Raw genomic sequence first — 72,089 nt, forward strand, 5'->3', positions numbered from 1 at the left:
AAGACAACCTGGGGGTGGTGGCCAAGATGGCTGAGCAGGAAGGCCTGAGCTCAATTCCTCCCACAGGTAGACCAAAATTATAGCTATTAACAGAGCAACTATCTATGAAAACGACCAGCAAAAAGATTTTCTGCAACTAAAGATATAAAGAAGGAATCATAGTGAGACGAGTAAAAATGATGGAGATGCAGTATGGTCAAGACCCACACCCCGAGGTAGGCAACTCACAAATGGGAGAATAATCACAACTGCAGAGTTTCTCCCCCAAAAGTGAGGAATCTGAGCCCTATATTGGGCTCTCCAGCCCAGGGGTCCTGCACTGGGAAGATGAGCCCCCAGAATGTCTGGCTTTGAAGGCCAGAGGGACATGAAGACAAGAGAGTCAGAGGGCTATAGGAAACAAAGAGTCCACTCTTAGAATGGCAAGAAAATCTCACACTCTCTGAGTTGCAGTGTAGAGGCAGTAATTTGAAAGGAGCCTAGTCAGACCCACTTGCTGATCTTGTAGAGCCTCCTAGAGAGGCAGAAGGCAACTGGGAAACCCCTGTGGACACAGACACTTCTACTACTAGAGCAGCCATTTGGGGGGGTTTGTTCTACCAGGAGGACACTGGTGCTGGCAAGCACCATACTGGATTCCTCCCTCTAGCATATTAGCACCAGGGCTTACCTGCCCAACAGCGGCCAGCAACAGTACCAAGGTGCCTGGGCCCAAGTAGGCAGCTGCCTGGGGACCTGGCCCCACCTACCTGTGGGCCAGCACCAGGCTTGAGACCCCCACCAGCCCAGCAGCCAGTGAGGTGTTGTGACCCAGCCTTGCCCACCAGTGTGTCAGCATAATCCCCAAACCCCAAGCCCTGCAGCCAGCCACCCCCAGAACCCAGTCCCATAAAACAGGGTGCCAGAACCAGCTCTGAGCCTTGGCCCATGGGCCATGCAGCCAGCTACATGGGGAACCAGTTCCACCCTCCAGTGGTTGGGCGCCAACTCCAAGTCCCCCTGAGCTACACAAACAGCCATCCAACAAGTCTACCATGCCTTCTAGTGGGCCTGCAGCCACTGCATGAGGCAAAATCTTGCAGCCAACCAGGCCAGGGCCAGTCCTGCCTACCAGCATGCCCACATTAGTCAGCCCCACCACAACAGAAGGGCACACACAACCCACATAGGGAGAACCCCTAGAATACAAAATTCTGGTGACCAGAGGGGAACATGCTTCTAGGCCTCATAGGACGTCTCCTACTTAGGACCACTTCTCCAAGATTGGGAAATGGATCCTACCTATCACATAGAAATAAACACAGAGAATTGGGCAAAATGAGGAGACAGAAGAAAATGTTCCAAAGAAAGGAATAAGACATAATATCAGAAAAAGAACTAAGAGTGGAGATAAGAAACCTAACATGCACATGGACTGGAATAATTAATATTGTTAAAATGACCATACTACCCAAGGCAATCTACAGATTCAGTGCAATCCCTATCCAAATAACAATACCAAGGGCATTTTTCACAGTACTAGAACAACAAATAATTCTAAAATGTGTATGGAAACACAAATGACTCTGAATAGCCAAAATAACCTTGAGAAAGAAGAACAAAACTGAAGGTATCATGTTAACTGATTTCAAACTATACAACAAAGCTATAGTAATCAAAACAGTTATGGTACTGGCACAAAAACAGACACATAGACCAATGAAACAGAAGAGAGAGCCCAGAAACAATCCACACTTATGAGGCCTGTTAATCTAAGACAAACGAGGCAAGAATACAGAATAGGGAAATGACAGCCTCTTCAATAAATGGTGTTGGGAAAACTGAACAGCTACATGCAAAAGAATCAAACTGGTCTACTTGCTCAGACCATATACAAAAATGAAATGGATTAAAGACCTATATGTAAGACCCCAAACCATAAAACTCCTAGAAGAACATAGGCAGTAAGTTCTTTAACATCAGTCTTAGCAATATTTTTTCCAATATGTTTCCCCAGGCAAGGAAAAGGAAAATAAACAAATGGAACTTCATCAAAGTAAAAAGCTTCTACAGAGAAAAGGAAACCATCCACCAAACAAAAAGAGAACCTACTGAATGGAAGGAGATATTTGTAAACAATATATCTCTGATAAGGGGTTAATACCCAAAATATAAAAAGAACTCACAACTCAACATCAAAAAAACAAACAACCACAATCGGGTTGAAAAATGGGAAGAGTAAACGAATAGATAGTTTTCCAAAGAAGACATGCAGATGGCTAACAGGCACATGAAAAAATGCTCAACATCACTAAACATCAGACAAATGCAAATCAAAACCATGTAAACTACCTCACACTTGTTAGAATGACTATCATCAAAAAGACAACAAATGACAAATGATGGTGAGGATGTGGAGAAAAGAAAGCTTTGTGCACTGTTGGTGGCAATGTAAATTAGTGCAGCCACTATGGAAAACAGTAGGTTTCTCAAAAAAATCAAAAATAGAACTACCGTATGATCCAGCAATTCTGCTTCTGGGTATTTTTTCAAAAAAAAACCCAAAAACAATAATACAGAAAGTTACATGAACCTCATGTTCATTGCAGAATTATTTACAATAGCCAAGATATGGAAGCAACCTAAGTGTTCATTGATAGATGAATGGATAATGTAGACATGGTACAGACACACACACACACACACACACACACACACAATGGAAGCCATAAAAAGAATGAAATCTAGCCATTTGCAACAACATGGATGGACCTACAGGGTATCATGTTAAGTGAAATAAGTCAGAGAAAGACAAATACTGGATGATTTCACTTATATGTGGAATCTAAAAACCAAAACAAACAAACAAACAAACATAATAAAACAGAAACAGACTCATAGATACAGAGAACGAACTGGTGATTTTCAAAGGGGAAGTCGGTGAAGGCACAAGTGAAATAGGTGAGGGAGATTAAGAGGTACAAACTTGCAGTTATAAAATAAATAATTCATGCAGGAAAAAAGATAACTCATGTTCACAAATTGGAAGACTTAATATTATTAAGATGAAATTCTTCTCAAAGTGATCTACAGAGCAGACCATTGTAAAGTGAGCAGCATTCTAAAGTAGACAAATCCCCTACTTTTTCAAAGTGAAAAATCAAACCACCAGAGAAAAATGGATGACTATGTTTCAATCACATATCAGCTATATATTCTTTTGAATTGCAGTTGCAGAGATGGGTTCCTATCTGTAGATTAGGATGGTCCTTCTACAGGCTATTGCTGTATTCCTTGTGTCTGGCTAAGGGACTACTTAGAATCACCTTCTGCACAGAGATTAGGAGAGTTACATCATTCTGATTTGACTTTATATTAACTTCTGTTGGGAAGTAGGGACATGGACCTCCTAACTATACTGACAACATAAATGATCTTTTCTCTTTCATTCCCCATATCCATTCTTATATTTGTCAATGCTTAGACCAATCATCTACATAATTGACTCAGTACCCTCCTTCCTTTTAATCAGCTTGTTGTAGTCTTGAGTGTAAACACTGACTATTCCATTTTCTAGTTGCTCATCCTAATAAAGTCTGAGATATGAAAGTAATCTGTACAGCTAAAGATGGCAAAGGGGGCCTCCAGTGAAGATGGTGGAGTAGATTCATGTTATTATAGCTTTGATAGGAAAATACAGAAAATCAAAAAGATATGGCTAAGCTCGACAAAGGGATCAATCATGCACCAGAAACAGAACTGAAATGTAATCAAGTGAGCAAAGCTGAAGTCACAGCACTTCAAGGCTCCAAGCCTGAAAGCAAGCACTGGTTTCCAGGAGTCAGAATAGTGAAGAGTGAGACTAAAATTGCTCTACTCATTATAAAGCACTGACAATGAGAAATACAAAATCTTTGGAAATGACCAATAGAAATACTAATTGGCAAATCTTGTGGGATACCGCTAAAATGGTATTTGGGACAAATTTATAGGAGTAAATGCATTTGTTAAAATAAAAAAAGTTGTAAAAAGGAAGCTATAAAATTAACAGAATATACCTATAGAAAAATGTAACAGAAGGAAGTAATGGAATAGAAAACAAATAGTACTGAGAATTAACAAAACCAAAATCTGGTTCCCTTAAAAAAATAAAAAGACTGGTAAGAGTTTCACAAAACTAATAAAGAGGGACAGAAGTCATGCATTAAAAAAAATTAGAAACCAAAAAGGGAATATAACTGCAGAGAAAACAGAGCTAAATAATCATAAGAATATATTATAAACAATATTATACCAATAAATTTAAAACCTTCAACAAAATGAATAATTGCTTAGAAAGTATAAATGACCAAAACTGACTGATAAAAACAGAAAGCCTGAATAAATCAATAACCATTAAATAAATTATATCAATAATAAAAAAATCACCAGGCAAAAAAATGACACTAGCCCCTAGTGATTTTAACAGGTGACTTTTATCAAAAATTCAAGGGAACAAGAATCTCTATTTTATGTGAAATATTCAGAGAACAGAGAAGTAAAGAAAACCCTAAGCCACCACTCATTAGTAAAGTTGTATGGCAAAGGGAAGACATACACTACCATTGAGAATGTAAATAACTGCATGTACAAGTCTCCAACTTACGATGGTTCAACTTATGAGTTTTGACTTTAAGATAGTGCAAAAGTGATACGCATTCAGTAGGAACTGTACTTTGAATTTTGATCTTTTCCCAGGCTAGTGATATGCAGTGCAATACTCTCTTGTGATGCTGGGTGGCAGCAGCTCCCAGTCAGCCCGGAGATCACAAGGGGAAACAACCGATACATTTACAGCCATTCTGAACCCATACAACCATTCCGTTTTTCACTTTCAGTATATTATTCAACAAATTATATGAGATATTCAATACTTTATTATAAAATAGGCTTTGCATTAGATGATTTTGCCCAACTGTAGGCTAATGTAAGTGTTCTGAGCACTTTTAAGGTAGGCAAGGCTAAGCTATGATGTTTGGTAGGTTAGGTGTATTAAGTGTATATTCAACTTATGATATTTTCAACTAATGATGGATTTATCAGGATGTAACCCTACCATAATACGAGGAAGATCTGTACATTATTTGGATGGCAACTTGGCAACATCTAGCAAATCTGATGATAGATATACCCTTTGATCCAACAATATCAGTACTAGGTATAAAACTAGAGAAACACCTCACACGTTTGTAAAATATATCCCTACAATACTTTTTTCTTTTTCCTGTAGAGCTGTTAGAAATACCTAAAAAATCAAAAGAATCTAAAATCCAACAACAAGAGAACAAAGTGTGGAATATTCAAACAATGGAACATAGTAATTAAAATGCAAGAAGTAGAGCTACTTGTATCAGTATGGATTTAAGCTCAAAAACATAAGTTTGAGCAACAAAATTAGGTTGCAGAATGATAGAATGATACTATTTATATGCAATTTATACACAATTTTAAAACATGCAAATAAATCTTATAAATTGGTATAGATACATGCATATGTATGAAAGTATATAAAATGAAGGCTGTTGGTCACCTCGAGGGAATAAGTGAAAGTAATAGGAACAGGAAAAACATCTCTCATATTTTACTTCTTTTACAAAATATCTGGATAAAATACCAAAAAATGGTAAGGCTTAGTGGTAAGCACAAAAATATTGATTTAGTTGTCATCTATTCCTTTCTAACAGCTAGATACATCTCAGAACTTTTAAAAAAGAGGGGAAAACACACAAGAATCATTGATATGGACTGTATGTAAGTCAAAGCATGGCGCTTGACAATTAGATATACTGGGTATATTTGATGAATGAGTGAATGAATGAATGAACTAACCTATAAAACTCAGCCATATAAATTAAAATTATTCCTCTTATCTTACCTTTATCACCCACAGGTCTTAACTTTATGTCTTCCATCTTGCATAAACAATATCTTTAGGAGGCACTCTAATTGAAGAAATCTGGAAACAGAAGTAAGAAAGAAAAATGAATCCTTTGCCATTTCGCACTGAGTAACTGGCATCTCTACCACAGCACCCTTCCTTTGGAATAGTGATTTCTTTTTTTTTAATTTCCTACTGGGTTGTTCTATAGATTCCTCTGATTCTGATTCAAACACAAGTATTATTGTCTGAAACACGTTCTAAACCTCTCTCCTGAAGTGTGAGAACAAAATTGGATGTTCTTTATTAAAGGACATTAATGCATCACAGGAAAGAAAATTAACTCATACAACAATGACCTATTTCTCTTTTGTCAATAAATTCTGTCATCTTATTTATTACTGCACTGCTAAAGAGCTGCAAGTTTAAAAAAAGATATAATTATCATACTTCAATGCTGATTCGTTTCTCAAGATGACAAAAAAAAAGAGGGCTTCAAAATGGCTGCTATAACTGTAAATAAATCGAAAATATTCTTCTAAAGATGTTGAAAACCATACCTCATAACAAATGTTATTGTCTTGCAAAGGTAGTCTTAAAACAATAGATCACAGATATTCAGAGATAAAAAAGGAACATAAAAAGTCTAAATCTCTTTGTGTATGTGTGTGTAATATATCTGCTTTTCTTTCTCTTTCCAGTTTGACAATCTTTTTTTCTTTTTCATTGAAGTGTAGATGATTTACAATGTTGTGTTAATTTCAGGTGTACAGCAAAGTGATTCAGTTATACGTGCATATATATCTATTTCTTTTTGGATTCTTTTCTCTTATAGGTTATTACAAAACACTGACTATAGTTCCCTATGCTATACGTCAGTCCTTCTTGGTGATCTATTTATATATAGTAGTGTGTATATGTTAATCCCAAATGCCTAATTTATTCCTCCCTCCCCTTCCCCTTTGGCAACCATAAGTTTGTTTTCTATATCTGTGGATCTATTTCTGTTTTGTGTATAAGTTCATTAGTATCCTTTTTTTACATTCTACATATAAGTGATATATGATATTTGTCTTTGTCTGGCATACTTCACTTAGTATGATAATCTCTAAGTCCATCCATGTTGCTGCAAATGGCATTATTTCAATCTTTTCTTTTAAATTTTTATTGGGGTATAGTTGATTTACAATGTTGTGTTAGTTTCAGGTGTATAGCAAAGTGAATCAGTTATACATATACATATATCCACTCTTTTTTAGATTCTTTTCCCATATAGTCATTACAGAGTATTGAGTAGAGTTCCCTGTGCTATACAGCAGGTTCTTATTAGTTATCTATTTTATATGTAGTAGTGTGTATATGTCAATCCCAATATCCCAATTTATCCCACCCCTCCCCTTTCCCCCCAGTAACCATAAGTTTGTTTTCTACATCTGTGACTCTATTTCTGTCATTCTTTTTTATGTTAATCAAAGCTAAATACCTTCTTTTCCAAAGATAATATGGGGCCCAGTGAAGGAAAGTGACTTGCCTTAAATCATCCATCCATTTAGTGGCAAAGTCTGGATCAGAATATTAGCCTCCTGATCCCTGGTTTAGTGCACTTTTCACAAATGTCTTATTCATAGTTATAACCATTTATTATTAGTTTTGAAAATTCAATGAGTGAAGAGGGCAGTCAGCAAGTATGCACTGTTGGAAGTACAGCACTGCATTTCAGACATTTAACTTCAATATAATCTGGGACTCAATTCAATTCATGCAGCACACAGAATAGAGTTTGGGCATCAATTTAAACTAAAGTAACCAGCTAGCTCCCAGAATAGTAGAAACAAACCTGGGCAATTTTACAGGCCTTTCATCAAAGAAAAAGTTCATTGAGGCTTCAGGGAAGAATGGAAATTTTGACTCATTTCATAACTTCAGAAATCTAACCCATGGTTCATTTGGTTGTATCTTCTCTCTATTTCTTTACTGTAGCAAATTTACTTTAAGAATGTAAAGGACCTTTTACTGGTCTCAAGCCTAGAAACACAGACACACACACATGCACACACAAACACACATACACAGAGAGTTGTCATATCAATTGTCTGATCTTATGCTTGTAAGGATTAAGGAGATATATCTAAATAGTCATAGTACTAGAAAGCTATTTTTTATTGGCCTTTGCTTAGTGTGATAAGTGTATTATCATGCAAGGGCACAATTATTATATCCAAAAAGAGGTGATGGGGTGAATGTGAATCTTCACGGCAATAGCATTTGCCTAAGATAAAATGTGGAGAGGAAAAGTAATGGCTATCCCTTAACATCAGTGCATCAGAGCCTGGGTTGCTTTGTCTGACACTGAGATGAAATGAGCCAGCGAGTCATACAGTTATATCAATACAGGAGCTTTTGATTAGGGAAAACCAAGTAAGGCTCAGTGACCAAAACAGCAGCCACCTGCAGCCTATGGGGTCTAGGCACACGTCTAATGTAGAAATCCAAGAATCTTTCAAAAAAAAACTTCTCTAAAAATCTAGGAATCTCTACAGACTAAAAACAAACAAACAAACAAACAAAATAGGAATATGGAAATTTAAGATTATTTTATAAAATCCTCCATTTACATGCTCATTGATCGCACACTCCTGGCTACAGGAATGCACTACTCAGTCTACCCTCTGAGTGACATCAACCTAGGGTGCCAAGAGGTGCTTTAGTGAGTATAAATAATGACTTATTGGAAAGAGACTGAGTATGAGATTTTATACTAAGGTTTCCTCAATATGATGAGATTTTTTCTAGGTCCAAAATAAATGTGAAATTAATTGGGAACTTCAAAAATTTAGAGAGTGTTTCACCAATGAAAGAATTATGAGGGCCTAAGTAAAGGTAAAATAGAAGCTGTGAAACTGAAATCTAGCAAACTGAGGAACATTTTTCAAAAGAAAATCCTCTGGTGCACATAAGTGCACAGAAATAAGGCACTTTCATGTTCAACTTTTAAATAGATGACCATGTCACAAGCAATCTGAGCCAAGACCCAGCCAGACATATCACATGTGGTAAGAAGCCTATAAGATGCAGTTAACTGTTTTACAGTGAATACTTCATTCTGAGATTATCAGTGCTTCTTTGTATGTTTCAATATCATCATGCAATCACAAGGTCAAAGGAAACTCATTGATATATAACGGCATTGCTGAATAAATGTTTTGGCTGAATTTTTTTGGCAAGATATACAGGTGTGAAGGAAAAAAGAGCAAAAACAAAACTAACAGACTATTTAATTGATGCCTGTTCATCAAACCTGTACTTTCATCCATTCTCAGTTAACACAAAGGGATACATTACTACTTACATGCTTTTTAAAATCCCATCACTTTCAATAACTCACACTTGTTACTGCTTTGAGGAGTTTTTACCATTATTCACTCTCAACAAGAACTAGAACACTGTCCTAGATTTTCTTATCAATTATATGACTAACCAAAAACTGGGTATTAGAGTTCAGTGTAGAAGATATTCTGGTTAATCAAACTTCCCCATATATGTTGTGTAATTACTGGCTGTAGGCCCCATCTGTCAGTAATGGAACCGTCATAACTGATGAGGTTACAGGTATTGTTTTTCTTCTGAAATGGCAAACTATCTTTAAAGTACCTGTCCACTAGATTTAACAACATGGTGCACACAGCAAATACATTATTTCAGCATCGGGCTTGTATAAGAACCCCTTAGAGGTTTTAAGAACTCTATTAAGGACTGGCAAGTAAATCTTTGGTTAAACCAGACATAAGAAAGGTAGGTAAAGCCATTCTCTTTAAGAGGACTATTTGGTGTAGAACTGTGTGTGTAGTAATATAGTTATAACAAAGGTATTTTGTGTTCCCGACATTACTATTAACGAGCAACTCAAAGATGTGAATTGGTCCACATCTTTTCTAGGTAGGTGAAGATCTAGCACACAGGAATAATTTTTATTTCTCCTTTAGCTGGTCATCCCCCAACCAATTTCTTTAATAATGACTCCCAAACTTCCATTTTATTCTATATTTGCATAAAAATAAATCAGATACGAAGCTTAAAAAATAGGTCAGTGCAGTTCCCCTAAAAACTGTACTTTTATATGAATGGTGAAACCAGTGTTTCCAGATCTCCTGATCTTCCTCAAGTAAAACAGAGGTTCACAACATGGGGATCCAGGGTAGGCTTCAGGAGGGCCATGTTTTCCTAGAAATTGTATGCAAAGTTGTGAGTATGTGTGTGTTTGCATGTATGCATACATATTTGCAGTTTTCTCAATAGTAGATTCATATATTTCATCAAGTTCCCAAAAAGATACATGAGGCCAAAAAAAAAAAAAAAGTGAAGAAGTATAAATAGTTCAGAGACCCAGCTGAGAACATGGTATGGTTTCCATATGGTTGTCACTTAGAACACATGCAGTTAAAAAGTTAAGGGCATGTGCTATAGAGTCAGAAAAACCTAGTACAAGGCCCTGCTTCACCACAATGTGATATTGGGCAAGTTACTTAGTCTCTCTGAGGCATAGCTTCCTATACTTAGTATACAAATAATAATTGTACCTAACACATAAGTTGCTCTGAGGATTAAATGAGATAAAGTACACATAGTCCTATGGGCTGCACACGTTAAGTGTTGAATAAACAGTTGGTATGACTGGGGAGGCTTTAAAACAATATCACTGAGAAACATTCATATGTCTAAACTTTTCATAGTGGACATATTGTCATAAATTCAAATATCAAAATCAAAACTGCCAAACTTCTCCTTGGTTAATCAGGGTCTTCTTCCCAGATTCTTCCTACACCTTTCATAAAGTCAGACTTAAATGAAGAATCAGATCTGATATAAGCCATATCTGAAATATATACATTTTCATTATGGATGATTCATTTGACAGAAAAACAACAATATACTGTGGTTTGTACATAAGTTATGCATATACATGGTTTCAAAAGTTCAAAGAATTACATCATTACCTGTCTAATGAATCTTTTCTTTGCCCAGTTTTCTTTTAGATTATTAGACTTTTACTTTCTATTTTTTAATTAAGGTCTCCATCTATCAGGGATAGCAATCTCCTAAAAGTATTACAAATATTTTCTCAGTTGGTTTTCTTTTGACATTGTTCATGGTTTTTATTTTGCTTTATTTTTGGAGGATATGAGTTTTGTTTACCTAGAAAAGTCAGTAAAAATTTCATTTATGACATCTGTAGTTCCTCTCTCACCTAAAGATTTTTTTGAAAACCACTAAACTTCCTTCTAATAGTACTATAATTTATTTCTTGACATTTATATCATCATTCCATCTTGAATTAATTTTGTATATGTGTGTGAGATAAGGATATATATTTATTTTTCTCCACATGGATAACAAATTATGCCAACACCATTATTTTGGAGAACCATCATTTCCATACAAAATTAAAAGACAATATTTGTCAAATATTAAGTTCCAATATACTCACGTTTGTTTCTGGATTTGATGATGCCCTCCAGTTTCTATTGTTAAAGAAAACCAGAGCCTGACAGTGGTTAAAGCAGTAAAAATAGATTTTATTCAAGACTATTGCAATAAGGGAAAAGAAACCTCAGTATAGAACTGGGTTCAGTTCCAAATACACAAAGGGCAAGTGAGGATTTATAGAAAGGAGCAGGTTGTGGGGTGGGAGGGGGCTTGATGGATACAAAATTACTAAGATGAGACATCAAGGATCGGGGAATTCTCGCTATACTGACCTAATAGGATATTTGGTGAAGGCAGCCCAGGGTGAAGAGATATCACCTTGGTTATGGTGGGAAATGAGGAAGTTGGTCAGCTATCAAGGGTGGCGGACTCTCTCTAAACTGACTTAGCAGGATTCTTTCTAAAACTGGGCAATGCAGGCCCAATGAGGAGGGACACTAAAGCCCAAATTCAAGCCCTCATTGAGAAGAGGGCTTAGAGGAGCCTGACTAAAGTTTGGTCAAGGAGAGCATCAAGGTAGACAGATAATATCTATCTATCATCTATCCATCTATTCTGATGGTTTTATTAATATCCAACAAAGCTAATCCCCATGAAGCATTCTTATTTTCATAGGTTTCTTAAATATTCTCAGGCACTAATTCTTCCATTTGAACTTAAACAATTCCATCTGATTTCAATTTAAAAAAACATTCAGAATACTGTGTGTGTGTGTGTGTGTGTGTGTGTGTGTGTGTGCACGTGCACGCACATGTGTGCCTACACGTGTTTTGGTATATTACATTTGTATGGGATATAACTGAAATTTTTAAATATTCTTTTTATACAGAAACACAGTATAGCTTTCCATTTTGGGAGACTTATTTTAAATCCTTCAACAAGAAGTTATAGCTATCTTCACGTAGGTCCTATAGTTTCTTTATTAGATTTAATCTCAGGTATTTCATATTTTTGTAATTATTATGAATATGATATATTTCCATTTGGTTTTCTAACTGCTTATTCCTAGTATAAACGAAAACTATTTATTTTCTGTGGTTACAGTTTATCCTTTTACTCTATAAAATTATCTTGTAAACACTTCTATGTTTTGTAATCTTTTGGATTTTCTAGGCATACAATTGCATGACATGGGACTTCCCTGGTGGCATAATGATTAAGAATCTGCCTGCCAATGCAGGGATCAAGGGTTCAATCCCTGGTCCAGGAAGATCCCACATGCCGCAGAGCAACTGGGCCTGTGCACCACAACTACTGAGCCCATGTGCCGCATCTACTGAAGCCCGCGTGCCTAGAGCCCGTGCCCCGCAACAAGAGAAGCCACCACAGTGAGAAACCTGCACACCACAACTAAGAGTACCCCCACTCGCCGCAACTAGAGAAAGCCCATGCACAGCAATGAAGACCCAACACAGTCAAAAAATAAATAAAATTTTTTTAAAAATCATTTTAAAAGAACAATTGCATGAAATGCTTATATATGTCTCTTTATTTCCAAAATTTGTATCACTTGTTCACTGTCTCAGTGCATTAGCCAGATCTCCAAAATAATATTTACTACTGCTTAAAATGAGCATTCCTGACTTGATCCTAAATTTAATGGGAATTTAATGATTTTTTAGTATACCTCATTTTACAATAATTCTTCTATGGTTTATGATAAGTAGTTTTACCATGATAATGTGTTTCTAGTCCAAATATACCCAGAGATGGTCTTAGAAATGCTGGTTGAATTTTAGTAAATAGCATTTACACATTTACTGATTTAACTATATGGTCTTTCTCCTTCAGTTTTGGGGGGTAATGAATTATGTTCATAGATTTCCTCATGTTGAAGCATCTTTATTTCCCTAGAATAAATTGTTTGCAATTATGGTGTATTATTCCTTTAATGAACTGATTCAATTTGTTAGTATTTCATTTAGAATCTGGAATTACAAGAATAAGGAACATTGGTCTGTAGAACATTAGAAATAATTCCCATGCCATAGCTCAAATAAAAAAAAATCAGAAACTCTTTGGTGGGGCCTAGGCATGAGCATTTTTCAAAAGCTCTCCAAATAATTATATTGTCCACCCAGCATTGAGAACCACTGACCTACTTTTCTTTTCTTGTGTTTATCAGTTTTGATATTATGGTTATCTGCAAAAAATCAATCAGGGAAATTTTACCTTTTTGAAATAACAGGAATTATTTGTAAAATGGGAGCTTTCTACTTTTGAATTTTTTGTAAAAACGATTTGGACCTGTTGCCTTTTGAAGAGAAATTCAAATTGGTCAATTAATGAAACACCAGATGCCCAGCACCTAGAGAGCCTGGAACCCCCAGTAAGTTACAAACCCTCCTTTTTGGGAGAAGCTATTAAGCCAATGGGAGGTTGGATTGTGGAGTTGCCCTTGCAACTGCCTTTTGGGTAAAAGTGGTCCCCAGGTAGCCCAGCAATCCAAAAAGAGCTCCCTGTGGCATTCTTGGACCACCCACTCGCTACCCAAATGGGATCACACTATGCTGTGGCTTACTATTTTCATTTAATAACATATCTTAGATATCATCCCATATCTGCATAAGCAGATCTAACTCATTTTTCTACTGCTGCATTACATTACTATACCATAATTTATTTAACTAATTCCCTATTGATGGACATTTAAGTTTTTCAGTTTACTATTACTGCAGATAACACTGCAATAAACATCCCTGTGGGCATATGTGGCACACTTTTACGAGTGTATCATTTAGTTAAAATCTTAATAGTGGAATTGAGAAAGTCAAGTAGTTTTGAATTTTAATAGATATTACAAAATTGCTTTCTAAAAATGCTGTCCCAATTTATACTACTATCATACATAGAGCAACTGCTTCCAATAATAGGTATTATGTTTTTTAATCATGATTTTTATTAATCTTTTCAAATCTGATACATGAGACATGGAATCACATTATTGTTTTACTTTGCATTTCTTTAATTATGAACAAAGTTGAGCATCATTCCATATGTCTCTTCTAAACTTATATTTCCTTTACTGTAAGCAGCCTATTTCTATCCATAGCCAATTTTATTATTTTGTTGTCCATCATTTTGCTTATTGGTATATAGGTGTATCTTGTAAATTAAAAAAATTGCCCTCTATGATATGTATAGCAATTGTTTTCCCAGTTTGATTTTCAGACTTTGTTCACTTTTGCACTACAACGTATTTTAATTTTTTGTATCTTAATTTTTATATAGTCAAATGTATGGCTTTTGGGTTTTATGCCCTAGTCATAAAGGTCTACCAAACTTCAAGATTATAAATACATAAATTCACTCTTTTTTTTGTTTTCAGTACTTTCATGATTTATCTTGTGTTTTAAGTATTTGATTCATCTGAAATTTGTTTTGGTGCAAACCAAGAGGTAAGAATCAAAGTTTCTCTCTTTTCCTCTTGTCTCAAATCTATTTATCCTTTCTCTGCTGCTGAGAAATGACAGATTTAATATATATCAAATTTCCATATATTATTTTGGTCTATTTATGGACTCTTTATTGTAATCCATTTATTTCTTGCCTAGTTCTTCTCCAGTGCCCAGCTGTGTTAATTATTGCAGCTTCAAAATATGTATTAATATGTAGTAGGAATTCTCATGTAGTTTATATCATGTCTACATACACCTACTGAAGAAATTCAATTTTTTAAAAGATTTAATGCAGCAAAACAAGTTTTATTTCTCTGTTTTACAGTACGCCAAATAATTAGCTTAATTTTATAAACTTTTCAACCAACCATTTTGTTTGACATCATATATAATTAACATCCTCAAGTATATTGATCCTTTATACAGTCCGCATATACAATTTATCACTTCTAATATCAACATTAATCTTATTTTATTCTATTTTACTTCTGGAGAGCTCCTTAAGTGAGTTACAGTCTTACATATGTTGATGTGTAGAGCCAAAATGTTAAGACCTACAATTTCCTTTATATCAGTTACTATAAAGCAATTCTGAATTCCAATTGTCAGGTGTCCTGGAAGGAAAATTAATATCTAGTTATGATGCATAAGTTTGCCTATATATGATATTAAATTTATATAATAATCTTACTTAAATACAAGAGATGTCACTACCTTAAATATTTTCAGTCATCCAAAATGGACCATGTTGAATCACTCATCAAAAATACCAATATTGGGAGAGGTGAAGATGGCAGAAGAGTAAGATGCGGAGATCACCTTCCTCCCCACAGATACATCAGAAATACATCTACACATGGAACAACTCCTACAGAACAAATACTGAACGCTGGCAGAAGACCTCAGACCTCCCAAAAGGCAAGAAACTCCCCAAGTACCTGGGTAGCGCAAAAGAAAAAAGAATAAACAGAGACAAAAGAATAGGGACGGGACCTGCACCAGTGGGAGGGAGCTGTGAAGGAGGAAAGGTTTCCACACACTAGGAAGCCCCTTCGCGGGCGGACACTGTGGGTGGCGGAGGTGGGGAGCTTCGGGGCCGTGGAGGAGAGCACAGCCACAGGGGTGTGGAGGGCAAAGCGGAGAGATTCCCGCAAAGAGGATCGGTGCCGACCAGCACTCAACAGCCCGAGAGGCTTGTCTGCTCACCTGCTGGGGCGAGAGGGGCTGGGAGCTGAGGCTTGGGCTTCGGTCGGAGTGCAGGGAGAGGACTGGCAGCGTGAACACAGCCTGAAGGGGTTAGTGCACCATGGCTAGCCAGGAGGGAGTCCGGGAAAAAGTCTGGACCTGCTGAAGAGGCAAGACACTTTTTCTTCCCTCTTTGTTTCCTGGTGCGCGAGGAATAGGGAATAAGAGCACTGCTTAAAGGAGCTCCAGAGATAGGCGCGAGCCGCGGCTAACAGCATGGACCCCAGAGAGGGGCATGAGACGCTAAGGCTGCTGCTGCCGCCACCAAGAAGACTGTGTGCGAGCACAGGTCACTCTCCACACCTCCCTTCTGGGGAGCCTGTGCACTCCACAACTGCCAGGGTCCCGGGATCCAGGGATAACTTCCCTGGAAGAACGCACGGCGCGCCTCAGGCTGGTGCAACGTCATGACAGCCTCTGCCGCCGCAGGCTCGCTCGACATCTGTACCCCACCCTCCCCCAGGCCTGAGTGAGCCAGAGCCTTCGAATCAGCGGCTCCTTTAACCCCGTCCTGTCTGAGCAAAGAACAGACACCCTCCAATGACCTACACGCAGAGGTGGGGCCAAATCCAAAGCTGAAACCTGGGAGCTGTGCGAACAAAGAAGACAGAGAAATCTCTCCGAGCAGTCTCAGAAGCAGTGGATTAAATCTCCACAATCAACATGAGGTACCCTGCATCTGTGGAATACCTGAATAGACAACGAATCATCCCAAATTGAGGAGGTGGGTTTTGAGAGCAAGATTTATTATTTTTTCCCCTTTTCCTCTTTTTGTGAGTGTGTACGTGTATGCTTCTGTGAGAGATTTTGTCTGTATAGCTTTGCTTTCACCATTTGTCCTAGGGTTCTATCTGTCCGTTTTTTTTTTTTTTTAATTTAAAAAGAATTTTGATTTTAATAACTATTTCTTTATTTTAATAATTTTATTTTATTTTACTTTACTTTATTTTATTTTATTTTATCCTCTTTCTTTCTTTCTACTTTTTCTCCCTTTTATTCTGAGCTGTGTGGATGAAAGGTTCTTGGTGCTCGAACCAGGAGTCAGTGCTGTGCCTCTGAGGTGGGAGAACAAACTTCAGGACACTGGTCCACAAGACACCTCCCAGCTCCACATAATATCAAACGGCGAAAATTTCCCAGAGATCTCCATCTCAACACAAACACACAGCTTCACACAATGACCAGCAAGCTACAGTGCTAGACACCCTATGCCAAACAACTAGCAAGACAGGAACACAAACCCACCCATTAGCAGAGAGGCTTCCTAAAATCATAATAAGTCCAGAAACACCCCCAAAGCACACCACCAGACATGGACCTGCCCACCAGAAAGACAAGATCCAGCCTCATCCACCAGAACACAGGCACTAGTCCCCTCCACCAGGAAGCCTACACAACCCACTTAACCAACGTTAGCCACTGGGGACAGACACCAAAAACAATGGGAACTACGAATCTGCAGCCTGCAAAAAGGAGACCCCAAACACATTAAGATAAGCAAAATGAGAAGACAGAAAAACACACAGCAGATGAAGGAGCAAGATAAAAACGCACCAGACCTAACAAATGAAGAGGAAATAGGCAGTCTACGTGAAAAAGAATTCAGAGTGATGATAGTAAAGATGATCCAAAATCTTGGAAACAGAATAGAGAAAATGCAAGAAACATTTAACAAGGAGCTAGAAGAACTAAAGATGAAACAAGCAAAGATGAAAAACACAATAAATGAAATTAAAAATACTCTAGAAGGGATCAATAGCAGAATAACTGAGGCAGAAGAAAGGATAAGTGACCTGGAAGATAAAATAGTGGAAATAACTACTGCAGAGCAGAATAAAGAGAAAAGAATGAAAAGACAGTCTCAGAGACCTCTGGGACAACATCAAATGTACCAACATTCGAACTATAGGGGTTCCAGAAGAAGAAGAGGAAAAGAAAGGGACTGAGAAAATATTTGAAGAGATTATAGTTGAAAACTTCCCTAATATGGGAAAGGAAATAGTTAATCAAGTCCAGGAAGCACAGAGAGTCCCATACAGGATAAATCCAAGGAGAAACATGCCAAGACACATATTAATCAAACTGTCAAAAATTAAATACACAGAAAACATATTAAAAGCAGCAAGGGAAAAACAACAAATAACACACAAGGGAATCCCCATAAGGTTAACAGCTGAACTTTCAGCAGAAACTCTGCAAGCCAGAAGGGACTGGCAGGACATATTTAAAGTGATGAAGGAGAAAAACCTACAACCAAGATTACTCTACCCAGCAAGGATCTCATTCAGATTTGATGGAGAAATTAAAACCTTTATAGACAAGCAAAAGCTGAGAGAGTTCAGCACCACCAAACCAGCTTTACAACAAATGCTAAAGGAACTTCTCTAGGCAAGAAACACAAGAGAAGGAAAAGACCTATAACAACAAACCCAAACCAATTAAGAAAATGGGAATAGGAACATACATATTGATAATTACCTTAAATGTAAATGGATTAAATGCTCCCACCAAAACACACAGACTGGCTGAATGGATACAAAAACAAGACCCATATATATGCTTTCTACAAGAGACCCATGCCAGACCTAAAGACACATACAGAATGAAAGTGAGGGTATGGAAAAAGATATTCCATGCAAATGGAAACCAAAAGAAAGCTGGAATAGCAATTCTCATATCAGGCAAAATAGACGTTAAAATAAAGACTATTAGAAGAGACATGAAGGACACTACATAATGATCAAGGGATCGATCCAGAAGAAGATATAACAATTGTAAATATTTATGCACCCAACATAGGAGCACCTCAATACATAGGCAAATACCAACAGGCATAAAAGGGGAAATCGACAGTAACACATTCATAGTAGGGGACTTTAACACCCCACTTTCACCAATGGGCAGATCATCCAAAATGAAAATAAATAAGGAAACAAAGCTTTAAATGATACATTAAAAAAGATGGACTTAATTGATATTTATAGGACATTCCATCCAAAAACAACAGAATACACATTTTTCTCAAGTGCTAATGAAACATTCTCCAGGATAGATCATATCTTGGGTCACAAATCAAGCCTTGGTAAATTTTAAAAAAATGAAATTGTATCAAGTATCTTTTCCGACCACAGCACTATGAGACTAGATATCAATTACAGGAAAAGATCTGTAAAAAATAAAAACACACGGAGGCTAAACAATACACTACTTAATAACGAAGTGATCACTGAAGAAATCAAAGAGGAAATCAAAAAATACCTAGAAACAAATGACAATGGAGACACGATGACCCAAAACCTATGGGATACAGCAAAAGCAGTTCTAAGAGGAAAGTTTAAAGCAATACAATCCTACCTTAAGAAACGGGAAACATTTCGAATGAACAACCTAAACTTGCACCTAAAGCAATTAGAGAAAGAAGAACAAAAAAACTCCAAAGTTAGCAGAAGGAAAGAAATCATAAAGATCAGATCAGAAATAAATGAAAAACAAATGAAGGAAACAATAGCAAAGATCAATAAAACTAAAAGCTGGTTCTTTGAGAAGATAAACAATATTGATAAACCATTAGCCAGACTCATCAAGAAAAAAAAGGAGAAGACTCAAAGCAGTAGAATTAGAAATGAAAAAGGGGAAGTAACAACATGACACTGCAGAAATACAAAAGATCATGAGAGATTACTACAAGCAACTCTATGCCAATAAAATGGACAACCTGGAAGAAATGGACAAATTCTTAGAAATGCACAACCTGCCAAGACTGAATCAGGAAGAAATAGAAAATATGAACAGAACAATCACAAGTACTGAAATTGAAACTGAGAATAAAAATCTGCTAACAAACAAAAGCCCAGGACCAGATGGCTTCACAGGCGAATTCTGTCAAACATTTAGAGAAAAGCTAACACCTATCCTTCTCAAACTCTTCCAACATATAGCAGAGGGAGGAACACTCCCAAACTCATTCTACGAGGCCACCATCACCTTGATACCAAAACCAGACAAGGATGTTACAAAGAAAGAAAACTACAGGCCAATATCACTGATGAACATAGATGCAAAAACCCTCAACAAAATACTAGCAAACAGAATCCAACAGCACATTAAAAGGATCATACACCATGATCAAGTGGGGTTTATTCCAGGAATGCAAGGATTCTTCAATATACGGAAATCAATCGTGATACACCATATTAACAAATTGAAGGAGAAAAAACATATGATCATCACAATAAATGCAGAGAAAGCTTTTGACAAAATTCAACACCCATTTATGATAAAAACTCTCCAGAAAGTAGGGATAGAGGGAACTTTCCTCAACATAATAAAGGCCACATATGACAAGCTCACAGCAACCATCATCCTCAATAGTGAAAAACTGAATGCATTCCCACTAAGATCAGGAACAAGACAAGGTTGCCCACTCTCACCACTCTTATTCAACATAGTTTTGGAAGTATTAGCCACAGAAATCAGGGAAGAAAAGGAAATAAAGGAATCCAAATCAGAAAAGAAGTAAAGCTGTCACTGTTTGCAGATGACATGATACTATACATAGAGAATCCTAAAGATGCTACCAGAAAACTACTAGAGCTAATAAATGAATTTGGTAAAGTAGCAGGATACAAATTTAATGCACAGAAATCTCTGGCATTCCTATACACTAATGTTGAAAATTCTGAAAGTGAAATCAAGAAAACACTCCCATTTACCATTGCAACAAAACGAATAAAATATCTAGGAATAAACCTACGTAAGGAGACAAAAGACCTGTATGCAGAAAATTATAAGACACTGATGAAAGAAATTAAAGATGATACAAATAGATGGAGAGATATGCCATGTTCTTGGATTGGAAGAATCAACATTGTGAAAATGACTCTACTTCCCAGAGCAATCTACAGATTCAATGCAATCCCTATCAAACTACCACTGGCCTTTTTCACAGAACTAGAACAAAAAATTTCACAATTTGTATGGAAACACAAAAGCCCCCGAATAGCCAAAGCAATCTTGAGAACGAAAAACGGAGCTGGCAGAATCACGCTCCCTGACTTCAGACTATACTACAAAGCTACAGTAATCAAGACAGTTTTGTACTGGTACAAAAACAGAAAGATAGATCAATGGAACAGGATAGAAAGTACAGAGATAAGCCCACGCACCTATGGTCACCTTATCTTTGATAAAGGAGGCAGGAATGTACAGTGGAGAAAGGGCAGCCTCTTCAATAAGTGGTGCTGGGAAAACTGGACAGGTACATGTAAAAGTATGAGATTAGATCATTCCCTAACACCATACACAAAAATAAGCTCAAAATGGATGAAAGACCTAAATGTAAGGCCAGAAACTATCAAACTCTTAGAGGAAAACATAGGCAGAACCCTCTATGACATAAATCACAGCAAGATCCTTTTTGACCCACCTCCTAGAGAAATGGAAATAAAAACAAAAATAAACAAATGGGACCTAATGAAACTTCAAAGCTTTTGCACAGCAAAGGAAACCATAAAGAAGACCAAAAGACAACCCTCAGAATGGGAGAAAATATTTGCAAATGAAGCAACTGACAAAGGATTAATTTCCAAAATTTACAAGCAGCTCATGCAGCTCAATAACAAAAAAACAAACAATGCAATCCAAAAATGGGCAGAAGACCTAAATAGAGCTTTCTCCAAAGAAGATATACAGACTGCCAACACACACATGAAAGAATGCTCAACATCATTAATCATTAGAGAAATGCAAATCAAAACTACAATGAGATATCATCTCACACCAGTCAGAATGGCCATCATCAAAAAATCTAGAAACAATAAATGCTGGAGAGGGTGTGGAGAAAAGGGAACTCTCTTGCACTGTTTGTGGAAATGTAAATTGATACAGCCACTGTGTAGAACAGTATGGAGGTTCCTTTAGAAACTACAAATAGAACTACCATAGGACCCAGAAATCCCACTACTGGGCATATACCCTGAGAAAACCATAATTCAAAGAGAGTCATGTACCAAAATGTTCATTGCAGCTCTATTTACAATAGCCCGGAGATGGAAACAACCTAAGTGCCCATCATCGGATGAATGGATAAAGAAGATGTGGCACATATATACAATGGAATATTACTCAGCCATAAAAAGAAACGAAACTGAGCTATTTGTAATGAGGTGGATAGACCTAGAGTCTGTCATACAGAGTGAAGTAAGTCAGAAAGAGAAAAACAAATACCGTATGCTAACACATATATATGGAATTTAAGAAAAAAAAAGTCATGAAGAACCTAGGGGTAAGACAGGAATAAAGACACAGACCTACTAGAGAATGGACTTGAGGATATGGGGAGGGGGAAGGGTAAGCTGTGACAAAGCGAGAGAGTGGCATGGATATATATACACTACCAAACGTAAAATAGATAGCTAGTAGGAAGCAGCCGCATAGCAGAGGGAGATCAGCTCTGTGACCCCCTAGAGTGGTGGGATAAGGAGGGTGGGAGGAAGGGAGACGCAAGAGGGAAGAGAGATGAGAACATATGTATATGTATAACTGATTCACTTTGTTATAAAGCAGAAACTAGCACACCATTTTAAAGCAATTATACTCCAATAAAGATGTAAAAAAAAAAAACAATATTAATGATTTTGTTTTCATACTCTGCAAATTGAATTTACTTTTACAGAGTATACTTCATTTTATTTTTTAAAGTTCACGCTACTATGTCATTGTCTCTTATCTGTTATGTTGATTAAGACAAAAATGACTTTCATTTCTTAGTGCATTTAATTTCCCAGGCACTAACAATCAGGGTAGAGTAAAATTTTCTTGATTTAATCTTTCTAACTTAAATAACTATCCAAATAACAAACCTAAAATATCCCAAAGAACCCCAAGATCTGATCAGCATACATAGGAAATTATTTTTATGAAGATACAACAAGCAAGAATAAATAAGGGACAATTTAGCAATTCATACTTTATTGTGCAAGGAACCTAGATTATAGCTGTTCTTTTTTTTTTAATTTTTTTTAATCTGTTTTAAAGGGCAGTTATTTCCTTCTGCCTCATTTATTTATTTTTCATTTTTGCTGTGTTGGGTCTTCGTTTCTGTGCAAGGGCTTTCTCTAGTTGTGGCAAGAGGGGGCCACTCTTCATCGCGGTGCGCGGGCCTCTCACTATCACGGCCTCTCTTGTTGCGGAGCACAGGCTCCAGACGCGCAGGCTCAGTACTTGTGGCTCACGGGCCCAGTTGCTCCGCGGCATGAGGGATCCTCCCAGACCAGGGCTCGAACCCGTGTCCCCTGCATTAGCAGGCAGACTCTCAACCACTGCGCCACCAGGGAAGCCCCTATAGCTATTCTTAATCAATTTGGTAATTACAGCTGTTCTTAGTCAAAATGAAGAGCACATCACGAAATGATTTTATCAATGTATACCCTTAAATTATTTTTTCCACGAATTCCTTTCTAATGAATTCTATACTTAATGAGAGAGATTAGCAGGCATGGTGTTTCCTTTCTCCCTTCTTTCCATCCTTTAATCAAACCTGCTTCCAATTCAACATGTGTCCTTTGTTAATGAGACACATTAAAATGTTGTACTAGTCTTCTCTATATGCAAAGGGGAGGACTCTGAATACTTCCCTTTTTGTGTGCTGTATGCAGATGGAACTAGAAACTGATCTAAGCTTTAGGGATCAATCTCATATATAACAACTATGATCTCATCTCTGATCCTCAAATCAACTGTCCTCCCAAGGTCACAGAGCCACAGAATCAAGTGTCATTTCCATTATACCCTACTGCCTTAAAATATCAATAATTAAGAACTGGCAATCTGTTTTTTCAATTATCTTTTGGTCTGATTACTCAGCAACATATATGATAAGATGTTGGGCAAGTACCCTATTTTACTCCATTTGATCACTAACAGTTTAAACTTCTTAAGAGCATACACATCTGAAAGAAAGCACCTGCGTGCAGAAGAAACCCAAATCCTACTTGCTGAAAATATCCCAGCAGTTTTTCATTACCTTCTTTTTAGGGTGTTAAGAAAGGTAGAAAAGGTCAGTAAATACACAAATCATCAGACCCTACTATAGACTTCCCACTGACAAGATTGTTGTCACTCGCAGCCTCTCATAATAGAAGCACTGGAGGATGGGGCTCTGATCTTTGAGATAAGCAGCATATCTATTTGACACCAAAGTGGTCAGGCTTACTGAATTTTTGAATGAACTACCTGAATAATTTGATACCAAGTAAATTCAACCAAAGGGATCTGTAAGGGGGGAAGACTTCTCCTTTCTTCCCTTCTAGATTCTTTGGCTGGTCTAATAATTAAATTGACAAAATACATAAACAGGAGAAAAACCAATTTAGTTTCATATGTACGAGAGAGCTCACAGAAATATGACATTCAAAGAAGCACCCAAAGCAGGCGGCTTTTACACCTTTTAGACAAAGAAACAATGAATTTGTGAAGAACTGACAAGACAAACAAGTTTGGGCTTCAGGTAGTAAATTAGTTAAGAAGTAGCAAGGTTTGTTTATACAGCCTTCATGGCCCTAAATTCCCTGTCTCTGGTGAGAAGAATGCCTTCTACTCTCCTGGTACAGGGAGGGTACCTTTCACATAGGAGATTTATTTCCTGCTTTCAGAAGGACAAAGGAGGGTCAGAGTGCCTTTTTTGCACTGGCTGCTTCTTAAGTAACTTTAATTCAAAATAATCAATATGCCAAAATGGCATATTTTAGGGTGGCATATTCTGCTCCCTTCAGATAGAATCACTAGTGGTTCTAAAAATTTCTTAATGTCTCTGTGCTTTAGAGTCCTCTCCTAATAGCAACAAAAAGACCCTATATCATAGGTTGTTATGAGAATTAAATTATATATATATATATATATATGGTGCTTAACATAATGCCTGGTATAATAAGTACTCAATAAATATTGCCTAGTATCATAGTTATTGAGGTGCGATGGAATCAAGTGAAGAGCTTGTTAATGTGCAAATTCCAAGCACTGCACCACACCTTTGGGGAAAGAGCAGAAAATCTACATTTTTATTAAGCATCCCAGGGGATCCTAATGCAGATAGTGCAAGAAACCCACCCTTTGAGAAACATTGGACTAGTCACTGCATAGAATAGTTTCAGCCACAACCTACACCTATATGGATAACTGATAGATTATATAGTGATTGTAGACCTCCCCCAGTTCAATGCAACCAATTATTTGTCCAAGCTTCATTAAGCATCAACTTTGAGTCCAAGAAGAATAAAGAAATATGACAGAGGTGACGTACACAGAGCCAGTCTATCTTGCTCACCATTCTATTCCTAACACAGGAATCTACAGGAACACAGGAATCTACAAAGTATTGGAAGTTTATATCCTATTAGCAAGGACATACTGATAGTGATCACCAGTAGCAGAATTGTCATCTCTAAAACATCTAGGGATGTGCATAGGTGTGTAATCCAGATAGTGCTCCTAGGAGGGCAAGAAATATCATAACAAAAGCTGGAATATTTTAGAGTTTAAAAAAAGCAACAGTAACAAAAATCATTGCTGTGAAATGTAAACAAGCAGTTAAATGCAAACAACACACGGAAGTTTCTTAGGGCTGATGCAATCTGAGAGAAGTGGTGAGCACTATGAAACGATAATCCCATAATGAAAGACATCTATGTATCTCCTACCTACACTGACTCATCGTGCATGTTGAAACATGCAAACATTTCTATATTCAATAAAATAAGTTTTGCAGGGTGTCAGGACAATATTTCTAATGGGCCGGGCACAGATCCATATGATAACATGGATACTGTCCCATAATCACCTTCTTCAAAGGAAATAAGACATGAAACCAGAACCTGATGAAAATTGAAAGGTACAGAATGCAATCCTGTCCATACACAGATTTAATTCTGAAAGTGAAATCTTATTTAGATGACTACAGAAATTCCTTCTTAAGATCCAGAACTTATAATACAATTACTTGCTATAGTCCTCCCCCCACCTCCCCCAGAAGAAAACCCATTGAGTTACTATAAAGCTATCTTGACATTTCCCATTCAGGTAAAGATTGTATTTTTCCCTATGCCCCCAAATTCTAGTTTCAATAACTCCCAATCACAGTATCAGAATCACATTAATAATTCAAACCACAACTATAAAAAGAAAAATCTTTAGCAGATGTTAACCTGCAAGTTAAGCGGAAGAGATATTTAACACCCCAGAAACTCTCCATGTTATCGTCGATTTGCCTCTCCTCTACCCTCCCAGACTCTATGCCTGAAGTATGCAAGGTGTTCCTCTTTCCTCTCCTAACGCTTTTCTCTTAGACCCTTGAATTGGCTCATCAGTCTGATTCTTTTTTTTCTGTTTTATTTTATTTTTTAAATTCATTTTTATTGGAGTATAATTGATTTACAATGTTGTGTTAGTTTCTGCTATACAGCAAAGTGAATCAGTTATACATATATACATATACCCACTCTTTTTAAGATTCCATTCCCATATAAGTCATTACAATCTACTGTGTTCCAGATCACACGTTCAACTTTTTGACAGTTCAGAATTCTTGGTTAAGAGCAATGGTTCTGGTGGCAAGCAGATTTAGGTTTGAATCTCACTGACACCAATTTTTAGTTATGGAATTTGGGCAAATTATTTAACCACTCTAACTCAATTTATCACTAGTAAATTTTTTTAAAAAATAAGGCAAAGTGAAAATAAACAAGGTGATGTGTTCAGAACTTAGGAAAATGCCTCAATAAATGGTACTTACGCACTCCTCAAACCTTGTTCTTATGCCCAGCTTATTGCCTGACACCTAGCAATGCTCTGTGCTTGATTTGCTCTGACCTTTCTGATCCTCATCTCCTCTTTGATTCTGGCCTCCTCCTCTGACAGTGACTTGATAAGTTAAGAAATAATCCTTATCTAAATATATCCGCAAGGCTCTAAAGTATCTGGGCCAGGTTCAGCTTAACCAATGGCTATTTTCCAGACTCTTCCCACTGGTCCCTCAAAACCAGTTCTGAACCTTGGTTCCCATTAAATTTGAAGAAGCCAACTGCAGCAATTGCCAGGAATACCTTCCTAAAAAGCTACAAATGTAGGTTAGAATGAACGGTAGCTTTCTCTGCAGTCAATATAGATAGTTAACCATTCTTTTTGACCTCCAGTAAACATTAATCCAAGAGAGATTCAACCAAAGGCTGATATTAAAAATCTTAAATTGTATAATTGGAGTTTCTTTTAATATATTTAAAGTGAGACATACCCTTTAATGTCTTATAAGTAGAGACACTGCATCGGCTACAATGCACGGGGACAAAGGCAACTTGCCTCATCAAGTGACAAGATAGATGAAATCAAACTCTAGCCATATGCTAAAATAAAATATCTTGAGTACCAGTTGAAAAAAAAAAGAAAGAAAATAAATAATCCTTAGCGCATGTTGGATGGCAATAACGTATGATTATCTCAAAACATATATCTAACTCCTGGTGGAGTTAACCAGCTAATCAAGATATGCAGCTCATTTATCCGGCTAATCCAAAATATCTAACAAATCACTAGACTGTGAACTTCAGAAACTATGGCTCCCTGGAACATGTATCTTTGCTTCAAAATTTACCCAGAACTCTGTCCTACCAATAGTACATAGTCTATTTGGTAACATGAATCTAGACTTTTTCCAGTTATTTGGAACTGCTGTTCTTGCTAACCCTCTAGTAAGGCTGGGATCTCAACTCAGGAATTCTCTTGGATATGGATCAATGAACTTCCCAAAAGATAACAATTCAAGAGTCAGAGGAGTTTTCATGTCATTTGGTATAGTAAGTACTCCGAGACTACTGGGCTCTGAACACAAAGTTCACAATTCTGTTATATGTGTGCATAATTGCCCTTCTGCAAGTGTCTTCTTGAGATAAGATTGGCTTTAAAAATATTTCTAAACCTAGGTATAGAATTCCTTCATTAAACTGTGAGTTCCCTGAAGTCAGGGAATGTGTCTCTTTTCATTTTTATCCTCGGGATTTAGCATGCTAAGTAAACATTTAATTCACTGAATTCACTTATTGAATTCTGGCTCAACTTGGAGATTGATTTTTCAGATATTCTCATGAAAAAGTGACAATAATTCTGAGAAGAGATTTTCCTGGCAGGCTGCTGCAAAAGTCTCTGTGAATAATTCCTAGGAGCTAAACTGGGATTGTTTGCTTCTTTGTTTTCCTTTTTTCTTTCTTAAAAAAATCTGGAGAATAATATTACTATGATGATCTCTATTTTTTTTTTAATTATTTTAGCATTTTTTGCCAGAAACAAGTGCAACTGAAGCACTAACTAGCAATCTGTGGTTTTCTTGATGTTTCTGGTTCTCATCTTATGATTGCATTGTCCAGTTTTTGCAATAACTTTTTGATACACGAATTTATTCATATTAGGAGAGGGGGACTTTTAGCAAATCCTTTATACTCGCTATTGACAGAAAGGTTTAGAGGTTAGTTATCAAGTGTCTTGGGATCAGATATAAGCAATTGTTTGAAACTACAACAGTCTCTTTTGACATAAAACATCTAAGGCATAGTGGCTACACATGTGAATCTGACATAGTGGCAGAGAGCCCTACATGATGGAAGAAACCAGACTGTTTATTCCCAATGATGCCTGTTTCCTGGTCCATACCTGAATCCTGCCTCGTGTTTCTTCAGTCTTGTGAATCTTGTGGTTCCTAGTGTTTCCTCTCAGCCTAAACTGACCAATTACATCCTGTGATGTCCGTTAATAATCCAGTGAGAGGATGTTTTAGTTGTGCAGGGAATCTAATGACACTCCAGGAAATTTTCATCCAATTCTCACCTGTCTATACCACTAGCATATCAAAGTTAAGATGCCCAAAACAGATCTCAGCTTCCATTCCAAACTTATTCCTCCCTGCATTCCATATTTTCCTAGTATATAACCATAACCTCTCATTATTGAGGCTTAAAATAGTAGGGTAATCTTGGGCCTTTCTCTTTCCCTTACCTCCCTCATCCAATCAGTGACTAAACCCTGCTGATTTTCCCTCTTTCATATGCCTCTAATTAAAATTTACTTCTCATTTCTAATGCTACTATTATCCACTCAATTAATTAATATAATAAACATTTATTAGGTACATACTTCTGTCAGGTACCTTGGTAAGGGTTGAGGATGCAAAGATGCATATAACCAACTCTCTACTCTCAATTATCTTCCAGTGTTATGGATATTAGTATACAAGTCTGAGAGTGAAGTGAGGCAGACCTGAGAGAATGGTCAATTCTCCCTGGGGTTGGTGAGAAAAGTCTTCAGAAAGGACATAAAAATTGAACTGTGTATACTATTATTCAATTAAAAGTCTAAATCTAGACAAATACCATATGATATTACTTATATGTGGAATCTAAAATATGACAAAATGAAGTTACCCATGAAACAGAAAAAGACTCACAGACATAGAGAACAGACTGGTGGTTGCCAAGGGGGAGAGAGGTGGGGGAGGGATGGATTGGGAGTTTAGGATTAGCAGATGCAAATATTATATATAGAATAGATAAACAACAAGGTCCTACTGTATAGTACAGGGAACTATATTCAATATCCTGTGATAAACAATAATGGAAAAAATATTTTAAAAAGAATGTATATATATATATATATTATACACATTGTTGTACAGCAGAAACTAACACAACATTGTAAATCAACTATACTTCAATAAATTTTTAGAAAGTCTAAATATAGAACTGAAGATGGGGAAAAGGTAACCAAGGCAGGGAAAAAATACTGAAAGAATAATGTGCAACAGAAAGGCAATTTGGTAGAGATAAAGCTGGGAAAGTAGGCAGGAGACAGTTCATGGAGGGCCTTGCATGCCATGCTAGGAAGATTCTACTTCATCTAGTCGGTAAGGTAAAGCCATGGAAGAATTTTAAGCAAGATAGTATTTCTTTCAGAAAAAACAGATTTCTATTCAGAAATACAACTGTGGTGACAGATTAGTAAATGGATTAGAGATGTGACAAGATTTGAAGTAGAAAGATTAGTTAGAAGATTATAGAAGTATTGCAAGAGAATGATGATTAGGGTCTAAAGTAAGTCTGTAATAATAAAGATTAAGAAGAGAGGACAGTTAAAGTTCAGGGGGTGGTCAAGTTCATAATTCCTGTTTAGTGTCTGTTCTGGGTCACATTAACTGAGATTGAAAACATAGGAAGGGAATTAGAAAAAATAACTTCATCTTTAAACACGCTGAATTTGAGATGTGCATAGGTATACATGAGGATAAATTCAGCAGGAAATCCTGAATCAACTGAAGTTCAGGAGAAAGACAGTGACCTGGATTTGGGAATCACTGGTGCATAAGTAATATTATAAGCCTTATAAAAATGCTTAACATTACTCATTATGTTAGTTAGAAGTTGGTGTAGCTAAAAAAAGTGACAGAAAATCCAAAATAACAGCAGCTTAAATAAAAAGAAATTTATTTCTCTTTCCAAAGGCAAACAGTTCAGGGTAGTTAGAGTAGCTTCTCAAAGTCATGAGGAATATAGGCTCCTTCCATGGGCTGCTCCATCATTCTCAAGCCATGGCCATTACTTCATAGGCCAGGATAATTGCTTGAGCTCCAGCCATCATACCTGCATTCCAGCAAGCATGAAGGAAAGATAGAAGGAATACCCCTTTCCTGTAAGAGTGCTTTCTGAACACTGCATGCAATATTTCCACCTAATTTCCACTGGCCAGGCACTTTGAATGGAGTCATGAGTAAGGGAATCAGGTTGCAGGGAGTTGAGGAGTAAATATAGGGAAGAAAATGGAGACAGCAAGTAAATAAGACACTTGGTAAATTTACCTTTAAAGAAAGAAGAGAAAGTGAAAGCCATAGACACAGGAATCTGTTTTATTTTTACATTGGGAGAGGCTTTAGATGAGCCATTAGAAATAAAATGTAGATGAGCCATTAGAAATAAAAAAAAAACAAAAGAGATAGCTCAGCTAATAGAATAAGGTTATCATTTCAGAGAAAGCAGAAGGAAATAGAAGGAAGATGACAAGTGAAAAATCAAACTTGAACAGAAGAAACTGCTCTTTCTAGGACTGGAGGAAAATTTGAGCTCAGGTCTGGCATTTCAGAGGTTGAATGTTTCCAGTGTTTGAGTTCTGGTGTATTTTTAAAATGAAGAAATGCCAAAAAAAAAAAAAAAAAAAAGGGACTTCCCTGGTGGTACAGTGGTTAAGAATCCGCCTGCCAGTGAAGGGGACATGGGTTCGAGCACCAGTCTGGGGAGATCCCACATGCTGTGGAGCAACTAAGCCTGTGCGCCACAGCTACTGAGTCTGCACTCCAGAGCCCATAAGCCACAACCACTGACCCCGCGTGCCACAACTACTGAAATCTGCACACTCTATGACCCGTGTGCCGCAACTACTGAGCTCGCATGCTGCAACTACTGAAGCCTGCACTCCTAGAGCCCGTGCTCTGCAACAAGAGAAGCCAGCACAGTGAGAAGCCCGCTCGCCGCAACTAGGGAAAGCCCGCGTGCAGCAGCAAAAACCCAACACAGCCAAAAATAAATAAATAAATTTTAAAAAGGAAGAAATGCCAAAACACAGCTACAAAACCAGTAAGGCTTCTTTTCCAACACTTAATAGTTTAGTGGTAAGACTACCTTACTTTTAGTCATTGATCGCAGTATATACCAAGGATTTCCTTATTTCTGTACCTTTGCTCACATTATTCCCCATCTGGATTGCAACCTCAACACCTACTTAAAGTCCAAAATCAAACTCTAGTGTCCTTCCTCTATGCCTCCTCTGGCCCCTTAACTAGAAGTTATTTCTTCATCCTCTGAACGTTTTGAGCACTTACATGTACCTCTCTTCTATCACTTATATTTTTCAATCTTGTATTTATAGTTAATTACATATAGGATTAGTCTTCTTTTATATTACTTTGTCAAATTTGGGTCCTCATTAAGTTCATTCATCTATCTCCCACACCACTAGAATAGCTCTAGACTGGAAACTGACAATAAAAAATATTTATACAGTCAATGAAGGCACCAAGGTGCTCCTATCATGAATCCTGATCAATTTAAAAATTGACCATTAGCTTCTCCAAAACATAGCACCCATCCCTAGGCTTTCCAAGTGAATCTCTAAGTCAAACACCTGAAGTAATATATGATTTCTCTTTGTCTAAATACAAATAACTCTTTCTTTAAACAAAAGCAAGTCAGAAGTCAAAAGTATGGACAACTTTAAGCAAAGGAATCCAATCTCATTACAAAACCATTTGCTGAATGTCTGGCCCACCCTGGCAGTAGCACAAACACCAAGAACCCACTGATGTCCAAACTCAAGCAACATGGTGTTGCAGCCAACAGACAGGAAGCAGCAATTGCAGCTGCAGGAAGACCATGCTGTGATGTGACATTCTAAAACATAACGGCTCAGTTTGAACTTACAAGTTCATGCATCTGTTAGGTCAAAAAGGAGAGTGAGAACACAGTGCAATAACTGACACCAGATAAGAACATCAAGGTACAGCCATTCAGATATAACGAAAGGGTCTGTGGGTCAGAGATGGATCATGCCAATCACTCCCATCCTCACAAAATATCCATATAGAAGCCACATGTACTTGCAAGAAATTAGTCATATTTTCCCCCTTTTTATAAACCACAAAAGTATGGCAAATTATAACCATTTTATATTCACACAGAATCAGCCAGACGAGAACATTTTAGAAAATGCCAGTATTTCTTTTCTATGCTGAGGTGAGAAAAAAGAAAACTTGAAGAAATACATGGTGGTATTTATTAAAGCTTCTGCTTATAATATTGGGGTTTATTAAAATCAGATATTTAAAAAATCATCATCTAATAAATCCAGCAGGAAAAGCTAACGTTCACTGGAATCAAGACTTAGTCCTTGCTGAAGAATTAAGCTGAAATATCTTAATTAATTTTTTCTTCTGATTAAAAAATAAAGGTGGGAGTCTAAGTACCTAATATAAATATAATAACTAATTTTTCCTTTTGGAATAAAATATAATTAAAAATTATAAAGCCAAACTCAGGAAATAGTTTTAGTTTAGTGATTCCTTTTTAATGGCTGTACCTATAAAGACACTTGTACAGTCACAGAATTTTAGAAATTTAATGATCTGATAAATCAGTTTCTTTATGCATTTCAACCCCTTACACAAACTGGCATTCCATAAATGTATGTTGAAAGAATGAATGGATGAATAAATGTATGATTAAAGTAGTCTAACCAATACGACATTTTTCATATGAGAAAAAATTTTTTTCCAAGAAAGTGAAAAAACCAAAATCATGCAGCTAGTGGGAAATCCAGGATTAGAAATGAGGTTTCCTGAGGTTTTCTTTTTTTTTCTTTAAAGCAAATCTTTTATTTATTTAATATATTTATTTATTTATTTTTGGCTGCGTTGGGTCTTCATTGCTGTACGCGGGCTTTCTCTAGTTGCAGCGAGCAGGGGCTACTCTTCATTGCGGTGTGTGGGTTTCTCATTGTGATGGCTTCCCTTGTTGCAGAGCACGAGCTCTAGGCACGCAGGCTTCAGTAGTTGTGGTGCACGGGCTTAGTTGTTCCATGGAATGTGGGATCTTCCCAGATCAGAGGTCGAACTAGTGTCCCCAGCATTGGCAGGCAGATTCTTTTTGTTTTAATTAATTAAATTATTTATTTATTAATTTATTTAGTTATTTTTGGCTGTGTTGGGTCTTCATTGCTGCACGTGGGCTTTCTCTAGTTGTGGCGAGCAGGGGCTACTCTTCGTTGCAGTGCGCGGGCTTCTCATTGAGGTGGCTTCTCTTATTGTGGAGCATGGGCTCTATGCACGCGGGCTTCAGTAGATGTAGCACACGAGCTCGGTAGTTGTGGCTCACGGGCTCTACAGTGCAGGCTCAGTAGTTGTGGCACATGGGCTTAGTTGCTCTGCAGTATGTGGGATCTTCCCAGAGCAGGGCTCTAACCCATGTCCCCTGCATTGGCAGGTGGATTCTTAACCACTGCACCATGAGGAAAGTCTCCTGAGGTTTTCTTTCATAGGAGCATAAGGCGAGGAGATCTAAATCCTTAGGCACCTATCAGGGCACCACTTTAGCTACTGTCTTTAGAGATGTTAGAGGCTGTGTGTCAGGAGAGAGCAAGCAAACACCCTGTATTAGCTAAAGTTTACATTTACCATTGCCATGCTACTGTCTTTTCTTGAACAATTATTAAACTATTATTCAACAGTAGAGTTGGAAATGACCTCACTCATTCAACAAGATTTATTTATTGAGCATCTACACTGTACCAGACACTGTTCTGGGTGCTGGAGATACATCAGAGGACAAGAGAGACAAAATTCTTGTCCTGATGGAATTTATATTCTAGTGATCTTAGAGATGAAAATTCCCTCCATTTAAAAAAAAAATTATTGAAATATAGTTGATTTACAGTGTTGTATTAATTTCAGGTGTACAGCAAAGTGATTCAATTATACATACATATTTTATATATATATATATATACATATATATATATGTCTTTTCCATTATAGGCTATTACAAGATATTAAATATGGTTCCCTATGCTATACAGTAGGTCCTTGCTGCCTCTGTTTTTTTAATAGATGTGACCCTCCTGCCCCCAACAGGTGAAGTGACTTACCTACATCACACAGGAACTCAGGTCCCCTAGTGCACTGCACTTTCCACTATGGCATGCCAGCTTACAAGCACAACCTGCCGAGACTGAACCAGGAAGAAATAGAAAATATAAACAGACCAATCACAAGCACTGAAATTGAAACTGTGATTAAAAAACTTCCAACAAACAAAAGCCCAGGATCAGATGGCTTCACAGGCGAATTCTATCAGACATTTAAAGAAGAGCTAACACCTATCCTTCTCAAACTCTTCCAAAATATAGCAGAGGGAGGAACACTCCCAAACTCATTCTATGAGGTGCTTTGTGACCACGTAGTGGGGTGGGATAGGGAGGGTGGGAGGGAGACACAAGAGGGAGGAGATATGGGGATATATGTATATAGCTGATTCACTTTGTTATAAAGCAGAAACTAACGCAACATTGTAAAGCAATTATACTCCAATAAAGATGTTAAAAAAAATAAAAAATAAAATAAAATAAATTAGACCCACTGCTTTCCAATCTCTCATTCTCTTTCCCTCGGTCCCTCCCTCCTTCTTTCTCTCTCCTCCTCTCTCTCCCCTTTCTCCCTCCCTCTCTCCCTTCCTCCTCCCCTCTCATCATCCCAGGCCACTCTGTATCAGCATCACACTTGCAATGAATTGCCAAGGTTTTGAATCACTATATGACAATAATAGAAAACATATAATTAATATTATAGAACCTAGCTACTTTTAAGACTATGTCTCTGAAATTGCTTAAATCTGGAGCAAGGGAAGCAAAAGAAAAAAATACGAAGGAAGGTAGGAAGAAAAGGAGAGGGATAGGAAGGAGGGAGGAGGCTAGGAGGAAGGAGGGAGGAGGCTAGGAGGAAAACCGAGCAAGCAATGCCTTAAAAATGCACACAAACTGCAAATAATCAAGTTTCTAACACTCTGCCAAAAGGTTGATCGCTATAGTTTAAAGGGGAAAATTACAGTCAGATACAAATTTCCTAGATCTAACTTGAGAGTGAAAGGCAGTTAAAAATGTAGGGACACTCTCATAAACAAAACACCCTTTACTATTTGGATGCTTATAACCCTAGAAGCATTATTTCAGTGATTTTCTTGTTTCTCAACTAAAATATTTAGAAAAACAGAACATGAATGATACAAATAGGGACTTTCTTTAGAACCTCAATTTATATTGTAGGGGTAGTCATAACATTCATGAATAAACGTTCTAAATGGCAGAACTGGAAACTAGCTCTTTTTTTTTTTTTTTTTTTTTTTTTTGCGGGACACGGGCCTCTCACTGTTGTGGCCTCTCCCATTGCAGAGCACAGGCTCCGGCGGCGCAGGCTCAGCGGCCATGGCTCACGGGCCCAGCTGCTCCACGGCATGTGGGATCCTCCCGGACCGGGGCACGAACCCGTGTCCCCTGCATTGGCAGGTGGACTCTCAACCACTGCACCACCAGGGAAGCCCGGAAACTAGCTCTTTGAACCCAAATCTGTTGATCATCAATTTCATTTCTCTGCATTTCTTGTTTGAAAATATTAATGTTCCTACATAAAAATTAAATGGATTATATTCAAAGAAGAGGAAATACGTACAAAATTCAAAACACCTTTTAAAATGTGAAAAGAACATTTCCATTTCATCTGGGATCATAGCATTGAACAAAAGCCAACTGTACTGATGTGATAAAGAGCAATTAAACCAAATAGGCATTTAGAATAATATATATTACAAAGAAAAAGTCAGTTGACTAAATTCAATAAATTTGTTTCTGCTTTTGTTTTGCTTTGGGTTTTGTTCTATATCCACTCAAACCATTTTGCGTTTAGCAAGTGTGAATGGTTACAGACCATTTTTACAAGTTTACTGAAAGTTTTGAGCTATCTTTTTTGTAAAAATAAGCAGTCAACAAATAATAAAGTACATAAGATTCTTTAAAATGCTGAGCACTAGGCTTAATGCTTTAATTACCTAAAAAGAATGGGAAATGTTAATTAAATCCAACCCATATTTCCTAATTTTAAAAAGAAATAGACCATAAGTATACATAATTTTTGTCATGCAAAAAGCTTGAGAATCCTACAAAATGCTTTTTCGCATTTTACTCAGCATTTCAAATCTAGGAATGGCTCAGATTATTTTTCTAAAAATTTACTTAAAAGTGAGGTCTTTTTTTGGTATTGAAGAAGTATGCTCTAGGTTATCTAATTGAAGTTTCCACATAATTTAAACTATAAGGTTAAATATTAAAACAGTGTTAAATTTCAACCCATTTAAAGACAGGAATAAGAGGGAATTCCCTGGCAGTCCAGTGGTTAGGACTCTGTGCTTTCACTGCCAAGGGCCTGGGTTCAATCCCTGGTTGGGGAAAGAGCCCACAAGCTTGCAAACTGCACTCTGTGGTCAAAAAAAAAAAAAAAAAGGATGCTCATTATCACTACTATAAGTTAGCATTTTTCTGGAAATGTTAGTCAATTAAATAAGATAAAGAGAAAAGGGAAAATACATTGCAAAGAAAGAGGTATTTACTACTATTCACAGGTAGTATCATTGTCTACTAGAAAATTCATGAGAATCAACTGCATGAACTATTAAAATGAATATGAGAGTTTAAGAGAGTGACTGGTGAGAGCAATAGCATATAAATATATAAAATGAATATAAACATAAAGGAAGGAAATATCCTATTCAAAATTGGAACAAGACATTATAAAATACTTAATATTGAACCTATGAAGTATCCAGGAAGAAGAATTCAATATTCTACTATCAGATATAAAAGAATATGTGTACAGATGCAAGGAGGTATTTATCTCCTTAATATTGACTCTCATAAATCATTAACAGAAAAAAACAAAAGAATTCAAAAATGAGAAAAGACATAAATAGAAAAATGAAAAGGGATATTAAATACCAACAAACATTTGAAAACAATTCACTGGTGATGGAAATAAAATATATCCTAGTTATTAAATTACAAACATAAAATCATGTTAACACTCACATAGCTGGGGGTACCACAAATGACTGCATCTTTCTGAAGGGTACTTTGGAAGTGTAAGACAAAGTCCTCTGAATTGTCCATTCCCTTTAATTCAAACATTCTACATTTATGGGTTTCAAGGAAATAAACTTATCTATATATAAGTATATTGTTTATAAATTGTCCTTCCCAACATTACTTAGAATTATGAAAAATTGGAAATAATCTGAACATTCAACCATATATGATTAGCTAACTAAGTTATTCGTTTATTTGGTGAATACCACAGACATTAAAGATGACAAAAAGTGGAGGAGTGGTTCAAGATGGTGGAGTAGAATGACATGCGTTCACTCCTTCTTGCTACAGCACTGGAATCACAACTAAATGCTGAACAATCATTGACAGGAAGACACTGGAACTCACCAAAAAAGATACCCCACATCCAAAGACAAAGGAGAAGCCACAGTGAGATGGTAGGAAGGCCGCAATCACAATAAAATAAAATCCCATAACTGCTGGGTGGGTGACTCAAACTGGAGAACACATACCACAGAAGTCCACCCACTGGAGTGAAGGTTCTGAGCTCCACATCTGGTTTCCCAACCTGGGGGTCTGGCAATGGGAGGAGGAATTCCTAGAGAATCAGACTTTGAAGGCTAGTGGGATTTGATTGCAGGACTTCAACAGGACTGGGGAAAACAGAGACTCCACTCTTGGAGGGCACACACAAAGTAATGTGTGCATCGGGACCCAGGGGAAGGAGCAGTGACCTCATAGGAGACTGAACCAGACCTACCTGCTGGTGTTGGAGGGTCTCCTGTGGAGGCAGGGGGCGGCTGTGGCTCACTGCAGGGACAAAGACACTGGCAGCAGAAGTTCTGGGAAGTACTCCTTGGTGTGAGCCCTCCTAGAGTCTGCCATTAGCCCCACCAAAGAGTCGAGGTAGGCTCCAGTGTTGGGTCGCCTCAGGCCAAACAACCAACAGGGAAGGAACCCAGCCCCACCCATCAGCAGACAAGCGAATTAAAGTTTTACTGAGCTCTGCCCAACAGAGCAGCACCCAGCTCTACCCAACACCAGCCCCTCCCATCAGGAAACTGGCACAAGCCTCTTAGATAGACTCATCCACCAGAGGGCTGACAGCAGCAGCAAGAACTACAAACCTGCAGCCTGTAGAACAAAAACCACATTCACAGAAAAATAGACAAAATGAAAAGGCAGAGGACTATGTACAAGATGAAAGAACAAGATAAAACCCCAGAAAAACAATTAAATGACGTGGAGATAGACAACCTTCCAGAAAAAGAATTCAGAATAATGATAGTGAAGATGATTCAAGACCTTGGAAAAAGAATGGAGGCAAAGATCAAGAAGGTGCAAGAAATGTTTAACAAAGATCTAGGAGAATTAAAGAACAAACAAACAGAGATGAGCAATACAATAACTCAAATGAAACATACACTATACTACCCAAAGCAATCTACAGATTCAATGCAACCCCTATCAAACTACCAATGGCATTTTTCACAGAACTAGAACAAAAAATCTTAAAATTTGTATGGAGACACAAAAGACCCCAAAGCCAAAGCAGTCTTGAGATAAGACAATGGAGCTGGAGGAATCAGACTCCCTGACTTCAGACTATATTACAAAGCTAAGGTAATCAAGACAATATAGTACTGGCACAAAAACAGAAACATAGACCAATGGAACAGGATAGAAAGCCCAGAGATAAACCCACACACCTATGGCCAAATAATCTATGACAAAGGAGGCAAGGATATACAATGGAGAAAAGACAGCCTCTTCAATAAGTGGTGCTGAGAAAACTGGACAGCTACATGTAAAAGAATGAAATTAGAACACTCCCTAACACCATACACAAAAATAAACTCAAAACGGATTAGAGACCTAAATGTAAGGTCAGACACTATAAAACTCTTAGAGGAAAACATAGGAAGAACACTCTTTGACATAAATCTCAGCAAGATCTTTTTTGATCCACCTCCTAGAGTAATGGAAGTAAAAACAGAAATAAACAAATGGGACCTAATGAACCTTCAAAGACTTTGCACAGCAAAGGAAACCATAAACAAGATGAAAAGACAACCCTCAGAATGGGAGAAGATATTTGCAAACGAATCAATGGGCAAAGGATTAATCTCCAAAATATATAAACAGCTCATGCAGTTCAATATTAAAAAAAACAAACAACCCAATCAAAAAATGGGCAGAAGACCTAAATAGACATTTCTCCAAAGAAGATATACAGATAGCCAAGAAGCACATGAAAAGCTGCTCAACATCACTAATTATTAGAGAAATGCAAATCAAAACTACAATGAGGTATCACCTCACACCAGTTAGAATGGGCATCATCAGAACATCTACAAACAACAAACGCTGGAGAGGGTGTGAAGAAAAGGGAACCCTCTTGCACTGTTGGTGGGAATGTAAATTGATACAGCCACTATGGAGAACGGTATGGAGGTTCCTTAAAAAACTAAAAAATAGAATTACCATATGATCTAGCAATCCCACTCCTGGGCATATATCCAGAGAGAACCATAATTCAAAAAGACACATGCACCCCAATGTTCATTGCAGCACCATTTACAATAGCCAGGTCATGGAAGCAACCTAAATGCCCATCAACAGACGCATGGATAAAGAAGAAGTGGTACATATATACAATGGAATATTACTCAGCCATAAAAAGGAACGAAATTGGGTCATTTGTAGAGACTGTCATACAGAGTGAAGTAAGTCAGAAAGAGAAAAACAAATATCATATATTAACGCATATATGTGGAATTTAGAAAGATGGTACAGATGAGCCAGTTTGCAGGGCACAAATAGAGACACAGATGTAGAGAACAAACATATTGACACCAAGGGGGAAAGTGGTGGGTGTGTGGGTGGGATGAATTGGGAGATTGGGATTGACATGTATACACTAATATTTATAAAACAGTTAAATAATAAGAACCTGCTGCATAAAAAGAAAGTTTAAAAAAAATGACAAAAAGTGTTATGTTTTAAGTGTAAAAGCATATAAAATAATAATTCTATTTTTGCTTATTCATAGATACACTTTTTCCTTATTTATTAAATAAATTATGTTGAACATGTGTTTATATCTTCTCAATGCCTCAGAGTCATTTTCTATTAATTCACTGATCATTAATCATTAGTGAATATATATTAATATATTGATTATTAATAATTCATAATTTGTCAACTATTATACTGGTCTATAAAAGTGACCTCTAGGTGACCTTAGAAGCTACTAAAGGGTATAATTTTATATAACCTCTCACTAAATGACATCAGTGGGTTCTCTCGCATCTCATCTCCCAAGTAAGCAAGAGCCAGGGAAACAGAAGCTTAGGCTGAAGTTTCCTATCTCAAGCACAGAGGTGGGCATTATTTTTTTTATAAATTTATTTTATTTATTTATTTTTGGCTGCATTGGGTTTTCATTGCTGTGCGCGGGCTTTCTCTAGTTGTGGCAAGCAGGAGCTACTCTTCATTGCAGTGAGTGGGCTTCTCATTGCGGTTGCTTTTCTTGTTGTGGAATACAGGCTCTAGGCACGCGGGCTCAGTAGCTGTGGCACACGGGCTTAGTTGCTCCATGGCATGTGGTATCTTTCTGGACCAGGGCTCGAACCCATGTCCCCTGCATTGGCAGGCAGATTCTTAACCACTGAGCCATCAGGGAAGCCCAAGGTGGGCATTATTTACCTAAGGGATACAGTGACTGGAGCCCAAGGTAAAATTCAAAATGTTTCATCTTGGAAACAGGCTAAACCAATATGTCATACAAACCAACCAAATCCAACAGAGAAATTCTGGACATGAAATCAACACGATGAAAACTGTGGGATAAACTTTAAAGCAAAGGGTTAGAACAGTCTAGAGTAATTTCTTAAGCCAAGTATTTGCCTCTGCAGTGGGGACTTTTTATGCCTCTATCGCTCAAGATGAGAAATAGACTACGACCTAAAGTGTTCAACTTAGAGGCACACACATACTGCTCTGCTTTTTAAGTTTTTAGATTTTATCATTATATTTTTTTCCCTCTTTTCCTCTACAACCTGCCACTTATGCTGTCAGTGTGGTTTCCTTTTTTTCTGAACATTCTGTCTTCTTATTTTCTTCTTAGCGTCTGCTAGAGACTGAAAAATCACAGAGCCAAGTATGTTTGAATGCCTTTAGTACCAAAAAAAAACCCAGTGATGATAAAGATGATGGCATTAGAAAATCACCATTTTGCAACCATTATATTAATAATTTGTTCTAAGAATCATCAACAGCCACTAATACTGTTGGGTAATATATGAAGAATGATATACTATATTTACATAGTATCGAAGCATTTCTCCGCAAATTACCTATTAATTACAAACAGCGGTGCAAACCAGCAGACATCATTTTAAAATCAGTTAACATCACTGGTGATGGGAAATGTGATGTAGCTTAAAGGACATAACATTTCTTTTATGATATTCCTGCCCAAAATGCATAACCTGAATTTAAACATGAGGAAACATAAGATGAATACAAACTGAAGTACATTCTACAAAACATATGCCTATAATCTTTGAAAATATCAATATCACAAGAGACAAAGAGGGCTGAGGTAACATTCTAATTAGAGACTAAAGTCAAATGACAACTGAATGTGTGATCCTGCATTGCCAAAAAGGACATTATTGGGACATTACTGGAGCAACTGGCAAAATTTGAATATAAACTATTGCTAGATAATAGTATTATGCCTACTATCTAAAAGAAAGTATGATTAAGGAAAAGTGGCAAAATGTTAACAACTGGTGAATATGTGTGAAGGATAATTGGAGTCCCTTGTGCTATTCTTAAAGTGATTCTGTAAGTTTGAAATTATTTCAAATTAAATTTTTAAAATATGTAATGATAGAGCACCTACTTTCATTTCCCTGGAAAGCTTGACTGATACATATTTTGGCTAATCAGATACTTTCTTGGCTAAATACCCTTATCTTAATTAAGACAAATAAGAGAAGTTAAATGTTGCTAATTTATAAATTCTTTATTGTTATGTACTGAGTTGAATGTATTTTATTGCTACTAAATCACACCTATACATTCTTTTGAGTCATAAGTCTATACATATGCACTATTCATGATTACTTACCAATAATGAACTAGAAATTACCTTGACAAAGGGGAAAATCTATAGACTACATAGAAACATCCAAATATATTAGCCTAGAGCTTCATATACACGATTTCATCATTCAAACTGAATTAATTATAGGTTACAGTCAAAATCAGAGAGTTGATACTTTTCCATGTGTAAGGTCATAGCAGTTGTACTGTCTAATGGTGGGAAGCAGGCAGGAGTACATAATTCAATAACATCATAAAAAATAGCCCTGAAAAGTATTTATCCAAAATTAAGAGGCCTGTCTTAGAGAAATCATCAACCTTTTTACTGACAACTTAGAACTTCCAGTAGTTCTAGAAATAGCCACTCCTACTCAAGCTAAATAAGAAGTGGCTGTAGTGTTCTCAATCTCTACTGCAAATCAGTTATTCTCCAGTAAGGAGAGAAAATGCTATTAATCCACCTTTGTTGTGATTCTGACAGAAAATATTAAATATAACTGGACTAGAGAAAGTATAGTCCATATGAATTTGCTGTTAATAGACAGAAATCATCCAGTCTGAATGAAAGACTAACAAAATGAGTTGAGACTGAAATTATCTGCTTGATTTGACGTGGTAGTAAAAACCTATCATCAGAATAGAAGTGATTTAATCATTTTATTCCTGAGACTTGCTATTTTGTTAATGCAAAAAACGTTTAGGGCTTCCCTGGTGGCACAGTGGTTGACAGTCCGCCTGCCGATGCAGGGGACACGGGTTCGTGCCCCGGTCCGAGAGGATCCCACATGCCGCGGAGTGGCTGGGCCTGTGAGCCATGGCCGCTGAGCCTGCGCGTCCGGAGCCTGTGCTCCGCAAGGGGAGAGGCCACAGCGGTGAGAGGCCCGCGTACCACAAAAACAAAAACAAACAAACAAAAGTTTACCGATTAATCTGTATGCCTGAATATCTGTTTTAATTATGCAATAAATATGATAATATTTCTATTGCTGACCAAATTGTAATTATTCTTTCCTTAAACTATAATTTTCCACAGAAACTTAATCATATATATTTGAAATAATAACAACAGTAATACTGTAAATATAACAACTACTATTAACATTAGTTGATCACTTACTACTGTTACTACTAATAAAATTTATATAATACTATTTCTTTAACATCTTTATTGGAGTATAATGTTTTACAATGGTGTGTTAGTTTCTGCTTTATAACAAAGTGAATCAGCTATATATATACAAATACCCCGTATCTCCTCCCTCTTGCGTCTCCCTCCCACCCTCCCTATCCCACCCCCTAGGTGGTCACAAAGCACCGAGCTGATCTCCCTGTGTTATGCGGTTGCTTCCCACCAGCTATCTATTTTACGTTTGGTGGTGTATATATGTCCATGCCACTCTCTCACTTTGTCCCAGCTTACCCTTCCCCTCGCCGTACCCTCAAGTCCATTCTCTAGTAGGTCTGCATCTTTATTCCCGTCTTGCCCCTAGGTTCTTCATGACCATTTTATTTTATTTATGCCTGTCTCTGGTGTCCACGCTGATAGCTGTGGCTCGAGCCCATCTCTGGAGCTCATTTAGGCGGTGCTCTGAATCCTCTCTCCTCGCGCACCCTGAAACAATGGTCTCTTGCCTCTTAGGCAGTTCCAGACTTTTTCCCGGAATCCCTCCCGCCCCTTCAGGTTGTGTTCACACAGCCAACCCCAGTCGTCTCCCTGGGGTCTGACCTCCGAAGCCAGAGCCTCAGCTCCCAGCCCCGCCCGCCCCGGCGGGTGAGCAGACAAGCCTCTCAGGCTGGTGAGTGATCGTTGGCACCGATCCTCTGTGCGGGAATCTCTCCACTTTGCCCTCCGCACCCCTGTGGCTGCGCTCTCCTCCGTGGCTCTGAAGCTTCCCTCCTCCGCCACCCGCAGTCTCCACCCTCGAAGGGGCTTCCTAGTGTGTGGAAACTTTTCCTCCTTCACAGCTCCCTCCCACTGGTGCAGGTCCCGTCCCTATTCTTTTGTCTCTGTTTATTCTTTTTTCTTTTGCCCTACCCAGGTACATGGGGAGTTTCTTGCCTTTTGGGAGGTCTGAGGTCTTCTGCCAGCATTCAGTAGGTGTTCTGTAGTAGTTGTTCCACGTGTAGATGTATTTCTGATGTATTTGTGGGGAGGAAGGTGATTGCCACGTCTTACTCCTCTGCCATCTTGAAGGTCTCCCCCTATATAATACTTCTATGTGCTTAACACTGTTCAAAGCCTTTTGTATGTCAATTTATTCCTTCTAACGGCCATATGAGGTAGTTGCTATTATTAGCTCCATTTTTAAAATAAGGAAAGTGAAGTTAAATTACCTGCCCAAGATAAGATTCCTAGTAAGTGGTGCATCTGGAGTTTGAAACAAAGCAGCCTGGGTCTAGATTTCACTCTTTTAACCATACTATGTTCATACACTGTGCTAAGCACTCTACAAATTTCTCTATTTTGGCTGCAAGTAACCTAAAACATTAGTTAAACTCAAACAATAAAGAAATGAGTAGAATTTGCATAAGACTTAGTTCAGAAATAAGACAAATTCAGGGTTGGTTGATTCAGCCTTTTACTGGCATCCTCAAGAAACCAGATCCTTTCCATTTCTCCACTGCTGCCTAAAATGTCTGCTTCATCCCAGAGCTTGTTTCTCCCTGGCTCTAGGAAGGCTTCCAAGAGGAAGTTGGATTACATGCTTCTACATTCATGTCTGTGTCATTTTGCTCCTCTGAGAAGCAGAAAGCAAGGTGGAATTGTATGTGCAAGATATTTGTTGGAGGAACATCTGTGAAGGACAAAGGGGAGGAAGGAAGTATAGGAGGATCCTTCAGCTCCATGTCCGTCTGGAGGACTCCTAAACAAAATGTGGTTCTGTCAGAAACTTGGAATGGCGAACAAATGACAGGTTGGCCACAACCAATATCCCCTACATATCCTAACAATTCTATGATGTTTGATGCTATGGAAACTACTGAATAGGACTTAAAAGCAAGGTAAAGTGGAACAGGAGAATCAAGATGGTGGAATAGTAGGACGTGGAGCTCACCTCCTCCTACAAATACATCAAAACTACGTCTACATGTGGAAAAACAAGGTAAAGTGAACAACCTTTCATTAAAGCCATGAACTTGTAACTTCTCTCATTGAAAATTACTTTTCATGAGAAGGAGCCAAATTATTCACTTTAACAATGATCAAATGGGAAAAATAGAATACCTCAAAATCTAAAGTCAATTTTTTTCTGGTTTCTATCAACAGAAGGTACTAATTAGAGTTTAATATGGAGTTCATTGTAATACCTATTCTAAAGATACTCTTTCTCAGGTGCCAAAAGAGTTGCTTAACATTTTTAAAACCATCCATTCTCATCAGAATCTTAAATTATATTGCATTTTTTAGTCTGCATATATAAATGCTTCCAAAAATATTTCCATAAGCTACCATAATATTTAAGAATTTTCTGAGAAAATGATAAATAGCTGTTCTGTGATTGAAACAAATAAAGACTTGGAGTATGAAATCCTGGACTCAGGCCATGCTTTCCAACTATGACTTTGGTAAGCCTTGTCACCTCACTTAGCTCAGTTTCTCCGTCTTCGAAATGGGAATCAATGCCCACCTCCTATATCTGTCACAAGGACTTAAAGTGCTAATCAATTTCAAAGCAATTTATAAACTGTAAAGTGTTAATTATCTATAAGTTGTATATAAATATATAAACTAGTAAATGATAGACTCTATTATACACACAGAAGTACATTTACATTACAAAGCTTCAAGACACTGAGGTTGAGTGCATGCTTAATGAAGTAAACTTAAAACCTGAGGTAAAAAACTATCCACAGTCATCTTTCTATATTTGGGGGAAAATGGCCTCTGGCATTTCTGGAATAGTTGTCCGGTCCAGTCAACTAGTTGATTTTTAAATTTCTTGTTTTAGCAGAAATTTTGTGGATAAAATGATAAAGGCTACACCATAGCTTCTATCAAGCCTGTCTTTCTGCGGTATACAGTAAGCTCCACCAACTTCTGTCACTACAGAAGCTATTCACAAACCACTACAATTACATAGGGTGCTATAATACCTAAGACAGTGCCTAATATTAAATCTGGAAAGTCTCAAAAGACTGTGCCTGTAGTGTTATCCGTTTGCAAAAGTCAATTTGACCATGCAGTCTGTTGGTTTTATCTATTCATCTTTATTAATGCTCAAACAAGGTGTTCTGGATCAGAGACAGATTTCTCATTAATTACCTTACAGTTAATACTAAGCATTTTCCTCCTCCTTACCTTGGGATGATACCATGAGAACCACGTCAAATTTCCTACTCAAGCAGCAGATATTTCATAGGTAAATGATGGCAAACAATGGATTTTCTCCATTTATATGAAGAAGATGTCATCCCTTTCCTCATGAAAAGAGAGGGTGGACACAAAACTTTTGCTCTTTTGAGCTGAAATGGAAATGAGCCTAGATTCTCACGTTAATCTTTAGGAATATAAACATATCTTTCCAAGAGTCAGATAAACCTTAGGTGCTTCCAGTTTTTAAGTTCTAAAGATGTCTTCAAGGGAAAAACATGGGAAATGCCTAGGAATATGGAGCTCCAGGCTTTCTGGCACCCCAGGGCTTCACCTATGGACTTCATTTGGACTGTAACCATTTGTCCCCCTTGAATCAGAGCAATTAGCTACACAAGTGGCTACAGATCTACTTCTCATGGTATATGAACAGTAAAATGTTCCTAGGGGAAGTGAAAGCAAACATGCTCGATCTTTATATAATATACATGTCTTTTGTGTCAGAAGGCTGGAGATTTTTACAGGAGCAACAAGAAATCCAAGGAAGTTTTCTTTCCCCACAGTCGTTTATTTAAAATATAAATTATCCTACCTACTCATTCTGTTCCTAAAGGGCATGACTTTCTGGAACATATTCTTTTATGATAGTCTTATTTAAGTAACAGCAAAAAAGGAGGTGGTTTAGGAGATTTGCATCAGTCATTCAATAAACAATTTGTAAAGGGTGCTCCTCTTTCTACAGATTAAAATGTAGTTGATATACACACAAACATATATAAGTACATAAGCCACATTTATACATCAGTTTCATCCATTTTGTTCCTAGTTATTCACTCTAAAAGGACTGCTTAAATCCTGTAGTCCACTGCTATTACTGGAGCCATTAAGAAAACTGCCCTGCTCATTTTCATTGCCTGGAAAATAGACTTTTATTCCAATGATTTTTTGTCAGAGAGAGTGATGGCTTAGCAAAACAAGAGTCACGTTTTTTGAATTAACTACATAAGTGGTCAGGGACTTCTGAGTACTTTCAAGCCTCTTATAATAATACGCTTGCATCCTAGTTGCTGGGGAATGAATGCACTCCATTATTTTATTTCACTCACTATATTTCAATGAAGTACAGTAATCAAAACAATAGTTACCACAGTACGGAGCTCTCTGTGGACAGCAGATGGCACTACAAGAAACTCTAAAGTGGCACACCCAAAGGCTTCTTCTAGTAATGCTCCCTCCCACATAGACTAGTCTTCCCTCAAGTTCCTCAAAAAGTTTAAGAGGTGAGGTTGACCTAGTCTCTTTACATTCACTCCAACAGACTGCGTTTCTGTTTTCATAGCTTCGGTTTCACCTGCATACAGTGAATCTGCATCTCACCTTCCCCACCCATTTTTACTCCCTTGATTCTGATTGTCCATAAGATTTTTTCCTTGAATTATCTTCTATTACCTAAAATTAGACTGTGATCAGAATGTTTCCACAACATCCCCAAATTCCTCATCAATCTCAGCATTACTCCTGATGGTGACTGGTTGCCCAGGAATCATCTTTGAAACCTCTATAATTAGCTCTATGAATTTCCTGGACTTACCAGTGGTTTTACATTTTCACAGACATTGCTCTAATCTAAACACTAATCCATCCACTCTGAGGTTAACGTCACTTCCTCCTTTCTTCTAACTTCTCCCTATCAGTCTGCTCTACCATGTGATGTTCTTCTAGTCTTTCCTCTAATATCTTGCAGTTTCTCTTACAGCCTTCAAATTTAAGGATAAGGTAGTGTTACTCAAATAGCAAAAATTACACATTATCATTAAGTGGACATCTTCCATTCTCCCTCCTTTCAGTGATTCTGATGCTAGACAAACATGGAAGTATTTGTATAGTTCAAGACAAATTTCACATCTGAATGTGTCCCTGTGATTGCCTTGCTGAGAATCATGTTATTATTTTCCAAAATTTGTGAAATTTCTTGTCCCATGGTCTCAGGCAACCAAAGATAACACGAGAAAATTAGCATAATAACGGATCTATCCAAACATATCTACCAGTGGAGAAACCATAAAGATGTAGAACCAAGTGCTTTCACTAATCTGCATCGTGTTTCACAGTAACAAAGAAGCAAGGAGACTGACTGTTGAATCACTGCATGGCAGATATGCAAATTTCATTTTAAAACCTCATATTCATTGAAGAAACCTTGTTAATGGAATGTTGGATAATGGAATGTTAGCCTCCCATCAAATACAGCATGAAACGACTGCTAAGGATTTTACCAAAATTAAAATCAGAGTATTTCACAGCCAAGATGGAAACCTGCCACATGTCCTCTAATAAGAACAAGGCAAATTAAAATATTAATTCAAGTGGTTGCCCATTATGTTGAGGCATCATGAGACTGCTGACAGTTTTGCTTTCAACTTAACAATACATTTCCTCACACGACTTAAAAATAATTGGAACTTTTCCCTGTGCACTGTTCAGTAGCTTTTTCAAAGTAGCTATAAATTCTCAAAGGCTTTTTATTGCTTAGATAAAGAATATATTTTTCATATTTCAGCATACTAGATTTCTTATACTGAAAATAAGTCTTTGTGAAGAATAAAAATATTAGGGACATTTTATAATCAGACTAGTTAAGAGAGGAGTTTTCTTTATTTCCGAAGGTAAGTGGTAGATCATCTATTGTACTAATTACATACACTGAACATTAATTAAAGCACATGTTAGGGCTTTCTTCTTTTTGGTCATGGTAGAGGGTTGGATGGTCTTTGTTAATTTTAGCTTTGGGACAAAATACTGGCATGGATTAGGCAGGCATTATTTTTTTGCTTCATACAGCTTCCACAGATGATGTATCATTGTCAGGAGCTCTTTTCAAGATTTGCAAAGTATTATTAAAGTGCTCGATCTGTTCTCATAACAGAAAAGGTTTCATGTAATTTACCTGTTTCTCTGTGTAACAGACATAGCTCAAATTATAAATGAAAATGATTATTTTATTTTTAAGTCTGGCTTCCTTTCTGCCATGACCAGTGTTTTCAAGCTAACATGCAAAAATGTCTACAGGATCCATGATCCTATTTAAAAAAAAACTTACCTTGTTGGAAGTGGTGGTGGGTGGGGATAGCATGAGATTCTGTGAATTCCAACAATTAAATGTGTGACAGCAATTTCAAAACAAACTTCCGATGAAAATCTCCACCATAATGGATTAGACAACCCGTAGCCTATTTCTTCTAACAAAAAGTACACTCATTCTTTTAAATCTGAACAATATCATGACATAATCAAAGCAACTGCATTACCCCAGTCAACATTCTAACCTATTTTTAAGTAGCATTCTCCACATTCCCAATGTGCATTCTTTTGACATTTAAGGTAACAAATCACCTCTTTTACGCAGGATTTTCTTGCTCCTTTGAACAGTCTCTTAAGGCAAGCTGCAGTATAACAGATACTGACAAATGATGTCGCTATGCATCACTGGTGATGACCAGAGAAATATTAACATCTTGAATGAATTGGGTTTACTCAGCCATATAATAATAATTATACCTGTGCAGTGTGATAGACTCACAGGGCCACAAAGCCAAAAACAGCATGTGGCTGTCCAGTCTATTCCGCTGACTCTGAGCTGAAACAAATGTAAGATTCCTAAAGTATCCATCGACTTCTTCAATTTAGAAGTCGACTTCTTCCTTTCCCCCTTACAGCACTTCTCCTATCTTCTACCTACAGATAGCAAAAGATGTCTATTTAGTGTTTCACTTTCTTTACACTTTGACGTCTTTTCAGTCCAGTAGGTGTACTCTCACGGCTTCAAGTGTTATCTCTTTTTTGAAGATGCTCCAGGCTTTAATTTCTGCATCAAACCGTTAGCTCTAATTTGTAATATCCAACTGGGCCTTTCTACCTGGATTACCTGCCACCAAATGCTATGTATCAAAAATGAAATGTCTTTTTCCTTCCACACCCAAATGCCTCTCATAACATGCCTATTTCATTCACCTGGCCCCAAGGCTTGGGAACTCTTCTGGGCATATAACTAATCAATTACCAAGTGCTATGAATTCCTTTGTTTTTGTTTGGAAACTCATTACTTTCTTTCCATTCCAACTACCTTTCCTTTTCAAACTCTCATCATTTCAGGTATGATTTATTACAATCATCTCCTAAATTGCCTCCCAACCTCCAGTCTTTATTTTCTACGAACCATAATGCTATTAAACTTTTTTTCGAAAAAAACATACCTTCTGTCATTTGAATTTCTACCAAAAGCCATTTCAACATTTATAATTGCCTGATGTCATAATCCCCATCTGTTTCGTAAAAGTCACGCTAGGCACACTATGACAAAGACCAATGAGAATGGGAAGGAATTGGGGAATACATAAGGACTGAGCTAAGGTCGTAGTTCTCAAACTTTAGCACTTCTCATAAGTGGTACTGACTATAGAATTTGTGGAGCCCAGTGCAAAATCAAAAAGCAGACACCTTATTCAAAATGTTTAACAATCTCAAGAGAGCAACAGCAGAGCATTAAACCAAGTGCAGGACCCTTCTGAGTGTGGGGCCCAGTGTGATTGCACAGGTCACACTCCCATGAAGCCAGTTCTGTACATAAGACTCACTTGATTCACTTGTTTTAAATATGGATTCTTGGATAGCACCCCTTAGAAACTCAGCCTCAGCCTATCTGTGTAGGACCTGAGAATCTGCATCTTGAACACACATCCTAGGAGATTTGGAAGTTATCATCAGGAGACTATACTTTGAGTAACTCTGGCCTAGGAGAATAACATACAGGGCTAAAGTTGTTCCACAGACAAAGGTCAACAGTTCCAACTGTAGTGTCAAAGGGTTTATGACCAATTTTGGCTAATCTGGCAGGGAGAACACAGTGAGAAGGACCTGAAGCAATGATGCTACTCTAAAACTGGACTGAGTGAAGCAAAAGCCAAATCAATTATCTACAGGATTAAATTCACCTTGTTAGCCTAAATCTCAAAGGCTACCACAGTCATTGCCCCAAACTTGCCAGTCATTACTTCCAAACAAGAACTTTCCTCTCCAGAAGATGTTGAACATTCAGACTTACTCTATGATGACAAGGCTCACACTGCCTTCCCTTCCAAGCATTGACTCCTTTTGCTCTACACTTTAACACCCAATTCCAACTTCATCTCCTATACATAACTGTCCCTAATTCATAGAACCACTGAATTTTAGAGTTGGAAATTTTCTTAGAAATAATCTAGTACAATGGTCTTGTCTATAGACGATGAAATCAAGGCTTAGAAATTTAATGATTTATTTAAAATTACAGAGCCAGTGGGCAAATAATGACCAGAACCCCAAGCCTCCTTCTTGATTCCCAATTCTGTGCTCTTGTCACTGCAGCACACTATTCCCTTTGACACCTCTCTTCTCAAATCCTAGATCATATATTCATTCATTCATTCACTTATTCATTCAATATATATTTATTGGAGACCTATGATTTTCCAGGCAGTAGGTTAGGAGCCAGGAAAAAATGGAATGGGTATGGTCCCTGTTATCAATAATGCCATTATCCTTCCCACTTATTTTACATACTTCAGCAGTATCTTCTACTGTTACAGAATCTTTAGTATGTATGTCTTGCATCCACAATGAAACTACATACATATTGCTTTAAAGCAAAATTGTTTTTTAATGTTTTGTTCCCCACAGTCTCTAGCAAATGTGTAGGACTGTTTTATGAACTGAAGGATATTTAATAACTGTAGCCCCCTTCCACAAAATGCCAACAGCATTCTAGTTATTGTGACCCTTGAAACTGTCCCTCCATATTTGTAAACACCCTTGTTGGCCAGAGTCATGTTCATGTATGTAGAACTATCCTTAGTTGAGAAATACTGCCCTAGCACAATGTTTTGCACATAGTATTCATAAAATATTTTCTTGGGGCTTCCCTGGTGGTGCAGTGGTTGAGAGTCCACCTGCCGATGCAGGGGACACGGGTTCGTGCCCCGGTCCAGGAAGATCCCACATGCCGTGGAGCGGCTGGGCCCGTGAGCCATGGCCGCTGCGCCTGCGCGTCCGGAGACTGTGCTCCGCAACGGGAGAGACCACAACAGTGAGAGGCCCGCGTACCGCAAAAAAAAAAAAAAATTTTCTTGGATAACATTGTTAGAGAAACTCCAAACAAGTTTCATAGATGATATAAGAACTCACAGAATGAAGAGTGGACCAAAAATTGAAGCTCCTGAGAAAAAACTGAAGATAAAACAATTTTCTGTAAGCTCTTGCTAGCGATATAAGATATAAAAGTAGCAGTATCCCCACATTTGTTCAGGCTACTTACAAATAACTGATCTGTCATTTGAATTTGAATTTTACCTATTTGGAATTTTAAAAAGCCCTGAATATTCTGTAATCACATCCTTCAAGTTTCTCCTTCAAACTTTCCCTTTATCTTCCTCTTCCCTTCTGTTTTGGAGGAAGTTATGTCTAAACACATTTTCAAGGAGAAACTACATCGGTACCTTTGAACCCACCCTCTGGAACTGTGTCCATACAGTCACTATCACTCTTACTAATAATATCTATTCCAAAGAAAAAAGAAATCAATATTAATGACCACTTATCACAGTTGTGCACCCAGATATATGATATATATTCATTCCTAACTGCACTTCTGCAAATATTATTTATTCAATTTTTACACCAATTCCTTAAGATATATATAGTAAATGTGATTATTCTGACTGGACAGATGAGTAAAATTGGGAACACAACATGCCAAATGATTTGCCTATAAACATAAACCGGGACAGTGGCAGAGCCAGCATATAAACACTAACTTCTTGACTATAAATTCAGCAACTTTTCCATCTCCAACACATTTCCTATCATATCGCCCCTTTTTTGATTTTTCAATCTTTTCTACAACATTGATAACTTCTCCCTCTCTTGTAAAAATACACTCAAATGTCACTATTAAGATAAGAAAACAAAACAAAAACCTACACTCTGCCAGTGTTTCCCTTAAACTCTCCTTTTCTCTCTCTTCTTTTCATTACAAACTACAGGAAAGAATCATCTACTATTTCTCACCATTGAGTCATTCCTAAATTGATTACAATCTAGCCTCTGACCTACAACTCTACTGAAGCTGCTTTTCAATAAGGTCACCACAGATTATTTTTTTGAAAGTAACTTTTTTAAAAAAATTAATTAATTTATTTATTTTTGTCTGTGTTGGGTCTTTGTTGATGCGCACGGGCTTTCTCTAGTTGTGGTAAGCGGGGGCTACTCTACATTGTGGTGGGCGGGCTTCTCATTGTGGTGGTTTCTCTTGTTGTGGAGCATGGGCTCTAGGTGCGTGGGCTTCAGTAGTTGTGGCACGTGGGCTCAGTAGTTGTGGCTCACGGGCTCTAGAGCACAGGCTCAGTAGTTGTGGTGCACAGGCTTAGCTGCTCTGCAGCATGTGGGATCTTCCCGGACCAGGGCTCGAACCCGTGTCCCCTGCATTGGCAGGCAGATTCTTAACCACTGTGCCACCAGGGAAGCCCACCACTGATTTTCTAATCATCAAATTCTGTGGACTCTTCACTCCCTTAATAACCAGCCTCTCTACAGCAGCTGAGGCAACCACACCCTCTCCCTGATTCAAATATTCTCCTCCTTTGGCTATCATGAAACTACACTCTCCAGTTTTCCTCATACATCTTTTTTGCATTCAGTTCAGTTTCTTTAGCTCTTTCTTCTTCCTCCACTTACCCTTCAAATGTAGACAGAACCCAAGGCTCTGCCCTTCTTCACAGTCACCATTCCTCCCCTTAGATACTCTCATCCTCTCACATGGCTCCTATCATCACCTTTCCACAGATAAATTTAGACATTTCTTGGCTTCTTACCTCCAAATATATTGTTTCATGCTGCTCCATGAATAAGTTTAAATATGAATTTTTTTTGCCACTCCTCAAATTCACCTTTCTCCCATCTAAAATCTGCTCCTTTTCTTGTGATACTTATCTAAATTAATATTAATTGTATTTCAAAATGGCTTCTAAGACCCATCTATATTACCTCTGCAATTTTCCTTATATCTATCCAGAAACCTGCACTCTCACAGCCTTAATCCAGGCCCTCAACAACTCTGAACTGTGCCATCTATAAGACAGGCATAATATCACCTATCTTACAGGACTATGGTTGAGTCAAACTAAGTGATACATATGAAAGATCATTGAAATTTGTTGAGTAAATGCCAATATAATTCATAGATTTTAATACTCACTTTGATATATCCCTTATTTTAAATTTAATAAAAGATTGTAATTTGTAATTTTGTTGAGGCATGAATTTGAATCAAGTATCCATAGAGAATGTACTCAGTGGCCCTGTCCACCATCTGCATCAATGTATTTTTTCCCCCCTCTACACTGTTAAATTTTATTAAGTAATTACAAATTTTGTTATTTTGCAGTGGGGAAAAAAATCCCTGAAAAGAGAGCCAATCACTGTAGTTGCTGGAGAAAATAAAGACAAAATTAGGAGATGTAAGACATTGATGTCCTATATATGGAAGTTTAACAACAAATTCTGAAGTAATTCCTAGGTTAAAGAAGAAATTATAATGAACATTACAATATATTTAGAACTAAAACAATAAATGCATTTTATTAAACTAAGTGGGATGCAAATAAAGCAGAACTATGATAAAACATACAGCTTAAATGATGATATTAGAAGAAAAAAAAATGAGCCCAATCTTAGTAGCAATCAGGGAATGCTCATTATAAAGCAAAACTAAATACCTGTATACACTTTCCAGACTGGAGACACGTAAAAAGTTAGAGAAGACCAAGTATGGAGCTCCGAGAACTCTTATATACTGTACACTGCTTGCAGGATTGCAAATTGGTACCTGGTGAAAGTGTAAACTGGTACACTTAGATAAACTGTTTACCATATTCTATTGAAGGCTAACTTACACATATCTTATGGGTGAACAATTCTGCATCTAGTATATAGAGAAACTCTTGCTCCAAGAGAAATGTACGAGAATATTCATAGAAGGATTATTTGTGATAGCAAAAACCGGAAATAAGTCAAATGTTTAATAATAGCACACTGGATATATAAATTGTGGTATATTCACAAAATTGATTACAGCAATGAAAGTGAAAGAATGAATCTAACAGGTATAATATCAGGTGAAAAAAATAAGGTTTATAAAGGGTACATTATGTTTTGTTCCATTAAATGTAAAGTTCAAAAACAGAGAAGGTTAAACTATATCATTTAGGGATGAATATTTAAGTAATAAAATTTTAAATAAACAAATTATATCTCATCACGGTAGTGGTTACATGTAGAGGGCAGAGGTTACATGATCAGGGACACAAGATGACTGCACAGAGGACTAATGGAGTTGGTAGGTCTCCATTTCTTGATCTGAAGAGTGGTTACTTAATAATTATTCATTAAACTGGATGTATATGCTTTTACAGTCTTCTGTATGTAGATCTTAATCCAAAAACTGTTTAAAGAGAAGAAAGCCTCAAAATTAATGAGCTAAGCATACGACTTAAGATGTTAGAAAAAGAGCATCAGAATAAATCAAAAGAAAACAAAATGAAGGAAATAAAGCTAAAATCAGGAATTAGTGAAATATAAGGCATAAAATAGAGATGATAAATAATGTCAAAATGTGGTTCTTAGGAAAGACTAAAAGATGGTTCTTAGGAAAGATTAAAAGAAGACAACAAAACTTTGGCAAAATTAATCAAGAAGAAAAAGAACAAAAGTGCTATATTAGGAATGAAAAAGTGGGCATGAATCAGGTATAACAGAAGTGAAACAGATAAAAGGGAAGTACAAACAATGCTATGCCAAGAAGTTTGAAGACACAGATGAAATGAATAAGAAGCATATAAGCACCAAAAAAAAAATAACTCACAGAGAAACAGAAAATCTAAATAGTCTTAGAATGATTAAAGAAATTGAAGCAGTAGTTTAAAAATATTTGATCAAAGAACAATCCGGGCCCAGGTGACTTGACAAGAGAGTTCTATCGTACATTAAAGGCACACACAATTCAAATCTTACATAAACTATTGCAGAGAATAGAAAAATAGGAAACATTCTCCCATGCATTTTATGAGATACCAAAAAAAGACAAGTACAGTACAAAAAAGAAAACTCAGAAACTGATCACCTTCATGAGCATAGTAGAAATTGATCTAAATATTCAATACAATTCCAGAAAAAATCCTAACAGGTTATTTGCGTCTGTGTGTGCGTGTGTGTGTGTGTGTGTGTGTGACTTGGCAAAGCAAAGGATCAGAAACAGACAAGATAGTGTACAAGAGTAAGGCAAGGCAACTTGCCCTACCAATTTTCAAGACTTACTATAAAGCTATATTAATAGAGATAATGTGGTATTAGAGCAAGGGTGGACATACAGAACAATGGAACAAAATGGACAGTCCAGAACAGACCCATGTATATGTGGAAACTTGATTTATGACAGAGCAAACATTGCAGATCAGTGTGGAAGAAACAGACCATGCATTAAAAGGTACAGGGATAAATGGTAATCGATATGGGGTAAAAAAAAAAAAAAAGCCAGGAGAAGATATTTGAAAGACATATAACCAAGAAAGGATTACTGCACAAATATATAAAGAACTCTGACCAGTCAGGAAGAAAAGACAGCCGTACCAATAGAAAATTTGCAAAAGACATGGTCAGGCATTTTACAGAGGATGAAATACAAATGTCCTGTGAACATATGAAATAGTCCTCAGCTTCACTTATATTCAAGGAAAAGCTTAGCAAAGTCAAGTGAGATGTCATTATATACCCACCAAACTAGAAATACTAAAAATATAGACAACACCAAGTTTTGGAGAGACTGTAAAGCAACAGGAAGTCTCATGCAGTGCTACTGAAAGTATACACAGGTATAAATCACTTAGGAAAACAGCTTGACATTGCTTAGTCAATCTGAGCATTTACTACAACTCAGCAATTCTACAGCTACAACTATAGCTACAACTTAGCGATTCTATTCCTAGGTACACATTCTGAAGAAACTATTTGAGCATGTACTTGAAAAGAACAAAAAGTGTTAAGATGCCCATTGCAGCTGTGTAAAACCGGGTTCCCTGAAAAACAGGGGTTGAGGTAAAAGTTTACGTGCTCAGACTTTACTGGAGAATGCAGTGAGGGAAGCAGGAGGGAGAAAAAAAGTAAAATATCTAAAATAAGCCATAAAAAGTTTTTTAAAAAGTGAAGTGAGGTAGGAAAGATGGGAGGGTAAATATATTCAAAAGCTGGTCAAACGTAATAAATGGCTCCATCTTTGAATGTCTTCAAAGAGGCTTATGCAACTACTTTGTTTTACAAGAGTCTGTTGGGGGGAGGGAAGAGAAAGAGAGATCAATGTATCTGATACCTCCTTCCTCTCTCTCAACTCATCCTGGACAAAGACTGCTTTGCAGGAAATTGGCTTCCCCCATTGCCATTTTGTGTCAACTGTTTCTTCCAAGGAATCAGTGTAGAAGCCAGAGCCCTCATGGTCTAGTCCAGATGGCACACAACACAATAGTCTCTTTTGCCGGTTAGTGCCATGCATGTGTGCTCATTTTAGTCTGTGATAATAACAGCTCCTGGGCTTGATGACCATAGAAATAGTATGAGTAGTTACTAGAGATGCATGAACATAGGAAAAGGTTGGGTGGGAGGGACTAGCAGATCAGTAGCAGGGCATGTAAACTGAGGCTGGTACAGCATTACTATCAATAATAGGAAAAATACTTGAAATAGCCAAATATCTATACCATGTTAAACTAGTTCACCAAATTATGGTATAGTCATATAATGGAATAGTATACAGCAGTGAAAAGGAATGGACTACAGCTATACATGTTAATGTTGGTGAATCCACAAATTATAATGAGATAATGAAGCAAATCACAGAAGAGTATGATTCCATTTATATAAAGTACTGAAATAGGAAAAGTAACATATTGTTTACGCAGACATACAGAAGTGATAAACAATAATTATAACCAAGAGAACCTGTATTAATCAGGGTAGTGGTTACCTCCAGGAGATGGATACAATTGGGGCAGAGGGCACTTAAGGGGATTCTAAGGTTCTGGTAACAATCTAGGTCTTAAACAGAATGGCAGGTACCTGGGTATTGGTTTTAACATTATTTTTCAAATGAACATACTCATTTTATTTCACCAAAAAAAAAATCAAAAAAAAAATTGGTGGTCCTTAGGCAGAAAAAAATTAAGTTTTACAAATTACCTAGACCTAGATCTATACAATCACTATGGTTCTAAATTGGTCATTAAACTACTGTTATATTTTATGGTACTTTTCCAAACAAATTATATGTCAAAGATTATTTGCAAATTGAGCCATTTAACATGAATTGTAAGAATCATTGCCTTCTTTTTTTTAAAATTTTTTTAAATGTTTATTTATTTTCTTCTTAGTCATCCATTTTATACACATCAGTGTATACATGTCAATCCCAATCCTCTTTTCCTCTTTTATAGCTGTTAGCAGTTGCCTTATGTATTGAGCTGCTCCTATGTTGGGAGCATATATATTTATAATTGTTATATCTTCTTCATGGATTGATCCCTTGATCATTACATAGTGTCCTTCCTTGTCTCTTGTAACATTATTTATTTTAAAGTCATTTTATCTGATATGAGTATTGCTACTCCAGCTTTCTTTTGATTTCCAATTGCATGGAATATCTTTTTCCATCCCCTCACTTTCAGTCTGCATGTGTCCCTAGGTCTGAAGTGGGTCTCTTGTAGACAGCATATAGGCGGGTTTTGTTTTTGTATCCATTCAGCAAGCCTGTGTCTTTTGGTTGAAGCATTTAATCCATTCACGTTTAAGGTAATTATCAATATGTATGTTCCTATGACCATTTTCTTAATTGTTTTGGGTTTGTTTTTGTAGGTCCTTTTCTTCTCTTGTGTTTCCCACTTAGAAAAGTTCCTTTAGCATTTGTTATAGAACTGGTTTGGTGGTGCTGAATTCTCTTAGCTTTTGTTTGTCTATAAAGCTTTTGATTTCTCCATCGAATCTGAATGAGATTCTTGCTGGGTAGAGTAATCTTGGTTGTAGGTTCTTCCCTTTCATCACTTTAAGTATATCATGCCACTCCCTTCTGGCTTGTAGAGTTTCTGCTGAGAAATCAGCTGTTAACCTTATGGGAGTTCCCTTGTATGTTACTTGTCATTTTTCCCTTGCTGCCTTCAATAATTTTTCTTTGACTTTAATTTTTGCCAATTTGATTACTATGTGTCTCGGTGTGTTTCTCCTTGGGTTTATCCTGTATGGGACTCTCTGCGCTTCCTGAACCTGGGTGGCTATTTCCTTTCCCATGTTGGGGAAGTTTTCGACTATAATCTCTTCAAATATTTTCTTGGGTCCTTTCTCTCTCTCTTCCCCTCTGGGACCCCTATAATGTGAAGGTTGTTGCATTTAATGCTGTCCCAGAGGTCTCTTAGGCTGTCTTCATTTCTTTACATTCTTTTTTATTTATTTTGTTCCACCGCAGTGAATTCCACCATTCTGTCTTCCAGGTCACTCATCCGTTCTTCTGCCTCAGTTACTCTGTTATTGATTCCTTCTAGTGTAGTTTTCATTTCAGTTATTGTATTGTTCACCTCTGTTTGTTTGTTCTTTAATTCCCCTAGATCTTTGTTAAACATTTCTTGCATCTTCTCTATCTCTGTCTCCATTCTTTTTCGGAGGTCCTGGATCATCTTCACTATCATTATTCTGAATTCTTTTTCTGGAAGATTGTCTATCTCCATTTCATTTAGGTGTTTTTCTGGGGTTTTATCTTGTTCCTTCATCTGGTGCATAGCCCTCTGCCTTTTCATCTTGTCTATCTTTCTGTGAATGTGGTTTTTGTTCCACACTTCAGGACCGTAGCTCTTCTTGCTTCTGCTGTCTGCCCTCTGGTGGATCAAGCATCATTGCCTTCAAATTTACCTTCCTGCCTCCAATTTTTACTCTTCCAGTCCATTCTTCCTACTATTCCCATTCAGCTTCCAAAACAGTGATTTGATTATGTTATAGTCTGACTAAAACTTTCCATGGGTTCTCACTATTTTTCTAAAGTTTTGGAGGGAGCTCATGCAGAATTCAACACTTCCATTCTTTCATAAAGGAAACAATATAGTTAATTAGGGTGCAGCTTTCTTTAGTTACAAATTCAATCTAAAGATATACCCTGATCACCTTGTTTAGGCAGCGAGAAACTGGGGAGCTATTGATTAGACTATTGTATTTTCTAAGACTCTTTAGCAATACATGGTGTCTGTGGATCAAGTCAATAAATAATCCCATCAATATAAGCTGATTTGAAATTGTTTCATTCTCAAATGGTAAGCTTTTCCTGACCTTTTTCTTAAAATCTCAGGGAACCTTATTACTGTCCCTTTCTGTGACTACTACCATCTCAACATACTTTTAAAATCTAATTCTCCTGAGAGAATGTTCTAGTTCTGACAGATTCATGTCATTGCTCCCTAAACAAGCCATTCCTACTTGTATGACATAGCTCATACATCCTCTTGATATGGGACGCCTTCCTCCATCCTTTTTACCCATCAAAGTCTTCCAAAAACTGTCTCTTATGCTACCTTCTCCTTCATATCTATATTTAACAAACATTACTATGTGTCAATGACTATGCTTGGTGTTTACCATGCATTATTTTATTAAATTCTCACAACAACCCAATGAAGTAGGCACTATTACAATCTTCATCTTACAAATGATAAAAATAGGCTCAAAGGGGTTATTTAACATGTCTACAGTCACACAAATAGTAAGTAGCACAGCCAAGAGTAATACAAGAAGTATTTGATTTTAAAGACCATGCAGTGTGAAGCAACTATAATCATCCTCATTAACACTGACCCATTCTTGCTTTGGCTTCCTAGAGAATTTAGAACATTGTTTGAATCATGCTGCCACTAGAATATATGGAGCCACATATGATTTAATAATGTTACATATACTCAATTTTATATCCTGAATAAAATGATAAGTTCCATGAAGATAGACTCTACATATCACATCTTTTTTCTCTCCCATACTCAAAATATACCTATTCTTATTAATTTCATTTCATCGAAACCCTATATTCTATCTTGTTGACTTCTATCTAACAACCCTTGAAATTGCTCCCTTATTTTTACCCTATGTAAACAGTTAATAAATATCAGGAAGTTGAAGATTCATGGCAAATAGGTCTTAATTTGAATCATTAATAATTCAAAATCAATGCTAAAATTGGGACATGCATGAATTGTATGCATTTATATAACTACATGAATCTGTAGTGGATCTAAATCACCACAGACTCTTTAAAGGCTTTCCCTTCCAACTTTCTCTTCCACCTCTATAAAATCTTGCCTCCTCTCAGGAGAAGGAAGTCTTGCTCTGACCCCTAGTGTTGTCACTTTCACTCTGTTCTCTATGCTTGTAATAACTTTTGAGGGGTTAGTGATGAAGAGAAAGGGCCATAAAGATAAGGAAACATGAAGAGGAATAAACTTTCCTGGTTGATATTTCAAAAATATTACCTTTATTCCTTGTTCTCTCCAGTAAATATTTCCACCTCCATGAAGAAAGCTTACTTCTCATCTAGATGCCTATAAATGGACAGACACATGCAACCTGTACCCAAAGGTGGAAACTGAGTCTCTCTCCTGAATTTCTTTCTACAGAATGCCATTATTTCCCAAAGGTTTTTCCCTCTCTAGACACTGTATCTCCTTCTACTACTCTGGGGATTTCACCCTCTCACACAATCAGAATATAGCTGTGATAGAACTTACCCAAAAAGAGCAAGAGTAAGCAACTTAGCTTAAAAGCTGTAGGTTGTGTGGGCTCGTTCCTCACCCTGAATCTCCTGCCATGCCCTATTCTTTCTCAGAAGTATTGTCCAGTCTCTTGGCCCTGGCAGTCTGTTTCAAGAAGGGAAATCATTGGTGAATGAGGCTTAGATTCAAGGGAGATGAGTGATTATTATCCAGTTTCTGCACTGCCAGCTATGGGTTTTCTTTAATGGTAAGATAGTGCTAAAAATGCGGGAACACAAAAAGAAGAATGCTTGCATTGACTTAATCTCTTAACTGTTTTAAAAAGATTCTTCTTCTCGTCCTTGCCTTGCTATGTGGTTCATTAAGCCTTCCTGCAATGCCTCAGGTGACTGTCCATGAGCATGCTAGTTTTGAGGTCTAAAGGAGTCCCTCTGTTTTGGAAGCCAGAGCTTGTCCCACTGGAGTAACCTTTCCCTATTCAGAAAGAGGTTCAGTTCTTTTGGAAATTTAGTCCAAAATTGATCTCAATGGCAACCTCTAACAAGGCTTCATTAGACCCTCTTTTCCAACCTTCTGCTCACTGCCCTGCATCTAAAAAAGAAATTCAAAACCTTATTTAGTGAGCTTTAAAACCCATTGCCCTCTCAGCCCAGCAGAATTACTTTTGAAATCATCAGTGTCTTCTGGGCATCTACCAATGACTCTGTCATCGCTTACCTGGACAGAGTAATATATTAATATATTCTGATAGTTCTGGTTCATGAAAGACCAAAGATAGTCTGTCTCTAGCCCATTTGTCTAAACATAGCACAAACTTACTTTTATCCTACTACTCCAATGCCATGATAGCATGCAGTGGGAAAATGGAATCTCAGATCTTAATGTTCCATGATTATTACTCAGGAAACAAGGGCAAAATACGATCCTGCCATATGTGAATGAATAATAAAATATTGCTGTTGTTCATTTCTAAGGTTGATTATACTACACTATTATTGATAGCATATGGTTTTAGTTATTTTTATAGTATTAGTAAAGGCTTAGTTCTAATTGGTCCCCGTTCTTTCTCAGTTTCTCCTTGTAGCCAAAGGTTTGCATGCCAGTCATCCGTGTAGGGTCAATGCAGATTGCCTTTGAATAGAGCAATATTCAATTGCCTACATGGTAATCAAACCAAATATCCTGGAGTCACCAATATAGTGGTCACAAATGAGCCACCAGATTTATACAGAAATATTATTTATCTACCTGCCTATTTTCAAAAATAACATATTTGAATTAGTTTATTATGCATGGCACCTATACAAAATGGCTTTAAGGTTGAGGAAAGAAGATAACTATATGGGAAAACCACACACTGAGGTTAATTACTGCAATTCGTCATTATATTTAACTGTGAGCTTCCCGATAGTCAAGGCAAAATTAGAAATATAATGAATTATGTAGTGGTTATTGTTTGATTAAAAGTACCAATTCATCTGGATACAGATTTTCTTTATTTTTTGCTTTTGCCTGAAACTAAATAGTTAGAGGAATTTTTCATGAAGCTCTTTATGTAAGAAACATTAGACCTAATAGGCAATGTTCTTAAGCAAAATTTTTCTACTGGCTATTTTAAAAATATATCCTCAATAAAAACTGGGTATAATATTAAATTATAATTTTGTGAAGGTGTTTCTACAAAGAGTTATATTAATAATGTCCAGGTAAGTGGTGACCTATCTTGATTCAGAGTTTTGAGTTCACACTAACCAGTCATTTCTCTACATCTTCTTTTTTTCTCAAATATCAAGGGCCTCAGCCTTATGCTTAAATCACTCATGTTAATGTGAGAAGTTACTATTACTGTATATCTTCCTCTGAACTTACAAAACTTGCACACATATGATCTCATGTGTCTTCTCAACACAACCTAGAGACACAGTTACTTTCACGCTTTGCAGATGTATCACCTACAACACAAAATGAAGTCACTCACCCAAAAGCCACAAACTTGACTGATATAGAACTAGGATTAGAACACCTCTCTTCCAGCCTGATGTTCTTTCCATTATTTTTCTGCATAGATAAAATATATAATAGGCAAATGTCCACATACCTTGGGAATAAAACATTCTCAACAAGATCACAGGCACAATATACTTACCAGGTATTATGTATAATAAATTTTCTCTATTGCCTAGGGTTACCTATTAGGCATAATGAGGTGGTTCATTTCCTTAATTTTTAAGCCAAGAAATTATACAATCTTTCAAAATCCTAATGTTCAAAATATGGTTACAAACCATGCTGCTAAGATTTTGCAAAATGAACAAATACTCTGACAGAAAAGACAGAAAGAACAAGACATCCTGACTCAACAGCTTACTGAAGCCTCCCTGGCTCTCCTCTGCCTTTTGTTAAGTATCATTTAAGAAACACACCTGAAAAGTATCCATTTAATAAATGATATTCTACGCCACCCCTCCACCCCCAACAGAGATTCATTCTCCCATCTAAAGACCAAATGTTTATTCTGTAAACATAGGAAGCAAAAAAGAAAGGGGTGAAAACCAACTTTTAATACATTGGGTATGGGAAGGATGTACTCTCTCTTATCAGAGCCCAAAAGACTCTAGAGCCTGAAGATGGGTGGCTTACAGGGATGCTGCGGCTGCTGCCATTTCTTGCAGCTGCCACTGCCACTCTCTCAAACAAAGCAGCAGTTTCACCCTTTGTGTCTGCCTGGGGTCTCACTTGCCTTTTCAGACTAATGACAAGCATTTTTCTAGTTCTTGGAGGTCAAAAAAGTTCCCTAAAAATGCAGATGGGAAATATCCTCCCTGCATAACCAACTTTCTCTGCTACATTCTGCTATGGCAGCTGAAGGAAAAGGAAGTCCATTTTTTTTTTAACATCTTTATTGGAGTATAATTGCTTTACAATGTTGTGTTAGTTTCTGCTGTATAACAAAGTGAATCAGCTATATGTATACATATATCCCCACATCCCCTCCTTCTTGCATCTCCCTCCCACCCTCCCTATCCCACCGCTCTGGGTAGTCACAAAGCACCGAGTTGATCTCCCCATGCGATGCAGAGATGCAGACGTAGAGAACGGACTTGAGGACACAGGGAGGGGGAAGAGTAAGCTGGGACGAAGTGAGAGAGTAGCATTGACATATATATACTACCAAATGTAAAATAGATAGCTAGTGGGAAGAAGAAAGTCCAATTTAAATGTGTTGATACCAAGTAGTGTCAAGCACTTGAAGTAAGAGTGCTTTAACCTAGATTTTCTGGTTTAATCCTCATAGCAAATATGAACAGTAAATATTATTATTTCCATTTGGCAGGTGAGGAATTGAGGCTCAGAAATGTTAACTAATGTCAAACTAGTAAATACCTTAGTAGAGCTCCAGTCTGATTCCTCCCATGTTTTCTCAGGACCACAGCCATCGTTGTGTCTTGAAAGGCTTCTCAATTCTCTAGGATTCATTCGCACTGAATAGAGTAAAAGAAGCCATTCAGAGAAACCATCAGTTAAGGTTTGGCCTTCAACTTGTCCTGAACAGAGATCAAGGACAGAAGGAACGGCAACAGAAACAAAGCAATGGTTGGAGCAAATCTTCAAGAGGAAGTAAGTAATATCCTGTGATAAACCATAATGGAAAAGAATATTTTTAAAAAATGTATGTATATGTATAATTGAATCATATTACTTTTCAGCAGCATATTGCTTTTTACACATTGTAAAATAACTATACTTCAATTTAAGAAAAAGAGTAAGTAGAAGAGACAGAAGAGACGATTATTTTCAAGGGTGAATTCAGGGTTTTTTAAAGAGCCTAAATCCTACGCAGCTGAAGGGAGAATGCTCTAAGGAAAATAATAGCAAATTACAAGTACAAAATGAAGTACAGGGGGAACTATACTCAATATTTTATTATAACCTATAAGGGAAAAGAATCTGAAAAAAAATAGATATATATGTATGTATAACCGAGTCACTTTGCTGCACACCTGAAACTAACACAGCATTGTAAGTCAACTATACTTCAATTAAAAAATAATAAAGTACAGGATCTTGGAATGGCCAATGCAAGTAAGCAGCCCTGTAGCTTAAGCTTCTCTGGCTTCAAAGTAAATCTGTCTCTGCTTACAGTATTTAACAAAGATAAACTTTGGAGCAAAGGGGGTCAAGAAGCTGTGCATAGAGGTAAAGAGATATGGGCTTATAAGCTTCTGGAGTAAAAGAGATAGCTCTGATTCAAACTTTCCACTTCAGCACAAAAAAGAAGAAAGACTTAGCAAGAAATTAACCTCTGTCAAGTAAAAGGAATGAGCAGAAATGGTCAAACACTCTCTTCTCTCCTATTGCCAGTCACCATTCCTCAGTAAAAGAGGTATCTTCACTTGAGATCACCCACTACCCCACTCACCACACAACATACAAGATGTCCCTGAAAATAAGGGACATAGAACTTAATACAAGATGACAAGAAGAGAAATAGAATGTGTATAATAATAAAAAATGGAGCAGAATGAGTAGAGAAGAAGGATTGGGTACACTTGGGGGAAGAGCAGTATTTACATAAAGATGATGTTATGTTTATATGCAGCTGTATCAACCATTCAACAGATCAAGCAATTGAAAAGTCATCTCTAAATATAAGGGTTACTATCACAGTAATGGTGCCGTTCATCTAAGTCCATCAAAATGGCTGCAAATACCATTTCTGTTGCTTTTCATTGCAATGCTTTGGTCATATAGATAAAGCTAGTGTGTGGATGAAAAGCCACAGGGGCCTTGGGAAAATAAATATAGATTTGAGAGTATTATGATATAACAGTGTATCCAAGGTGTGACTATGGGCTTTTCAGACCAATTTGTCCACAGACATAACAGAAATGAGACAATCAAATGAGCACTGTTCTTCAAAGTGGTCACCCACTGATTTTAACAATGATGCTACTATACAAACATTTCTGGAATTACTAAGTGGGATTAGATACAGAGTTTGAGACACTGTCGTGAGTATCCTCACTGATGGCAAATCTTGGTCCTCTGAGGGGAAGATTTGATTTTCTGAAACAGCTAAAAGTCATTCAGAGTCAGATCTCATGAACAGGGTGAACGATCAAACTGCTAACAGTATTTGGGTCAAAAAATGAAGTGTGACTCTAAAATAATGAAACGGATCATCTGATGTAGCTCAGAATGTGATCTTGAATGCAATTCCAAAGCAGGAGTTTATAGATAACATCATACTTGCCAGGTTCCCATTCTCTCTGACAATGTCATTTCTAATTCTCTTTGTTAGCAACTATCCATCTGAGATTGTTAGTTGTGTTGATGGAAAGACAATGCTTGCATGACCTAGCTGACTAAGGCTTGTTTGATTTCTACAAAGGGAAAAAAATCTCTTCCATATTCACAGAACTCACCCTAACACAACTTCATAAATATGTGTTGCAGATCACAAAATAGAACAAGAATAGCTCAGCGAGAGGACTGAAGGGAGATAGGGAGGAAGAAGAGAAGGAAAGGTAATATATTCATTATAGTAGTTCTCTAGAACTTGTACTGGGTCTTCTGCTAGGAATCATGCTAATTTTGCACTAGGTACTTTAAATACCTTTTTCTCATTTAATATCATCCTTGTTACATAGAATATATAGTTTAATACACTGCTGAAGAATTACAATAAAACTAAGGAATATGGATCGTTATTCCAATGTGTAATAGAGCTGAGGCACAGAGCAACCGGCTAACATGTTCAAGGTCTTACAACAAATAAATAGCAGAACCAGGAAAGAAATCCCTGTCTGGCTAACTACAAAGCCAACGTTCCTTGCAGGATACTATGATGTACATGTCCTTTTACTGTGAGCATTTATAATGTCAGCTACCACATTTACTTATTCAACAAATATTTATTTGGCACCTATTATATCCTGGCACACTTCCAGATGCTAGAGATACAGCAAGAAACAGGACAAGGCCTGATGCCTCGTGGAGGTTACATTGAAGTGGGAGGAGAGAGGCAATAATGAGATAAACAGGCAAAGGAAATAGTGTGTTAGTCATAAATACTGTGTTGAAAAATAAAGGAAGGGTGGAGAGAGAAAGAGAGAAAGAAAAGTAGCTGGGCTCAGGGTATAGGGAGGTGATCAGGAAGCATCATATTCTGGATTTTTAAATTGAAGTATAATTGATTTACAATGTCATGTTAGTTTCAGGTGTACAGCACAGTGATTCAGTTTTATATATATATATATATATATATATATACTCTTTTTCAGATTCTTTTTCCTTATAGATTATTACAAAATACTGAGCGTAGTCCCTGTGCTATACAGTAGGTCCTTGTTGGTTATCTATCTAGTGTGTATCTGTTAATCCCAACCTCCTAATTTATCCCTCCCCTCCTCTTTCCCCTTTGGTAACCATAAGTTTGTTTTCTATGTCTGTGGGTCTCCTTCTGTTTTGTAAGCAAGTTCATTTGTATCTTTTTTTTCAGATTCCACATATAAGCAATATATGATATTTATCTTTCTCTGTCTGGCTTACTTCACTTAGTATGATAATCTCTAGGTCCATCCATGTTGTTGCAAATAGCATGATTTCATTCTTTTTTATGGCTGAGTTATATTCCACTGGATATATTTTGACAGTAGAAACAACAGGATTTGCTGGTAGATTGGATTTGAGATGAGAGAAAATAAGGAATCAGATGATCCCAAGTTTGTTTTTTTTTTTCAAAATTATGTAATTGTGTATGTATCACAGAACTATCATCCTATACTGTATTCTATGAAAAAATAGTCTGTGGTCAAATAAGTGTGGGAAATTCCAGATACTGTAGTATATCCTCCTCTTGAATATTAACCATACAATTAGCACATTATAGACTCTTGGAATACTGATGTAAAAATAAATAAATGCATGGGCGAATGAGTTAATAAACAAATAGAATTTTCTCAATTATTTTAACCACAGAACCCACTTTTTCTGATAGTGAGGTAGAGGAGGCACTTATTAGTATATCTTGGAACTACTGTCCTGAGAAAAGCACATAGGAATATACAACAACACAAAATATTATTCATGATCTTGAATTGAATTTTTTCAAGATACCACTCTGAGTGCAGGACTCCCTCTCCAGAGGCAAAATACACAGTCTAAGGTTTCCACAGGAATAGTGGCATCTGTTAATACTGCACTGTAGCTGTGATTTCTGGGAAAAAGTCCTCAATTGGGAACAAACTGTGAGTTATTAACAAAAGAATTATCACACTTTCTCCATAGGCAAATGTCAGGAGTTATAAGGTGTTAACAAGCAGAGTATGAGGAACGTACCAAGAATACCCTTTTTTTTTTTTTTTTTTTTGCGGGACACGGGCCTCTCATTGTTGTGGCCTCTCCCGTTGCGGAGCACAGGCTCTGGACGCGCAGGCTTAGTGGCCATGGCCCATGGACCCAGCCGCTCCGCGGCATGTGGGATCCTCCCGGACTGGGGCACGAACCCGTGTCCCCCGCATCGGCAGGCGGACTCCCAACCACTGCACCACCAGGGAAGCCCCAAGAATACCCTTTTTTAACTACTTAGAGCATTTGCTTTTTGGATCAGAAATTTCCACCACAAATATTCAAAATGGATTTCTTACACAGCTGTCACCCTGAAAGAGTTCCTACATATCTGTCTTCCTTCTGGTTCCTCAGGAGCATTTTAGTATCATGGAAACTCAGAGATGAAAAAGATTTTTAAATTTCGACCCAACATAAGAATCTCTTTTACAATGTCCCCAAAAGACTAACCCTTCTTAAACATCCCAGTAACAGGAAGCCAGCTATCTGCTCTATGAAGCAATCCATTCCATCTGGGGACTGTTCTAATTGTTAGCAGAATTTTCTTCATATTAAATGTAGATTGCCCTCCCTTCTTTAACTCTTACAATGGGTCTTAGCCCAGTTTTCTGAAACTAAATAAAATAAGATTCCTCCTTAAATCACTTTATTTGAAAACTGCTATCATCTCCCATTGGTTCTTACTGTGAAGGAAGACTTGAAGTTCTTACTGTGAAGGCTTGAGGAGCTAATTCAAACTCTCCATTATCTCCCCCTGACCCTACCGAGATTCCAGGACATAACATGACCTTTGGAAGGTGACAAACATCTATTTGCTTGAAAAAAGTTAATGAGCAGAACTTTCCCTTTTCAGAAATATTCCAGGTAATAAATGAAAAAGGAATGACAGAATTAGAATATAACCATTTTTGCAAGCCCTAATGGATAAAACAAAAAGCAAAGCTAGGTAATGTTTACCAATGGCTGCTAACCTTTAAAAAAAGAGATAACCGGAAATGAAGTGGCTCCTGATGGAAGAAGAAATTAACACTGCTTATGAAGCATTCTTTTTTTTTGTTTTTCTTTTTTTGACCTTGCAGCTTGTGGGATCTTAGTTCCCTGACCAGGGACTGAACCTGGGCCCTCAGCAGTGAAAGCACCGAGTCCTGACCACTGGACCGCCAGTGGTCCTATGAAGCATTCTTTCAAACACAATAAACAATCTGACCAATCCTCAATATCCAACTACTAATTCATAGGAAATTCAGGGTCAAAGGAAAAAAACTGCACCACAAGAATTCAATCCACAAAATCCAAACTGGGGAAAAATCTACAGGACAAATGATCAATAAGTAACATGGATCATAAAAGAAAGACAAATGGAATTGAAAGATATATCAACCAATTACAATCTATGGACTTCTTATTGAGCTCTTGTTTCAAAAAAACTATAAAATAACATTTGTGAGACAACTAGAGAAATTTGTACACTAACTGGATATTTGATGATGTTAAGAAATTACTGTTCATTTTTTAGTTATGTTAATGGTATTGTAATCATGGGTTTTTAAGTTCTTGTCTTTTAAAGATACATAGCAAAACATTTATAGATGAAATGACATGATATCTGAAATTCTGGGATTTCCCTCCAAATAATCCAGTTGGGAGGATAATAGATAAAACAATGTTGTCCATAAATTGAAAACTATTGCATC

Source organism: Grampus griseus, assembly GCF_964374135.1.
Source record: "Grampus griseus genome assembly, chromosome: X".
Taxonomy (NCBI): Eukaryota; Metazoa; Chordata; class Mammalia; order Artiodactyla; family Delphinidae; genus Grampus; species Grampus griseus.